Below are 72,089 nucleotides of genomic sequence, written 5' to 3' on the forward strand. Positions count from 1 at the left end.
ACAATTGATGGAACTGTATTTGTTCTTTTGAGAAATGTCTGTATAGTTAATTTGCCCATCTATTCATTGTACTTTCAGTGTTATGATTTTTAAGTTCTTTATGTATTCTGAACACTATTTCTCTGTCAGAGGAGTAGCAGGCAAAGATTTTCTCCCATTCTGCAGGTTCTGTGCTCGCTCTCCTGATTATTTCCTTTGCTATGAAGAAATGATTTAATTGGATGGCATCCCTTTTATTAATTCTTGGTTTTATTTCCTAAGCTTTGTGAATCATATTAAGGAAGTTGTTGCACATGCCTGTATGTTGGACTGTTGCCTGTGTGTTTTCCTTTAGCAACTGCAGGATTTCTGGTCTAATTCCTAGGACTTAAAGTTAACCTTTGTGTAGGATGACAGACAGATATCTAATTTCATTCTTCTACATACAGATATTAAGTTTCTCCAGCATTGTTTATTTAAAAAGCTGTCTTTTCTCCAAAGTATGCATTGGCACCTTTGTCAAGAATCAGATGACCTGTGGGTTTGTCTCTGTGTCTTCTATTCTATTCCACTGGTCTATACACTTGTTATTATACCAGTACCATAATGTTAATGTTGTGTAATTTGAAATTGGGTATTATGATGCTACCAGCACTTGCTCTTTTTACTCAGAATTCTTTCTTTTCTTTTTTTTTTTCATTTAAATTTTAGAACTGTTTTGTTTCTAGATGTGTGAAGAAGGTCATTGGAAGTCTAACAGAGATTGCATTAAATCTGAAGTACATTTTTGGTAATATAGGCATTATAATAATATTAATTCTGCCTGTTCACCAAATGAGGTCTTTCCATCTTCTAATATTTCCTCTTATTTCTCATTTCATGTCCCATCCAGCAGGACACATCAATGTGGGCAGCGAACCTAGATGGGGAGGAATGAAGGGACAAGAGACAGGAAAGGTGACAGCAAGACAGGTGTCTGATCAAGCTGCAAACTTTTATTGTTCACACAGGGGTATTTATGTGCTGGGGATGGGGAAGCTCTCTAATCAACAATTGCTGGATGTGGGTGGTAAAACTGCCAGGTGCAAGATGTCTGATGATCCTGATAACCACAGGATGTTCCAGGGAGATAGGTGGCTGCAGGATGCCTCCCAGGCAGGATGTCTCCCAGGGGGCTGTCAGGCTAATCTTTGAAGGAGAATTTCATTCTAGTCCCTGACATCTCCCCCTTTCTTATATAAAATATTTGACCATACCTTACCGGCCATGTTTTTGGGGGTGATAGAGGCTCTGTTCCTCTAGGAGGCCTTAGAATATCTTCTGATCCGAGCGAGCATCTTCACTAGGAGATTTCATGGTGGCCTTGGCATGTTTTTGGAGGATACGGCTTTGAGGGGGGAGCATGCCAACCTCCATGCACCAGAGCATGTCACTCAGAGGTCTTGGGTTTTGGGATCCGTGGATCCATCCTCCTGCAGTCCTTCCTGCACCCTCCGTCATTATGGCCTAACGTCCTCACTCCATAGGTGTGTCCTCCCCCAAGCGGAGGGGCCCATGGAGGAGTGAACCCTTATGGCAAGGGCAGAAGATGGTTGGTCAGAGCTGTTACTTATACTTTTATATAAGAAAGAGAGATCTGTGGGGATGTAAACTTAAGAAATAAGCCTGTGAGTAGGGTAGAACATCCTTTGAAATGTTGGCAGCACGGTCTTCCATCTCCATATGGATGATAGTGGACCTGTATGGGCTTAGAGGCCAAAATATTAATCTGTTCTTTAATAAATTTTACCAGCCTGTTTATAATGCAGGGTCCTATGGACACCATTAAAAGTAAACCCAACAAAGGGCCTAATAGTGGAAGAAGGTAGGGTAAAAATCCATTAAGCCCAGTCCAGAGGGGATTTTCAAATAGTTCCCTTCTTCTTTTTTCTAGATCTTCTTGAAGCTGCTTAATTTTAGTTCGTACTATGCCTGATTTATTGGCATAAAAGCAGCATCTTTCCCCTAAGGCCAAGCAAATACCTCCCTGGTTAGCTGTCAGCAAATCTAAGCCTCGTCTGTTTTGAAGGACCACTTCTGCCAGGGAGTCTATTTGGTCCTGTAAATCTTTAATGGTTCCTGATAGAGTTTGTACATCATCTATAAGTTGTTGAGATAGGTGATGGTAAGAGTGTATAGCCGTGCCTAAGCCAGCTGTACCTGTGCCCACAGCAGCTGTTATTCCAAGGCTGGCAAGGAGTGGTAAGGCCTGTATTGCCCGCCTGTGTCTTTTGACTAAGGTGTCTAGGCTAGGAATGGGTAGAGGTTCATCTCCTGGGACAATAGTTATATCAGGGAGTAATAAGGCAAGAACACAGCCACCGGTCCAATTCACTGGAACCCTGGGGAAGGCCGAGTTTCCTCCACACATAAAAACTGTGCCATTGGGGGGACAAAGAGATGGGGTGGGTGAGGAGTAATTTTATACTGTTGAGCAATTTCCAAAGGAAGTAACTCCAACATCAATATCATAGGTATTATTCTGTGCTGGGAGCCATTAGCCAAGTAGGTATGAGAATTTCCTTGCCAGCGTACCCCATGTTGCTTAGCGGAAGGACTCGTGGAAATAGGACATTTTGCAGTGACATTGCATGTAGGTGACCTTGCTCAAGGACCAGGGCGGATTAGGGTGTTCCCGGTTTAGGATAATTGGGTTTAGGGCGTTCCAGGTTTAAGATTATTCCTGCTGGGAATAGGGCGAATCCTGCTGCCTGAGTTCCCCTTCAGTTCTCACAGGATTCAGACAGTATTTTTTGGGAGACAGAAGCCCAGTGGGGGTGGATTTGGGCATTTGGCATCCCGTGCAGGGAACTTCTGAAGCTTAGAGGTAAGTGAAATTTCTCACCCTTGAGGAAGAGAGAAAGAATGGGTGAACATTTCAAAAAACAATGTGTTATTGTTTTGATTTATTTTGTTTTTATTTCAAGTTGCCTGTTCCTAGAACTTTCTCAGGCAAACTGGGGAAAATGGTTGACTCAAGGTTTGAAGTTGTTCGCCTCCGAGCAAGAGAAATTGTTAGAGGAAGGAGGCACCCCAGTGAGACCAAGAACAATTAGGGCATATGTTGATACAATAAAAAAATGTAGCCCATGGCTTTTTAAAGAAGAGTTATTAAGTATATCAATGGGACCATCATGGTATCCTGTAAAAAGATTTTTCTTCAACAAGAAAAAGATGGCTAGTTCTGTTTACTACACTTGTCTAAGATCTTGGTTTTTACAGATATCTGATTAATTTACAATGCTAAAGTGTTAAAATATCAACCACTAAATATAAAATCAAGTACTCTTACTTATTAAGTTCCATAAGGTAATGTATTTAAACATTATGTGTGTTTTCATAAATTGGTAAATGGAAAAAGGCTTAATATTGCTTTGTGTCTGTGTCTTTGCTAAAACAAGGTTACTAAGTGTTAAGATTCTATCGTGTGTAATTTATATACAAAGAGTAGAAAAATTTTCAGTTGGGTTTCAATTATAGTATTATAGTATCATAAAACACATGAAAGTCTTTCATTTTATTAAAGTGGAGTAATTTGTCTAAATCAGAAATTTTATAAGAGTTGTTTCAAAATGTGAATTTATAAAAAGGGTTAATGGTTAAAAAAGAGATAGAAAAAGATTCAAGATGTGAAAATATATTTTAATATAAAAGGTTAAAGGAAAAAGAAATGTTTCTAGATGAGATAATCTCTGTGTGGTAAAGTAAAAAGTAGTAAAATGCCATTTAAAAAGATTTTGAGGAAACTAGACTTACTTTAAATGCTTGAGAAAGGAAGAAAGAAGAAAAAGGTATTTGTACATGGCAGATTGAGACAAAGCTTCTCAATGGAGTTTAAAAAAAAAAAAGCCTTTGGTTTAAGGGCAGCCATGTAAACTAACATTAAAGCAGAATCTAAACCTCGTTTAAAAGAGTGAAGCTGTAGGTGGTGAAAAAGTACATTTAAAAATACAGTATAGATGATAATTGGAAGGCTTTAAAAGGTTAAATTGAAGGTGGTTAAAATGCCTTCATGACGGATTGCGTCATTCGAAGCCTAGTTAATCATAAAGACATTACTTAAAAAAAAATGGGAAGATAATAGGATAAAATATACTTAGATAAAGAAGATTAAAAATTTGAAGTGAAAAACTTTAAGACAGAAGAATAAAAAGTTAAAAAAAAGAAGATGTAGAAAGAAAAAATGTAGGAAGACAAGAATTTTAAACCCAAAAAATAGGAGGAAAAAAAGCAACTAAGGGTGAATGTACTAACCTTAAAGAAAAATTAGAAGATAGAAATAAGATAAAAAATGGTTGAAAATGTCAAGTAAGGTATTTCAGATAGAAAATGCAAAAAGCAAAGACAACTATTAGATACAGACATATACTTATTAAAGCAAAAAGAGGGAATTGGAAGGGGGTATATATCCCCCAAAGATAAACTTAAAATAACGCTTTTTACTCTAAACTTTTTAAATTTGGATTCATTAGGACTTAGTGCTGCAGAAAGACATATGTATCCAAAAAATGTACATAAGCCTAAAGTACTTTGGAAAGATATTCTAACAGGACAATGGAAAGGTCCTGACCCAGTGATTGTCTGGAGTCGGGGGTCTGTTTGTGTTTTTCCACAGGGAGAACAGCAGCCCATTTGGATTCCAGAGAGATTAACTAAAACAATTTCTACAGATCGAAAAGAAGATGATTTGACTCAAATCCATAACAGCTGATATCCAGAACTCCAGCTTGGCCATTCTTACATCTGTGATAGTGATTAACCAGGGTGCTTTTTTCAATATCTATTTTATTATTGCTTTTTCCCACATCATAAAGTTCTATTTTATTTTTTGAGCTCATACAAACCTAGGTTAATGTTTTTCTGATCAGTTTTATTTTTTGACTGTGGAGTTTTTAAACATTGCAATGGAGATTTCACCTAGGTAAAGCTACAAGGCCTTTACTATTTTCTTATGTGTTGTACGTTTGTGTGAACATTTGTGTTTTGTGTTGTATGTCTGTATGTGCGTATGTCCATATTTCTTATATGAGGAGCGCTAATGAAAAAATGGATCCGAATTATTATTATTTTTTTTATTCACGTGATTTAAATGGTTTAATTTAAATTAGGTAAACAGCTGTTAAGGATTGTTTTTAAAGTAGGTTAACAGATCTGTTTGTTTACTTTCACCTTTCCTTTTCATTATATTTAATAATTCTTTTCAGGATAATGTCTTTTTAGCATCATTGCCAGAATTCCTATCTTCATCCCAGTGCCGGTGAAGACAAAGATAAAACCAAACTACAGCTTCTATGATAGCTATCACAGTAAACTGTATAAACTGATGCATCAATGAATATAACTCAACAAGTAATGCTCAATCAAGGAGTCAACTTACTTTGGGAGGAAACGGATTTTGGGAGGAAATGGACATATTGATAGATTCCTCCGCTTTGAACTGCTTGCAGAACTTGCCTGGACTATATAACTATCGTTTGGTGCAGCGAATTGTGGTAATGCTGGCATATCTTTGCTGATGGTGTCACCAGTGATGCAATTTTTATTTCCTTGCCAGCGCACCTCATGTTAATTGTGGTAGTGCTGACATATCTTTGCTGATGGTGTCACCAGTGATGCAATTTTTCCCAAGGAGCCGTCAATTGGCTTGGTGTCATGGCATTTCTGTATCCTCCTCCCTTCTGCTAGTGATGGTCTAAAATTTGAGGGCCAATGGCTATATGCTGGACCGGTAGTCAGTGACGGGTATGATCCAATTGCAGTGGTATCAACCTAAGACAGGAGGCTGACGCCTAAAGGTCAGTTTTCCAATGAGGGGTAAGAACCATATGTTGAATTGGACAACCTACCAGGCACGGTCCTTAAGCCACATTGCTTGTTGTTTAATTAATCAGAAGGGGGGAGATGCTGGGAGCCATTAGCCAAGTAGGTATGACAATTTCCTTGCCAGCGTACCCCATGTTGCTTAGTGGAAGGACTCGTGGAAATAGGACATTTTGCAGTGACATTGCATGTAGGTGAACTTGCTCAAGGACCAGGGCGGATTAGGGTGTTCCCGGTTTAGGATAATCGGGTTTAGGGCGTTCCAGGTTTAAGATTATTCCTGCTGGGAATAGGGCGTATCCTGCTGCCTGAGTTCCCCTTCAGTTCTCATGGGATTCAGACAGTATTTTTTGGGAGACAGAAGCACAGTGGAGGTGGATTTGGGCAGAGAACGTGGATTTCCCCAGAACGTGATTGTAGACGGCTGGTGTGAGTTTGGGAATAAAGAGTTGCGGTTTGAATCTACAAGCTGTGTGGTGGCTCGTGATTGTGTGCCCAGCCAGACTGCGGCATTTGTGCCCAGCCAGACTGTGGCATTCTGCATCGTGCCTAAAAGACATGATGTAAAAGTGCCTATAGGCTGTACTTTAAAAGGAAATCCGGGTTGGCATGTATTGTCATTGTCTATGATAGAATTAATAGGAACTGCCATAGGCATGATTGCCCCTGTTGTCATGCAGAGCCAGCAATCACCAGCAAGGGTGGGGTTGGAATTATTAAGCAAGGGAGAGTTTGGGAGGGAACAAACCTTATTGCCCCTGGGTTTGTCCTGGGGGAGGTCGGGGCCAGGGGCTGGCCCCAAAAGGAGTTTCCCGAGAAGCAGGAAGAAATAGGCTGTCCAAGGGCATTTGTCTTAGATCTACACTCATTGGCCCAGTGACAACCTTTACCACATCTAGGGCAAAGGGTGGCTGGGGGCGGTTTAGCCCCAGTATGAGGAGACGCTATCCCTAGGCTTTGTTTGCCTGTTGGACACTCGAGTGCAAAATGGCCAGGTTGTTTACAAGTAAAGCAAGTACGTGAGCCAGGATTGCGTAAGGCCTTGGTAAAGGCGGCACCTATGGTGAGACCCATGGCATGGGCTGCACCCACCCCGGCACAGAGTCTAATAAAGTCAGAAAGTTCCCCTTTATCCTTATGTGGTTGAAGAACATCCTGACATGCCGTGTTGGCATTTTCAAAGGCAAGATGTTTTACAAAGGTGCTTTCGCTTTCGCTTGGTCCAAGCAAGCATTCCGTGGCTAGGTTAAGCCGGGCAACAAAGTCGCTATAAGGCTCTTCAGGCCCTTGTCGGATTTTTGCCAGGGAAGTGGTAGCTGAGCCCTTTTGAGGGAGGCGTCTCCAAGCATGTAAGCCAGCCATCTGAATCTGCGCCAAAAGTCCAGCAGGGAAATGCGCCTGTTTAGGGTTAGTGTCAAAAGGCGCATTGCCCACTAGCTTAACATAAGTCCAGGATTTAGAGGAGGCCTTAGTTAAATTTTTTTGAGCAGTTTCCCGACAGTGCTCTTTGAAATCTGCATTCCATAACAGGAAGTGTCCAGCACTGAGGGTAGCTTGGGCTAAAAATTTCCAATCATTAGGAGTAAGCCATTGTGCGCTGTGGCTTTCTAATAAGGCGCAGTGGGGCCATAGTGAGCACAAGCCTTTTTAAGTTTTTCAAGAAAATGCAGGCTTAATTTTTTGTAGACACTCTGGGTTCCTTCCTGCCTAGGGGTGAACTCCTCATCCTCTGAGTCCTGATCTTCCTCTTGCCATTCCCCCGCTGCTTCCTCCCCTTGATCGTTCCCCCCCCCCTTCCTCCTCTTGATCCTCCTCTTTGTCCTCAGTTTGGGCGGGCTTATCTATCTGACTGCGGGTGACTGGGAAGGCGAGAACAGGCCAATGGCACGGCTTAGCCTTTGTATTAGACTGCCTTGGGCCAGCTCGGGTTGACTCCGTGCCTAAGGCTAATGAGCGAAGCTCAGAGTCAAGGGATCTTAATTCTTTTAAAAGTTGGATCTGTTCCTGTCTATGTTGGAGAGACTCTCACAAGGGAGCCAGGTTAGGCAAGGGAAGTGGAGAAAAAATATCTGAGGGGGCAGTTGGCCCTGAAGGGTCGGAGCACAAAAGGCAGGAGGGATATAGGAGGGAGGTGGATGTGTAAGTCCTATAGGCTGTGGCAGGGTCCTGAGAGGTGGCGGGTCTCCTGAATGGTAGCAAGCTGCTTCCTTCTCCAAGGTAGCCTCCTCCCCAGGGGTCAATATATCTCCAGGATTTAAAATTGGATAAAGGCGGTTGGTAACCATTGGAGCCTTATTCATTAGGGTGGGATTTTGAGGGGGACCAGGAAGGTTCTCACAGTCCTGGGAAGACTGAAAAGGGTCTATGTCTATACTAACTGAAGGGCATGCCGAGGGGGGACGAGAGGGATGAGAGGGACGAGAGGTCTTTTGCATAGCCTCTTCCCCAATCCTGACAAGTTTCAAGGTACCATTGTCAAAGGGTGAACTTTTAAGAATTTCATTAATTAAGTTCCAGTAAGAAAAGGTGGGAACAGGCACCTTTTCTGGGCCAAAGGATTCATAATAATCTTTCAAACAGTCTCCTACTCTAAGCCATCTTTTACCATCAATGGTCCCTTCAAGGGGAAACCACGGACACAATTCTCCTATGTATGAAAAGAATAATTTTAAGTCCTTTTTCTTAACACGCACCCCCCGTGTCTTGAGGGCCTCCTTGAGGCCTGACAAAAACAAATCATGTGACGAAACTGCTTGTCCCATGGTGGGTCACTCACCGTGCGTCGTCCCCACTCTCCTCCTGGATCTGTCTCTCGGTCGTGTCTGCCGAGGGGATCGCGAGCTCTGCTTGGCCAAGTCTTCCCAGAGGAAGGCGTTCCTTCTCAGTCAAAGGCTGGAGCACACGTTGGGCGCCAAATGTCCTGACCAGCAGGACACATCAAGGAGGGCTGCAAACCTAGGTGGGGAGGAATGAAGGGACAAGAGACAGGAGGGATGACAGCAAGACAGGAGTTCTGATCAAGCTGCAAATTTTTATTGTTCACACAGGGGTATTTATATGCTGGGGATAGGGAAGCTCTCTAATCAGCAATTGCTGGATGTGGATGGTAAAACTGCCAGCTGCAAGATGTCTGATGATCTTGATAACCGCAGGGTGTTCCAGGGAGATAGGTATCTGCAGGATGTCTCCCAGGCAGGATGTCTCCCAGGGGGCTGTCAGGCTATTATTTGAAGGAGAATTTCCTTCTAGCCCCTGACACTGAGTCTTAATTCCATCCAGAGTTGATGGATGGGACACAGGGTACATCTGTTTGGGTAGTGATTACAGTTTTATTGGAGTTAAAATGGTCCAAGTTATAGAGCCTGTAGAACTGTTGCTGTCATTGTAACTGAGAGACTGACTGTGATCAATACAAGAACGCCTGCTTACAGGATGTGGAGCTGAGAACTTCAGGACCAGGCTCAGTAAATGCCTCATACTATGGATGACATAGCAAAGAGGAGACTCAGGGCTGATCCTACATCCCTTCATACAACACCAAAGTCAGGGAGGTTGGGTAATATGTCCTTCTTTTTACTCTGATTATCTAATAATGTGTTATCAACCACCAAAAGACAAATAAAGCAAAAGATAAATAACTTTGAGGGTAAAATTAAAATTCTCTGTTTCTATATTCTTTCACTGGAAACTGTAAGTCTCATTTACCAGTTTTTTTTTTTTTTCTGAAACTAATTGTAAATGCATTCTATCAAGAGAAACTGAAGTTTCTTTCCCAAATAACATTAGAAAGAACTGCTAAATGGATATGTTTGGGTTTATATGCAATTTAATGTAGTTATATGAATGGAGAAAAATAATATTTATTAGAAGGATGTAAACAGTTCATGTTTCAAACTAAGTGCCAAGAATTCTAAAAGAAAGTTTATCTTTTGGGGCTGGGGATGTGGCTCAAGCGGTAGCACGCTCGCCTGGCATGCATGCGGCCCGGGTTCGATCCTCAGCACCACATACAAAGAATGTTGTGCCCGCCGAAAACTAAAAAATAAATATTAAAAAATTCTTTAAAAAAAAAAAAAGAAAGTTTATCTTTCAAACTAAGTGTCAAAACTTCTGTAAGAATAAGCAATGTCCTATTGTTTACAACCCAATTTCTTTAGCATAAAATACTGCTTGCTAAAACCAAATTTTATTTTACAGGAAAAAATAAGGAGTCTAACAATGGGCACTAGCTTGAATTTTCCACTATTAACACACATAACAATCATTTCAGAGAATTAGATAATATTTTCATGGGAGTATTTAAGAATTTCATAATAATCTATAGGAAAGTATCATATACAGTTTTGAAATACTGGATTTACATGTACCTCTGAACATTAAGCATAAAATATGGAGCTCCTTGCAACTGCTGATACTATTCATAACCAATGAACAAGGCATTAAAAATGTGTAAACTTGTGAAGATTGTAGAAAGAAAAGAGACAAAATTGTAACAATATCGTGTTATTTTGTTTTTAATATGCTAAACAATCAACTGGAAATCAGTAAAGTGTAAAATGAATTACAACAAATATCAATTGCTATCTTATTCACTAGCAATAAATAATTCAAAAAGCAAATGACAAAAGATCATATTTAAAATTTAACATGATTCCTATAAAAGAAAGATTAAGCTAAAAACTATATGTGCAAGAGAGAAACTTTAAACTTTAAGGAAGTCATTAAAGAAGATATGGATAAATGGAAGAATATTGTTAAGTTCGGATATGAGGTGTGTCCCCAACGTTCCTTTTAATGTAGGAATATTCAGAGGTAAAACAACTGGATTGTGAGAGCTATGACCTCATCAGTCCATGCTAATTTGAATGGACTGACTGGGTGGTAGCTGTAGGCAGATGGGATGTGGCTAGAGGAGGTGGGTCACTGGGGATGTGCCCTGGAAGAGTGAAGTTGCCCTGCAGCCCCTTCCCTACATTTTTTCTCCCTGCTGCATGACCCCACCATGAGCTGAGCAGCTTCCCTTCAGTGGGCCCTTCCCCATGATGTGCCATCTCACTTTAGGCCCAGAACACTGGAGTCTGTCATCTATGGACTGAGACCTCTGAAACCAGGAGCCTCAAATATCTCTTCCTCCTCTAACTTATTTCTGAGTATTTTGGTCATGGAGAAGCAGAAGCAAACTAAAAGAGATGTTTGAATATATTTTTGAACTTGATATGGTGAATCTCACATTTTTCCAGATGCATATGTATAAAAAAAATATAAAACTTTTGAAAGAAGACTGAGAGGGAACTACTCTAGCAAATATCCAATACTGTATATTATAAAATTTAATAATTAAATAGGAGTAGTGTTATACACAGTGCTTGAGGTAAAATGTAAAAAAGAAAGAAAGGAGATGATTCATATGTGTGTGTGTATGTGTGTGTGTGTGTGTGTGTGTGTAGGAATTACACAGATCATAAATTTGACATAACACTGGAGAATAATTCATAACTTTAATTAGAATTAGGATAATTAGACAATATTTGGAAAAACAAAGGAAAAAAAGCCCTTGTGCATAATATAAAAATTAAGTATTAGATGGATATCATTATCCTAATATTTTGCTAGATTTTGGGACCCCCAAAGACCACCAGAGACCAAGATCAATGCAAGCAGCAAAGAAGTGTTTATTGCTAGCTAGCTCTGTCCTCCACACATACACACAGCAATTGGTGATGCTGAGAGGCCCAGAGCCCAGGGTTTGCAGCAGTTTTATACACTCTTTGGGGAAGGCAGGGACTTCACATACATCATAGCATCTCTTAGCAAATCATCACACACCTCAGGAAAATCATAAAACATGATTAGCACATTCATTGGCGGGAACAAATTGGGTAAGGGTGATTGGTTAGTACAAGAGGGGGATTCATTTGAACTGATTGGTTTAGAGTACTTGCTGAACTACATGGTTTCCCAACATGTTATCAACCACCATAAACTACTGGGAGGGTCAAATCTGGCATCCCAGGTATTTTCCCTGTCTCATGCTGATTTCTGGTTGCTAAGGAGTTGCTATGGGTCCTCACATAGCCAGACTGACTCGGGGACACCTGGTGCAGCAGATCTCTCCTGTTATTTGTATATAAACAACTCAGCAGGGTGGGTATGTGCCGCAGTCTGGCTGGGCACAAAATCACGAGCCACTCAAGCAGGAACAAAGTTTATTTTTTGAAACTGCCGCCAATGTCTGGTACCGCCCAGGAAGAATTTTTTTTTCCACCCACGCGGCCTCCTCTTGGACTGCAGAGAGAGCTCCTCCCCCGGAACTCCCTCCTACTGTACTTCCCCAACCAATGGGAACTCTCCAGGAGTCCCGTAGCCGGCCTAGGTGAACAGCAGGAGTCCAATATCCATATGAATGCAAATCTTAACATAATCATATCATCTCAATGGCTAGCTGGCGTCACCTTTCGACCAAAAATGCCATGCATCATATACTTGGCTCTTAGCAGGTATGTGCCTAGGAGTGCTCTGTGGGTCTTTCCAAGGACAAGGGACATGCCTCCTTCCTTGGACAGGCTTTGCTCTAAGGTAGAGGCTGGTTTTTTCACTAAGTACAGGTAAGAAGACACGAATGGTGTGAATATACTTTGCATACAACCAGAGATATGAAAAATTGTAATGTGTTAATATGAGTTGTAATGCATTCTGCTGTCATACATAATGATTAAAAATAAAAAAGTATTATACAAAATGAAAAATTACCCCAAAACATGGAAAATTAGAAAAAAAAAATTATACGAGGGCACAAATATACAAGTAGCCTAATGAAAAACGTAGGAAAATATTGACCACATTTTAATCATCTAAATATTTGGAGTCTTAATCATCTAAATATTTAGAGTCTTTATATTTTAAAGAGGAAAAGCTCTAAAATAAAAGTAAGAAGTCTCAAAGAAACATTAATGTCAATGAGCACTTTCATATGTTCAGGAATCCATGAAATAATTCAATTGAGCAAAGTAAATTAACAATAATCAACATGTGTATAAATAGACACCCCATCTCAGTAGCATCAGCATCATAAAGATTGAGGGTTTTAGCTTTTCAAAGAAATCATTCACACTAATGATTTCAAACAGAAGTATTAAAAAAGACTGTTTCATTTCAGCATGTTTTTGCAGTGAAAGTGTTTACACAGTTATTTAAAGATCCAAATTGATTTTTTCAGAAACAACATTTCTTCAAAAGCTTAAAAGTTTTAAGCAACATTTAAAACTCAACCACTTTATACAATTTCAAACTCTAAACATAATTATTTTAGATGGCTAAAACTGTCATATTTAAAAATAAATAAGAAGCAAAAACCTAACATCCCCACAGTTTTTTCCAAGTTATTGAGGGTCTGCAATGAAAGTACATGTCCTTGCAGTGTAGATGTACATCATGTAAGTCCCTACCCCTGGCTTTGTGGTACTGTCTGGAAAAGTCTCTTTCAGCCTAGAGTTCCCAATACAAGGCATTTGCAGAGACTTTTTAGATTTTTATCCTCCAACGACTAGCACTTTCTATAGAGTAGAAAAGACCTGATAAATATTTGCTGAGCAAAATTCAATCTTAACTTCTTTCTCAGAATTTATAGGCCATTTTTCTCTTTATATTTATTCCCACAAAAATGTAAATGAAATCTCACCCATAGGTTTATCTGAATGACTAAATAGTGAACAAATATATTTTATAATTCCTGTGTGATTCAGAATACTAATGAGTAAATTCTGATATTATGACTTAATATAGGTGCACTATTTCAAGTTAAGTATGTGTTTAATTTTGTATGTGTGAGTAAAGTTAATTCTTAAGGACTCTAAAGGAAGAAAAAGGTAATTTGGAAATTTGCTAGGCTGTTAGCCTGGCTTAATTAATGTTAGAGTGTCTCTGAACAAATGATTTCTAAAATACACTAGCAAACTATAAAATGAGTAAAAAATAAACAAATAAAACAGAAATGTGTTCACATTCTTCTTTAAAATTGCCAGATTTAATAAAACAATATAACTGCAAGGAAAACCATAAGGCCCAGGCAGGACTTACCAGAAACAGTTCCATATTAAAAAAAATATGGCAATATTAAAAAAAAACTATATATATAATATATATATATAGTTTTTTTTTTGGTACTGGCAATTGAACTCAGGAGTGCTCAACAACTGAGCCACATTCCCCAGCCCTATTTGGTATTTTATTTAGAGACAGGGTCTCACTGAGTTGCTTAGCACCTCCCCATTGGGGAGGCTGATTTTGAACTTGTGATCTCCTGCCTCAGCCTCCTGAGTCACTGGAATTACAGGCATACACCACCGTGCCGGCTCTAAATATTATATTATTAACTAGCACTCTAATGTAATTCTAATATCTTTATAATATTGCTAGCTATACCTAAGAGATGAGACAATAGATGAGGAAACTGAGAGCGAGGGGCAGTGCTTATATTCGTGCTTATATGCGTTATCATCTTCAATTTAGTCAACACTGAGCCAATTCAGGCTAAGGCATCATATTTAGGTTTATGTGAACAAATACTGTATGCCATGACTTTGACACTTTATGGAGCTATAAATACATAAATATATGGAGAAAGATGGGTGGGTGTATATTCTCCTATGTGCATGCTCTTCACTCATGTATATGTAAAGTTAAATGCTTTTCAGTTTGAGAATGACAGTGGAGAAGCATCAACAAGGCTTCCCAGTTATTGTTATCTGTATCAAGGATTAACATCCTCTGACTGTCTGCCCTCATCCCTCCTTCCTTCTGTGGCATGCCCCAGGTGCCTAACCCAAAGGTCAAGCAGCCGAACAGAGGACAGACTAAATTTATCTCCTACAGAAGCTCTTCTCCCCATCTGGCATCATGACAGACGATCCTTTTTAGATTTTGATGCAGAATGAGAAACTCAAATCAGGAATTCTATATATCAGAATTATAGCTACTCTCCATAAAGGGAGGCATTTACAAGAACAGAGCCAAGAAGCCAAATACCATAATGCTTCATCTTGGAGACTCTGGAAGTAGAAAGCCAACTGCCATTCTATCAGCTGTGGTCACATTCCACCCTCAGTAAAATATCTATCATCTCTAAATTGGGGATTAAACTTTAACCCAAAACACAGGGAACTGAATGATTGGCATAAACATCTAGGTCAAGGAACTCCTTAAGAAAACTGCCTCAGATATCTGATAAATACTACAAAAACTGATTTTGTACTAAAAATAATGCCAAACAAAACAAAACAAAACCAGAATACATTAACAATAACTTACAAAAATGCTTGGAATTAAACAGACATTCCTAAGTAATATAAACACACTTCATCTCATGTCTTTCTTCCTGCCCTAGTTCCCAGCTTTACTTGTTGCAGTCGTGGCCAAGTTAGGAGTAATCCCCAGTCCTTGCTGTCTCAGTGACCCTTTTATACCTGAACTGAGCAGCCTCAGCCCTTCCTGTTATCCAGAGAGATAACAGGGGGGGGTGGGGGGGTGACGAACAACTTGTGTATGTTGATACAGCAGGAGTAGGAGCCGTTTATTGTAGGACAGGAGCAGTATTTATACATTCCACACAGCTTATCTAATTAACATAAACTAGATACATCAGTCAACCAATCAGGAATCTCCACACTTAATGGCTCGCTTTTGTTACTTCTCAAACCACTCCCTCTGGCATTTTGCCAGGCACCATCCAGACTTGTTTACGAACTCCAACATTCCCCTGGCAAAATTCCAGGCATTATTTTGACTTGTTTACAGACTCCAACACCCACTAGCCCCTACTTTGCAAATGAGGCTCCCAAAGTTGACATTGTCCAGGCCCTTTGCAAACAAACCAGGCCAAAAAGGTTCAACATTTACACCAGCTGCTTTAATGAGGGCATTAATTTTATCCTCCATGACGGTCACCTGGTCATCCTGCAGGATGAGGGCAGAGTAGATCCAGGCCACCTCAGAAACAGAAGCCATGGTGCTGACGGCTGGCACTGTGCTAGTCGCCAGATGAAGTGAGGGCCTCACCCCAGTGCGACCTTTGCTTCTCGGAAGGACTGAGCACCTTGGTGGCACTTGAGGAAAGACTCTTTTTCAGTTTCCTAAGTTTTCAAAAGGGAACATTTTAATTTCATTAGAGATTTCCTACAGATTGAGTCCATACATTTTTTTGTTCTCAATAGTGTAAAATTTATAATATCCTTAATTTCACTACATATGATTAAAATAGAACCTCTAGACTCCTACCAAATCATATCTACTCATGTTTAGTACCGGTGAAGTTTTCTTTCCCACATATTTTTCCTCTGTAGTTTGTAAAATCAGTGGATTTAGAAGCAGTGGATTTAGAGGCAACAATCTACTTTGTGCAACTGGCATCCAAAATGGGAACATTAATTCTGGGACTGAGCTCTTACAGGAGCTGACACCAACTTTAGGCAGATAGTATAAGAATTGAATTGAATTCCAGAACTTTCAGTTGGTGTCCAGTGGAGAATCACTTGTAGTATGCATAAAAGAGAGAGAGAGGTGGGGGGGAAAGGAAGAAAGAAAAGAGTAAGAAAATCCACTATTATCATTTGGTTAGGAGTTGTCCTTCAAAAGCTCCTGAGCTAATGCAGGAATATTCAGAGGTGAAATGATTTAATTATTAGAGCTGTAACCTACTGTCAATTCTGCACCCGCTCTATCCCAGACAGTTGACTCCAGATTCTGGCAGCCTGAAGAAAATACAGGGGCTCATAGGGAGATCTTTATTTGATGGGTGGGTCACCTAAGCAGCATAAAGTCCTGATCAGTTTATACATGAAACTGCAATAAAGCCAGCAGGGTGCCAAGCATGATATCATTGGTTACATAAAAGTACACATGTGCTATTGTTCCTGACCTGCAGAAAATATCTCAGTCATTCCTTCCTGGACATCCGGGTGAGGGAGCCTGACCAACGCCAATTTCCTTACATTCCACCCCTTTAGTGTTCCTCACTGTACAATGTACATGACAGATGTTTTCTGTGAAGATTCTTTGGCCAGGAGGCACAGCCCTGTGCCTGTAATCCACAACAATATAAGGCACAACAGCAAATTACTAACACACAACCTATCCCCAGCAAGATAAGCAGGACTCATCTCCATGGGGCAGTCAGGGTAGGCCACCTTTCCTGTTACATTCTATTTGCCGAGTTTCAAGGGCCAAGGTTTGTGGTGCCTGGCTTACATGATGGTGCTTATCTGCTATGTAAACACAACACTTGGTGCCTCGGAGGGAACATTATTCTGGGACTTCCATATTGGGAGGCGGTCAGTATATCAAGGTCCATCCGATTTTATAATACTATCTTCCTTATTTGGTATATTTCTTCATTTAAGAGGGAAAATGATTCACAGGTGGCATTGAGGGCTTTGACCATGTGCAGTGCCAGTGTGGTCATCTCTATCTCACTGACAATGGTGGCCTCTTGTAGTGAGAACAAAGCTAAGGGGTAATACCACCATGGAGTACATTTCACATGAGTAATTTTTTTGAAAGTGTCCCCTTTGGATGGCCACTCAGATAAAATTTCGTTGGGAGGTATGGCCTTCCCCATATTCACCAGCCATTGGTAGGTCAGTATGACCACCCATGTTATCCACATACCTATAAATAACCTGTGGGGATGGGGTAGACAAGACTATCATTTTGTGGCTCTCAAACACTAGAATTATTACTTTACAGTACGCAAGACTCATGGGGTTTACTTCATAGGCTTAAGTCCTACAGCTTCAGCAGGGAGCCAACTTATGGCACCTACAATGAATAATCTATGATGGGTTGTAAGCAATTCACCTGCTATTGTACATCTCCAAAAATACAGCTTTTTATCTAGTTCCGTTGAGGGTCAACCTCATGTCACATGTTTGCGACCAAGTTCAGTTAGAGGCTGTTGCTGGATCACTTCACCATGGCAGGCTGTCAACAAAACTCAGCAGCTTTCAGTGCACACCCAACATGCTGATTGATTTGACAAGAGTGGTGTGTGTGTGTGCCCAGTTGACCAACAAAGGCAAATCCCATCCTTCCAGTAAAACACAGGTCAATTTTGAGTCTATGAAAAATTCTGTTGCAGGCAACAATGGCCAACCTGGCCACTGGACCACACGGTCAGAGGTGCTTCCATGTTTTTCTTGAACTCAATATGTATGAGCAATGAGAATCTCATAATTGGCCAGAGAGACATGATAAAAGTACCTCTAAATATAACATCACCAGAAGGAAACATGAGATATCTGACTTTGAAGCAGTGTGGGGGTGGGTTGCTCTGTTACCAGTGGAGTCACGTGCAAGTTGACTTTCAACTTTGTTCTCGAGGAGCTATCAATGTAACCCTCTGCATGTGTGATGCTATTTCTATCCAAGGCCATGTCCAGGTGGATTCCTGCTCTTTGTTTATGGATTCAGGAGCTGGCAGCAAGATGTGGCATTGCCATCCAAAGCCTGGCTTCAGTAATTCATCTGGTGACTTAATTTGCAATTGGATGGGCACAGCGGCATGGTGAGCAAGGCCTCTACTATAGGCCAGTGTGTATGGAGGGAATAACTACTAGGGGAATTCATCTCTCCTAGGTCCCCTTCCCCTCTCTCTGTGCCTCTCAGACACATTGATATGAGCAGCTTTCCTCCACTATGGTCTTCTACCATGATGTGATGCCTTACTCTGGACCCAAAGTAATGGAGTTGGTTGACCATGGACTGAACTTCTGAAATTGTGAGCTAAAATAACTTTTTCCTCCTTTAAGTTGTTCTCTTTGGCTTTTTTTTTTTTTTTTTTTTTTTGTCATAGCAAAGAAAACCTAATTCACACACCCACACACACCACACTTCTGATGTGAGTCATGATTGGTTTAAGAGAAGTAGGAAAAACACTTTGTCTTTCTTCCTACAGACCACGAGGGTATTTCCAAAAGAAATACTTTAATCAGTAGAATGAGAAAAGATCACCAAAGAGGTAGGTATCATTCCATCCTCTGAAGGCCTGAATAGAACAAAAAGGAGAGAATAGTGAATTTAGTTTTTTTTCTGGAGATGTGGCATGTTTCTTCTCCTGTCCCCAAACATCAGTCATTGTGGTTCTCAGGCCTTAGTCTCCAGTTGGGGCCCAGAGCACTGGCACCCCTGGGTTCTCTGGTCTTCAGGCTTGGATTAGAACTAGTACTTGAGGGGCTTCCAAGTTGCAGACAACAAATTATGGGGCTTCTCATACTCCATAGTTACAGCAGAAAATTCCTTATAGTGAATTCTTTCTAGGAATCCATGCACATCTTGTTGATTATGATTCTCATGAGAACCCTGACACACATACCTAATTTAAATACTGTGCTCTTCAATTAACAGGGTTTCAAATTGTCATTAGAATTTTATTCAAGTGTCTCCTCTCGGGGCTGGGATTGTGGCTCAGTGGTAGAGCGCTCCCCTAGGACAGGCAGGACCTGGGTTCGATCCTCAGCACCACATACAAATAAAGGCATTGTGTTGTGTCAAATATCTACACCTAAAAAAAATAAATAAATATTTTTTAAAAAAAGTGTCTCCTCTCCTGTTTTGGTTATGTTATTTCCAGGAAAAAAAAAAAAAAATATATATATATATATATATATATTTTTTTGTGGTGCTGGGGATTGAACCCAGGGCCTTGTGCATGCAAGGCAAGCACTCTACCAACTGAGCTATATCTCCAACCCCCTATATTTTCAATTAACTAATGTTTAGTTCTGTGTATTTATGGTGAAGTGATACCTCTTTTGGGGTTTTGGGTATATGTTCATAGTTTAGTGATCTTAACGTTTGCTCATAAACATTTCTAAGTAATTTTTTTTAGCCATCATTGTGGTTGCTTTGTCCTGAATTCCCTGCCCACATTTCATTTCCTTACCTTTTACTCTGAAAACCACTGAAATATACATCCCACCACCACCATTCAGATAAAACTTGCCCTTCTAAGATTAGTAAAGGCCTTTTGACATTTACAGCCCACGGAAACTCTTAAATCTTTAAAGAATGTCAAAGAAATCCATAAAATATCTTTTTTTTTTTTTGCACTTACATTTTTTTGCTTTTGCTTTTCTTTATTATTATTATTATTATTATTATTATTATTATTATTATTATTATTTTAGTTGTAGTTGGACACAATACCTTTATTTATTTTCTTTTTTTATGGGGTGCTGAGGATCAAACCCAGCACCTTGCACATGCTAGGCAAGAGCTATACAGCTAAGCCATAACTCCAGCCCCTGGCTTTTTCTTTTAAACCTGGTGATAATTATTTCTTTAGGTAATCACTTGACAATTCTGTAAACAAGTAGAAACTTTTAGGCCCCAAATCTATTTGTTTTGCTTGGTTTCCTTGGTTTGGATTTTGAATAAGTAATAATTGTTTGACTTTTGCAAAATGAATAAAACCGTCAAGCTCACCAGGTGGTTCCTGATGGAAACCACCATAAGTGGTTAGTGTCAGAAAGATTTAGCCCTGTGCCTCCTGCCAGGGCAGGCAGATGCAACAAAGTACCTTTGCCAACCCTGCTGACTGAAACTGACACTCACTCTCTCTTCTGCCTGAAGACAAAAATGAGAACCTCATCAGTGAGACCTGAAAGTACACAGCAAGATTCTACTTTCCTTCCACCTTAATATCACGCACCCATGAGGCTTCAGGTTGTGGAGCAGGTCTTCTTGTGAATGACCTCTTCTCCATTTTGTAACTGAGGAGGTGGGGGCAGAGTAGATTATACGCTTTGTTTAACAAGAAGGTAGAAGTGAGACTACTTCTGTGACCCAAGCAGCACTACTTGGCCACCACAGCCCCGACTCCTTTGGCCTCCTTGCAGTTTGTGATGTCATCAGTCACTTCCTCATTAAAAGTCTTTCACTGTAATTTCACAAAAACTACACTTGGGTTTTACACATCTCTCTCTGTTCTCTCTTTCAGTCTTCTTTAAGCAAAGGATAAAGAACCCAGGCTCTTTAAATATGGGTGTGTCCCAAATGATCATACTTGACCAGTCCTTATCCTGTAGCATTTTAAGATTAGATCTGTTTCCAGGGACTCTGTTTCGGAGCCAATCACTGGTTCACTTTTAAGAGGTGGGCAGGCATATCTTAACAATCTCATCAGTTGTTCCCACTTTGATGTCCCATAGAAGGGTAAACTTAATTAATGTAGCTGTACCCCCAAATCTCCTTCTTGTGCTTCTTTCTAAATGTGTGCACTATCAATGGCCCAAGACAGAAATGTCCTTTAGGCCATTCTCTTTCTTTTCCCTCCCTAGAATCTATTTAGTTACCATGCATTGCCTATTCTTTTTTTTTTTTTTCAAACCCTAGAAGACAACCCTCCTTTCTAATTTTACTAAGCATCCTGTCTATTAGCTCAGAATTGTGTTATTTTGGTCTTGAATGATATCCTAGCTGCCTGTTTTTCCAATGTTTCATTTCTCTCACCATCACTAATTTAGTCTTGCTATAACAAGAGCTTAATAGGGTCTTCCTCAATTTAAAATGATCCCATACTTTTCCTATCCTTCATGAAAAAAAAAATCCAAAGTCTTCTTCACAGTCTGTGGCCTTCACTAAGGGCTTCTTTTCAACCTCTCCAACGTTGATGACTTTGAATGATGTTAGCTGCTACAACATCTTTTTCATGGAAGTTTATGTGGTTATTGAGTGGGGGTTTCTGATGTTGGGCAGCTTCTGTCCATGTGGTACTGCAGGGTGAAGAGACCCTTCTACTTTTATCTCCATCAACCCTTAAGTTCTCATTATCTTCCACATCAAGTCAAGGAGAGTCAAACAGCATGGTAGAGGCTCACCTACTTTTTAAACACTTGGCTATAAGTAACATTTTTTTTTTCTCAGAATCCATTGGCTATAGTTCAGTCAAGTGGCCTCACCTATAGAGGCAAGGAAATGGAATTCTACTCTAGAAGCCACTTTTCAGCAATATCTATTCCAAGAGTGGGGAAACACAAAATTTGGCCAACAGTGAATTATCTGTCTCAAAGTGAGAAATCTCTGTCAATTTCACAGCTTTCTCCCTTTTTAGTCAGCTTTTAATTACTGTGACCAAAAGACTTGACAAGAAAAACTTAGAGGAGGAAAAGTTTATTTTGGCTCATGGTTTCAGAGGTTCATTCCAAAGCTCTGGGATGGAAGTAAGACAGAACATCATGGTGGAAGGGTGTGAAACATAAAATCAGCTCAACACATGGCAACCAGAAGTAGAAAGCAAGTTCTACTCACCAAGGACAAAATATAAACCCCAAAGGCAACTTCCCAGTGACCTACTTCTTCCAGCCACATCCTACCTGCCTACACTGATCCAGATCAGTAGATTACTTTGCTCATTAGGTTACAACTCTCATAATCTAATCATTCCACCTCTGAACATTTTTGCATTTTCTGACACATAAGATTTTGGGGGATACCTTAAGTTATAGCCAATTGTGTTCCCCAAAAGTTCCTGTATGTGACAATGTAAGAAAGTTTAGAGTTAAAATGATCAGGTTATGAAAGCCTTAATCTAATCAGTGCATTGATTTGCTTGAATGGATTAACTGGGTGATGACTGTAGGCAGGTAGAGTGTGGCTGGAGGAGGTAGGTCATGAGGAGCATGTCTTTGGGGTTTGTGTTTTGTCCCTGGTGAATTAAACTCTCTCTGCTTCCTGATTGTCATTTCCTGAGCTGCTTTCCTCTGCCACACCCTTCTGCCACCATGTTCTGCCTCATATCAGGCACAGAGCAATCGAGTTGGCAGTCTATGGACTGAGACCACTGAAACCCTGAGCACCAAATAAACTTTTCTTCTTCTAAGTGCTCTTGTCAGACTTTTTTGGTCATAGTTGCATAAAACTTGACTTAGACACCTTATATTTAAACCATAACACTCCCTGTTACACTGAATCCACACCTATTTGTATTTTTGAAATGCACCAGTATAACCCTTTGCATATGTAGCTGACTTCAGCTTCTAGGTGTATTCTACTCTTCTTTCAAAACATAGCTAAGCAAGCTTTAACTGCAGAAAAGTTGTCACTGTATTCTCCTTTCAAGATATATATCATCTCTATGTCTTCTATATTATTCTGTTGTGATAAATGCTTGGAAAAGCTTGATGAGATCAATTCTGTGGATTATTGCTTTAAATCTCTTTTTCTCTTTTGCACTGAGACTTGAAAAATATATGTATTTAAAATGTGACTCATCCAGAATGATTTAGAAATAAAATTTGTAATGCACAAACTTCCAGGAATATTGTTGTTAAAGTAAGAGAATTTAAGATTTTATAAATAATGGTGATTATGTTAGGCGGTAGTGAAATGCATGTCACAAGTATTCTTTAAATTATTTTAGGGTCTTCTTTAAATTACTTCCAAAGTAGACAAGAAAATAAAGGGTGGTAGTTAATTTATAGAAAATAAACAGAAGCAAAAGAGCTAATGGGAAAGTACGTCAAAAGAAAAAGATTAATGGGACTAAATCTTGACAGGGTCCACTGAGGTTGATGTGAAGTTAGGAATTATAGCTATAAGTGTCTCCATCTGTCTGGGAAGGAAGATTCCTTTAGCTGGGCAGGCGCACTAAGGAAACTTCAACCAGCTGTTGACCCCAGTGCTGGCATTAACATGGGATTGACTTGTTAGATTAGATGAAGCCCCTCTAAATAGGTGGCCACCATGACAATTCCAGAGAGGACCAATTAAGGTCAATAACTCCTCTACCTGACATGAGGGGGAGTTGGCAGAGTACAGAAGGTGGTCCCCAGTTCTCCTGGTAAACATCAAACAGTAATAAATTTGGAGACAGCTCAGTCTCTTTTGTTGTTCTCTGCTTAGAGATGGCCCATACTCTCTCTTGAGTGGTCTCTGCTTGAGCCTCACTTTGCTTTTACTTTATTTTCACCACACTTTCTCTTTACTTTCCCTTATAATAAAGTTCTTTTGCATGGTTTTAAGTGTCTGACTTTAAATTTTCTTTCATCAGAACACAAGAACTGAGGTTTGGTTTTTCAGCTCCCTGATTTCCTGTGTCAATTACACATTTGGCTATTTATAGTTTTGTTAAAGATGGGCTTTAAAAAAAAATCTTCATTGGAAATCCCTAGAAGACAGCATAAAGATTTCTTGTTAATTAATAACAAACATCCTCTTATTCTGGAAAGACACCAAATTGCACATCCATGCCTTCCTTAATTAGTAACAAACTCACTTCCTTTTTTTCTGGAAAGATACCAGACTGTTTATTCCCAGACATGGCAACCCACAAAGTTCAGATCAAAGAAATGTGAACAGAAGTGACAAGTTTCAGTTCTAGGCCTTGCTGTTAAAACTCCCATATGCAAGGCTTCTCTCCCTTCCTGTATACTCTGTCAATACCCAGAAGCACCTCAGAAGCCACACAGTGTAGATGTCCAGGCTAATGGGAATCCAAGGGAATGATGCTACAAAGCAGCATCCCTTCCGCATATGCACCACCTCCATGCAGTGGTTTTATAGTTTTACTTATTTTCTTATCCTGTTATTAAAGTGTAGAGTTGGTAAGACCCTAGCATTACTCAAATTAATAGGACTACAATGTTGATTTAAAAGGAATTTATATTGGTAATTTAATCAGAAAATTAAACTCCCTTTTCATGGCTAGTTTTTCTAAATATAAAATGTTGCTGATGCAAAGTGAAATCAGCCTTCTGGTGCTGCTTTCCATCAATCCCTGTTACATCCATTTCCCTTTGAGGCTGTGGAAGTCTTAAGAGTTACTGGTTCCAGCATTAACCTAGGTAAGAAAACAAAGATAACAGCAATCATGAGAATTTTAGAGGGGTACATTGAATATCCTCAGTGATACAACAAAAAGCCAGAATCACAAATAAGTACAACAATAGTATAAAATTAAGAAGAAATGACCTACCATGCACAAGAGAACAGCAATAAGCTACTTGTGTTGAGTGTGAAGTCAGGCAAAAAACTGTGATGAATACCCTCCGAGTTCATAACCAGGGTCCTTCCCAATCCTCCACCTCCCCAATAGACATGTCTATCATGTAACAAATCAACTGGAGTTAAGTCCAGGGTCAGGCAGTGACTCATCAGCACATCACATTCTTGGACTCTTTCCACATTTCAACTCCACCATCTTCAACCTTGCTCTCTGATGGTCTTGAGTTGGCCAGTTCATCCTTACACAGGAGAGAAGGAGAGAGGTATATAAGTGCACACACGTGTGTGTGTTTGCACACATGTGCACATAAATACTCATATACATGTAAGCAGTAAGCCCTTTCCTAAAAGCCCTCAAGAAGATGTTCCCCCGCCCAGTATGGATAATATGCTCACCAGGCCACCAACCACAGGGAAAGGAGGATGAACTCACTTGAATGGACTACCAAGCAAAATTCATCCTTTGTGTTCTGAACCTCCTTCCATATACACAGTACCTGAAAAAATGGAGTTTTTTTAGCAAGTGATTCTGAAAAGGTGTTCCAGGTAAAAAATGTCATCTCTATCATGGAAATTTGTTAGAAAAGCTCCATCCTAGAAATACTAAATTAGAAACATTGAAGGTGGGACTCTGAAAATTTAGTATTAACTGGTTTTCTAATGATTCTTACACATGCTAAAATTTGAGAATCACTTATTTACTGCATTAAAGTAGAACTTGAGTAGAGAGTAGGCAACCAATCATTTATACCATTATCTAGATATTTTCTAATTAAAGGCACCTTTCTGAACTCTAAACTTTTCTTCACAGACCATAATAAGACAAAAATGAAATGGTTAAAATAACAAAACAAAAAAGATAAAAAGAAAGAAAGAAAAAAGAAAGAAAGAAAAAGAATCCAAAAGTTGTAAAAGGCACAAGGATTCAGAAACATTCAAAGAGGAAGCAGATGTGGTAAAAAAAAAAAAATTGCAAGATACAGGAAGTATGTAAAGAGGGCGCTAGGTTAAGAAAATTCAATTTACCTCCACAGAACCCCAGTGAGACTGAGGACTTATTTGTATCAAATGAAGGAGAGCATAAAGTTGAAAATCAAAATTAAAGTATTGACTGCCTGAAGGTCTGTGCTCAGAAGCCTGTTCACTTACCCTGTTGCTACCTCCATGGAGACAAAGCAGCAGCCTAAGCAAGAGGTGGCAAGTGTCTTGGGTGTAGAAATGAACACAGAATTGTTTGGATTAAAAAATATAATATTCATCCTAGAAGAAGAGATGAAAAACTAAAAATGAGAGCTAACCAAATTTCCATATCTTCTCTAGCCTTTTTCTACAGTAGCAAAGCTAAACCTGAAGCAAAAGTTTACTGTAAACAGGGCACCTTTCTAAACAGTGTGTGTTTTAACTTCCCCAAGCATCTTTAAAACACTATCTATTACCACCCTCATTTACAGATTAAAAAACAAGAGATTGTCAGGTTACTTGCAAAGCTCACAGCGATGGTGAGTTGAGGAGACTCACCATCAAATCAGATGGAAAGTTAGATGGAAAAAAGAAAGAGGAAAATTAAATCACCCGGTCTGTGATTTAATTTTCCTCTTTCTTTTTTTCCATCTAATTTTCGCAATTTTTCTCTCCACCTCCCCCTCTTTCCTGCCACCTCTTTCAGTAAACCTTCAAATGTTTGTTAACCATGGTGAGCAAGACAATGAGGGAAAAAAATAGGAAGAGCGGAGAATAAGGTTTCATTTCTTTTCAGCTTTTAGGTTGCTGTGGAAGTCTCATTTGGAAGATATCCTGTTACTTTTGTCAATATAAATGTTGAAACAAATTCAATAAGTATTTGTTTTATGAATGCCTGTGCATGGGCTGGAAAATTAAACATTCTTTAAAAATCTGTTCCACTTGATTTCTAAACTACGTTTTAAAAAAAAAATCATTTCATGGGGTGGGGGAGGGGGCAAGACAACAAGAAACAAAAGGAACCATAGAGGAAAACAATCTCGTGCTGCGACAAATTGAAGATTTGTGTTTCTTTTCATGTTCCTCCCCCTCCCACCTCCCCACCCCCCCTTTTTTTCCTTGCTGTCTTGGTATGATTTCTCGCAGGTGGATGCTAGAAAGTGGGGCGGGGAAAACAGGACAAAAACGAAACTCCATGGAAGTAGAAGGGTGCCCATCAGGGTGGAGGAAGGGCAGAAGGGTTGGGAGGAGATCAAAGGAAGGGAAGTATTGGGGAGGGAAATTGTTAAAAAAAAAAAAATTAACTATGTACGACCGTGCCACAATCAAATCCGCAATTGTGTAAAATGAATAGGCATCAAGAAAAACTAACTCTTAAACCACAGGAATCCGAGGGATGGAGGTCAAAGCCACAGGAAAGGAAGTTTCCCCGAAGAGGCCACTCCCACCCAGTGACTTTCCAGTTCAAGGTGGTGTAGGCGCCAGTTCATCTCTGCCTTAACCCCGGGACAAGTTTTGGGGCCTCTCTTAGAGCTGGAAAGCAGCGGGGCAGCCGTTCCGCTGGCTTCAGGCAGCGGCTCCGCCTCCAGCTTGGCCGACTCCGGACCGCGCTGGGGGGACCCGGCGCATCTGCGCAGGGCAAGGGAGGAAAATTCTTGAATACGCAGGATCCAGGAAACGAAACCCAGAGCCCCTGGTGTCCGCGCCAAAGTTTCCTCGCTAGCTTTCACTCAAAGGCGTTTCCTCGCTAGCTTCAGGGGAGGTTGTGTAACACCTGTGCCATCAGCAAAAGAGTCGAGAGGAACGCAGCCTCCACCTGGCGCCCGGATTCCCAACAGCCTGAGCCACAGGTGAGAGAGGGCTTTCTCCGCCGCCTCTCCGCCGCGGGGGCGCGGGACCTGCGCACGTTTCTGGGAGCGACCTAGGTGAAGCGAGCTGCCCGTGCGGAGAGGCACAAGGGTCCTTGTGTCCTGTTTGCTCTGTGGGTAGAAGTTGGGGAGGGAATTCTGAGGGACCTGGAATGAGCTCGGGAATGGAGCAGAGATTCAGCCAGGACCCAAGCTGTGCGGGTGGTATTCTTGGCCCATCCCAGGACGTTTATAATGACAAAGGTGTGTCCTGTTGGGGGTGTGGAGGATCCCCAAGGGCTCTACTTGCAGTTAGTGGCACCACTTCACAATTCAGAGAGCAGTACTAAATCATGGCCAGAAGGTGAGCGCAGAGCTTGGGCCAACTTCGTGGGGCATTATAAGGCAGGATTAGTAAAACTGCTAGCTGCCATTGAACAGCAAACATTAATAGGATTATGGCTGCAGCTCAAACTATGTTTGGCAATCCGGAATACAAGACGAATAAGAAAGAAAGAGGGGTAGACCGGCATGGTGGGTGAGCCCTTCAGATGCCCGCTTCCATCCTGCCTCACGTCCATGGGCTCTGGGCCAGTGTCTTCACTCATGTTCCTTTAGCTGCCTCATCTCTGAAATCTCTGAAATTGTGTAACTATTACAAGAACCACCAAGTTAAGAAAGAGCATTACGTGCATTAATATAAGGTGTGAGAGTCCCACCTGGCACTGCAGAAGGTCCCCAGGCAAAGCTCGCTTCCATTATTTCAAGTATTTGGCAAAGTGCCTGCTGCTCCTTGCTGACCCCACCCCCCACCCCCGGGGGGGGGGGGGGGGGGTGTTTTATTGATGCCTTGGATTCCTGGATGTCTGGGCAGGACCACTTCCCAGTTCCAGAAACCAGAGTCACTTCTTCAAGTTTGGCAACTGGAGACATGTTAGAGAGCTGCAGCTTGGTGAGAAGTCTTAGGCACATCAGGGCTCTTTCCCCTTCCTGATCCTGCCTTACAGCAGAACTTTCTCTTAAGTAGGGCTTTGAACAATGAGCACACACGGAAATTAAAAAAAAAAAAATGAGTTTCTACATTTGGATAGAAAAGCAGCGTGTAAATAAGGTGGATGATAGACCAAGATCTGTAAAGGGGCTTAGCGCACAGGCGGAGGGACATTACAGTAGGTGAACTGCCCCTGTGCACCCTCCATCCTCACCTCTGAGGAGCTTCTCCCTTCCCTGTTCTGCCATCTCACCGACCTCTCATTCCTGGGTGCGTCAAGACACTTCTGGGAGTCTACACTTCTGAGGTGTGGTGTCCCCCTCCCCCCGCCCCCATTCAGTGTCCCTGGTATACACCCCACAAGCATAACTTCATGACCTGGATGCTTATAGACATTTTTTTAGCTTTCCTGACAATACCATCACAGCTATCATCTAAGTAAGGATTTAGATATGTCATCTACCTGTAGTAATTTAATTATCTTAATTGTTTAAATCCCCAAGTGCCTTTGTATAGTACTCAAATGCCTGGATAGAGACTTGCTTGTTCTGTATCTAAAATTAGTACTCTTGAGAATCACGTTTTCCACTTGGTGAATACTGAGATGGTAAATGTTTATGTAAGCATACAGGAGGATGTGTGTACCATGAATGTATGTGTTTCATACACACTCACACACACACTATAACACAATATTGCATAGTGCCCAATACCCCTGTTAATAAATACTAACAAATGTTTGCTTTCCAAATTTTGTTTGATAAATGCTTAGAAAATCCTTATCTGGCCTAGTAAAAAAAAAATGTACATGGCCACAAGAGCAACAAAACTTTTCTGTCTTACATATGAAAGGCATTACATTAAAGGCGGTCTCTAACAAATGTCATTGAAAGTTGGGAGCCGACTTGGAAGATGAGTTTTTGTTTATTTCACCTCTTTGGTTTATTGTTAGTTTTGTAAAACCCTGGACACTACTAAGTTTGTCTGAGTAGATGTATGATCTACATTCTTATTCAAGGTTTACAGTAAAATACTATAAGAATCTATCCCCAAATGTTTTTTTTTTAGGTTTGTATCTTTTTAAAAAAATTTTTATTTGTTTTAATTAGTTACACATGACAGTACAATGACCTTGACATATCATACATTTGAATCAGATGGGATATAATTTCTCATTTTTTCTGAGTGTACAGGTTGCAGAATCACATTGGTCATGCAGTCATGTATATACACACAGCAATAATAATGTCTATTTCATTCCACTATCCTTTCTTTCCAAAATGGTTCTAAGCACATTTGTTTTGTTTTCTTGAGCCCAAACTACAGAAGTGGATTTTACGGAAGACTTCCTGTTACAAGCTACTTTGCACTTAAAATCTGCCTCCATCCTGCATCAGACACCTATTTTGCAAGTCTATGTCCTGCTGTATCAAATTACTTCCCTTTCCCCTTTCCTCCCCCTCCACCCATTCCTGTAAATGCCCTTGTTTTGCTCTGCTTATCTATTAACATAACCACAATTAAACAGATGCAATATTTTTCTCATTAGCTGTTCATGAAACATTTTTAAATGCACACAGTTTACCCACAAACATAATGAGAAGGACGTTAAAATCACTTAATTTTTGACTATCCTCAAAAAATTTTGTCTTCTTCTCCTGGCCTACTCCAGTGACCCTCCTTTTCCTCTTCAGATCATGCATCACCATCTTGGTATTGAACTTGTTTATATTGTGTTTTTGGTTTGCAGGAGATGGAGGTGGGGGAAATTTGTGGTTAGATAATTAACAAGTAAATCCAGGTAAATAAACCAAATCTATTTTATGTACATTGTGTAGACATAGTAATTTTATGATCTTCTAAAAATACTTTTTGAAAGCAATAAAAATTTTAGGATCCTAAGTGTTCGGTCAGAGGTTGTCACTGTAGTATGAGTTATGAAGTCACAGCTGAAAATCTCCATCCTTTTTCTCCCTCTCCCTAGTGGGAGTATTTTACAATGATCAAATAGCCCAGAGCAGCAATAGGGACTTATGACATTTGACAGAACAACTTATATATATATATATTTCTGTAACATATGATGCTAAAATTACCACCAAAGTTCTCATTCAATGTAGGAAGAAGTATGCAACCATCAGATTATATTTTGGAGTTCTGTTTGTTCAGGTGTAATTATGATTCCAATCATACAATATATATTATGAGTTTATTATAGACTTTTTACTCTGGATGCATCATAAATATGATTTCCTCTTCCTGGAAAAAATATATATTTATTTATATTTATATATGATTAGCAAGAACCATTATTTAAAAGCTGTTATGTTAAATTTACTAATTCAATCAGGGCACACCTAATTATTTCCAAAATGAATGATATGTCTTGAAATAGATCCATTAAAGTTGAGAAAACGGAAAGATGCTCCTAACAGCCAATAAGAGGTCAGGAAGAGAAGGCACCCACATGGTAGATGACTATATTTATCAAGTAAATAGCACTCTATTATAATAGAAAACTACTGTTAAAATTAATTGGCACCTGAAAAGATAAAAGAACCAATTAACATTTGGATATTGCTTATGACATACCAGTTTTAATGCTTAAGATATTTTGTAATTGCTACATTTAAAACCTATAGTAAAGCCGGGCTCTGTAGCACACACCTTTTATCCCAGGGGCTCTGGATGTTGAGGCAGGAGGATTATGAGTTCAAAGCCAGCCCCAGCAATTTAGCAAGGTCCAAAGCAACTTAGAAAGTCTCTATTTCAAAATAAAATACAAAAGGGCTGGGATGTGGCTCAGTTCAGAGCCCCTGGGTTCAATTCCTGGTATGTGTGTGTATACAGTAAAATGAGGATCCAGATTTTATTCTACAGCATTTTTGCCAATAGGTACTCAATTTCACTTATATTTTAAGACTCAAAATAATGCAACCAACTAGGAGGAGAAAGAGCAAGTAGGAACAATTGAGTCCTGTTTTGTACTCTGTTTAGTTTCCCTTCCTAGGATTTCTGGATCAGGAGGGAATGATCTGTAACCCTAGGAAAATACTGTGTTTTCTCTTAGTTGGTACTCATTAGGAAGGGATCTGGAACCTTCCAGTACTACGTCCTTAAGATCCACCTGACATGATGTACAAAATTAGCTTATGAAATTTCTCATCTTTCTAGTTTACAAGTATTTGTGGCTTGCTGGACTTCCTAGCTCCAAACAACTAAGTTCTAAGAAGAAATACTTTTTAAACACAAACAAAAATATTTTCCATCTCTGATGTATAGGTTTGCAATCCAGAAGCTAAAGGATCTTTCGTTTTTTAAAATTCAGTTCACAAAATATAAAGAATAAAATTCTGCCTGTGTTTTTCCTTTTGGATGTTATTTAGGATTTGTCCAATATACTGTTTGGTGCCTTTCTGATATTGGTAGGCAAGTTGAAAAAGACTGGAAAAAAAAAAAAGGTCCCTTAAAATTACTGTTAAAGGGCTGGGGATATACCTCAGTTGGTAGAGTGCTTGCCTCACATGCATAAGGCCCTGGTTCAATCCCCAGCACCACAGAAAAAGAAAAGAAAAGAAAATTACTGTTAAAATTAATTAAAAGGCATTTAACTAAGCTTATTGAAGATTGATGTCTTAAAAGATGCAGGTGACAGATAAAAACTTTTGAGATATGTAGTTCAGCATATTAACTAAGGGATACTGCCTATTTCTGTACTAGAATTTATCAGTCATTTAATTTGTATGTATCTGTGAAGATACTTAGTCTACTTTATGCAAATAGGTATTCCTTTTAATGTATCAACACCAATATGGTGTTGACCAAATTCATCATGAGATTTTGCATATATGAATTCAGTCTCTGTTTACAGTTCTTTCTCTGATGGATCTTTCTACTCAGTACTTCTGTCCTGCAGTACTTTGATCCTATCTCAGGCTTTTCCACCTCTGTTCAGTCTCCTCCCTACCTACTGTAAATTCCAACCCCATTTTATGTGTGCTGATTACAGTGAAAACATGGGGCAAAATTCAGTTATGCAACTGTTTTATCTCCAACCCACATGCTCAGACAAGCTGCCCTTCCTCTTCCCAGGCCCACCCACTGTTGGTGGCTCTTTTGCTGACTCCTACGTCATAGACTGACTGATAACCTCCAAAGTCCTATATGTAAACCCAGCCTAGGGAGTCAGATCAAGCCCAGAAACTCCCAATGCCTGGATGAGGCTAGAGTCAGCTAATGAAGAGGACTGTCCCTTGAGTGTGACTCTGTAGTTCTAGTGGACTGTCTTTCCACCGTCATATTTGACCTATAAACTCATAGACAGTGCACTAATATCAGATCTTTTTTTTTTCCAGAACTATTTAAATCATGGAGAAACACAGTAAGTAATTCATAAGTATTTACTTTTCTTTCCTATAATGTTCAATCTATTTACTTGCTATTTGTTACAATGTTCTATTCAATTCTTGAATTAATTTAGTTTGCTTTGTGTTGTTTGTGCTCCAGAATCCAATGTCTAGTTCAGTATTTCTACTCTAAAGGTGTACACAATATTCACCACCAACAATCTTTTTTCATTAATAATAGGAAAGTCTTAGTGAGAGCAACATATTGGACTTGTTGGTAAATAGATAAGTATACTGTATTTCATCAAGAACAATTTTTCTACTCTCTGTGCATTTTATACACAGAAGATTTATTCAAGTCCTACTTATTAACATAATAAATTCACTATGTCAGGTGATGGTAATGAAAATCTCAGATACATATACTCATACATTTTTCAGAATATACACATGTGTATAGGCTTAAATAAATATCAATCTTAATGTTTTATCTACATGTTAGGAAAAATACCAGAAACCAAATCCTGTTTTTCTGAAATGATGTGTGTTCTCCCTTTTATTTTTATGGAGATAGATAAAAACATATATATCTCTCACAATAATTCAAGCCCTGATCAATGTCTTAAATAATCTTTTTTTTTTTTTTTTTGGTATCAGGATTGAACTCAGGGGCATTTGACCACAGAGCCACATCCCCAGCCTTATTTTCTATTTTATTTAGAGACAGGGTCTCACCACGTTGCTTAGCACCTCGCTTTTGCTGAAGCTGGCCTTGAACTGGTGACCATCTTGCCTCGGCCTCCTGAGCCTCTGGGATGACAGGCTCCACTGTGCCCAGCTGTGATCTTAATGACTGCTATATTGGCTTAATTTTATTTGTAAAACTTAAACTTTTATAAAGTAGGTTTATTTTGAGAAGATTACAAGTTTGAGGGCAGCCTTAGCCACTTAGCAAGACCCTGTCATCCCCCCTGTCCCTCCCAAAAAAGATTGGGGGTATAGTTCAGTGGTAAAGAACCCCTGGATTCAATCCCCAGTGCCCACCCCCCACCCCACAAAAGTAAATTTATATAGATGTAATGCTTCATATACTAGAAGCTCTGAGATACTTCAATTCAGAAAAGTTAATTTGTCCATGGTTATGCCCACCTTTTATTTTTTCAGATATATATATATATATATATATATATATATATATATATACACACACACACACACACACACGTATATACACACACACATGAGCATAAAAATAAAATATGTATATGTACATGAGTAAATATGCACATACATATATGAATACACATATGGAGACATAAAAATATAATATCTTCAAGACAATGTAATAGTTCTATGTTGCATTTTAGAAATACAGAAATAGACCTTAATTCCTATTCTCTTTGTATTCTTTTTGATCTACATGAACATCTGCCCATTCACTTATTTGTGTGTGTGTGTGTGTGTATGTGTGTGTGAATTCCTCCTGGTAATCCTGAATTAGGATCATTGCACTGGAACCCAAACCCAGAGATAATGAGCTCCAGTTTTCTGAGTCTGTCTCTTCTTGAGGATGTGTGTGTGGTACATAATTCAAACAATCATGCTTGTTAGTCTGATCCCATTGTTTTCTAACTCACATTGGAAGTGGGGCTGCAGGCAAGATCCTAAAAGCTGGAGAACTAGGGAGCTGGGCTGCTTTTCTAGCTGAGAAACAGAAGAGGATGGTTGGGATGAAATGACCTGTGCTATATCAGAGAACTGTGGTAATTTGAGACATTGTGGTGTCTGTCCAAGGAAAATCCTAATTCAAGTAGGAGATTTTTCATTGCTTGAATTTGCAGTTTTGGTGACTACATTCTGCTGAAGGTATTACCACACTGATTGAAAGGGAGGGAGGTGCAGTCTGCTTCCTGATAAGCCAGTAAAATTACAGGAGTTGAGTGGCCTTTGGAAGTTCATAATACAGACACATACAGAAAATATGAGATTCAAAGTCCAATTAATATTTCCTTCTATATCTGTGTCATGTCTTCACGATCCCAAAACAAACAATTCTGAATTTCCAGTCGGTAACCCATAAGGAAGTAGAGGTGAGAATAATATAAGTTTAGTGTCCACTAGACCATCATTTCTGTGAAGGCAGGGCCACTGCAGCCCTAAAGCCTATGGGTGACACAGGAACTACTGAGTAAATATTTATTGATGGGTTGGGTAGATAAATGAATCACTAGGGAAAAAAGAATATGAAGAACTAGGAAGTTGAACTATTCAAGCAGATAATTGGTAGATAACAGTTAAATGTTAGTATATTATAATTAAACATGGATTTTGTAGGTCAGAATGAGTTTTATTTTGGAAATTTTATATGTTTCAACCTTATCAGTGTAGTTTCACAATAAGCATGAAATAGATACTGAAGTACAAGTTTTATATTTACAATTTTTTTAAAGCTAATTGTGATATCCCCCTGGATAGCAGTGATTACAGATTCTTTAAAAATCATCCACAATCCTGTGACCATTGCCACATCCAATTAGTTTTATTTACTGCTTTCTTCATGAATTGCAGGTGGTTTTAAAACTATCTTTTTATCACAAAATCAAAAACTAGAACTGAGCATACATTAACATATTTGAAAAAAATTAGCTCTCATAACAGACACAACTTAGGGTAAATGAATTTACTTTGTTTCAATATAGCTTAAAACCACATAGTGAATATTATCTAAGGACAATGATTTTTGCTTTCTAATATATATTTTATTTAAACAAACATACATTTACCTCTGTTTGAATTGCAGACATGCCAATTGATGCTCCCCAACCAGGAACGAGTTTTGATGCTGGATATTCCCCTCCATATCCACCAACAGCATTCCAAGGTAAAATATTTGATTAAAAAAGAAAGAGTAACATTAAACTTCTGTCCCTAAGGACAGAAGAAGAGTGAGGGGGAAAGTTTCTTTATTTTAGTTGTTCTTTTTTCTCGAAATTGCACTAAAGTAATTGCTTTTTTACTGACTTCTTCCTCATCGTTACAATATAGTGTAACAACTACTTATGTAGGATTTACATTGTGTGAGGCATTATAAATAGTCTAGAGATGACTTAAAATCTATGCAAGGATTTGCATAGGTCATATGCAAATACTGTACCATTTTATATATAAAAGACTTGAGCATCTTTGGCTTTGCTATCCCAGGGGGATCCTAGGACCAATCCCCCTGGATACTGAAAGAAGGACCACTGTACTATTGATTATCCCCCTTAATGCATATGGAAAATCTGAGGCACAGACAATATTGGACAATGTCAGGTTTCAAGTTCTACATTCTGGATTAACAGTTGTGTGATGGTCCTGAACAAGCTGCTATACCTCAAAGACTCACTTTTATTATCTATAATTGGGGGTAATGTTTTCTCTAATTCAGGTTGCTTTGGAGGTTAAATGCAAATACAAAGAAAACTATGAGCACAATGCAAATAATAAATGATAAGTGTTGGTCATTTATGCATTAATATTATGTTAAATCAATTTGGATTTATATAAATGAGACAGTTATCCATATTTTAGGTAATCCTCTATGCTTAATCCTTTGATTTGAGGAATAATCAACCAGAAGATTATAATCATGTCAATAATATATGCAATTAGCTCAAACCTCCACATCTCTGTTGACTTATCTCCTGAGGACTTTGCCCTGAGGCCTGTGATCTTTAAAAACATTAATCTCTTCCCATCACAGATGTGTGTTCAGCTCTCCTTCACTGAATCCTCATTACTCTTAGGATAAGTGCCCAGAGTGGGTCATAGGAGCCTTTACCCTCTTTCACTTTGAATGCTTCTTAAAGCAGGCTCTCTGCTGGTCAGCTAGACTGGACATCTTTCAGATTTTTAAAGGCCTATGTGTGTTACTATGCAGGGACTATTTTCTGGAATGTTCTGTGCCTTTGACCTATTCAACTGCTGTGAGTCTTCTGGATCTTAGCTGAGAGGGGATCCCTCAGGGAGAATCCACCTACACTTCCATTTCCCATCTCAATAACTACCTTCTGCATATAGAGTCATAAAACCCTGGCCCCTTACTTCAAAGCATTTGTTTCCAATTCCAGCTAGAAAGTCCTACTGGTACTAGAGCACTCTAGAATAGGGTACATATAAAATTGTATCTCCCATTAGGCAAGAGGGACAAGGATTGCCTCTGTGTTTCCCATTGTGAATCCTAGGGCTCAACACTTTTGAAAAATGTTGTAAGATACAAATGACATCATGGAACTCACTTTTCTCCTCAGAATCCTCCAATGCCTGCTGATCATAGGGGGAAGAAAATAGCAGCTCCTGACCATGCCTCCCCACCTTGTCTGCAGATGAACTGTTTCCTATTGTTCTACTGAGGGCCACTGCTGTTCATCCTCTCTTAGGGCCTTCTGTTCACAAGCATGACACATTCATTCCCCAAGTCTGGGTTTATCTTTGCTTTTCCTTCCTCTTGGGTGATTTCTTACCAGATCTTAATATAAAACTTTTCCCTTGTTATCTTTAGATTCCAAAATAAATTAGATCTATCTAAAGAAGCTTCCTCTGCTGCCATCTCCCCCATATTTTCTCCATGACACCAAAAGGAAATCTTTTTGTTTTTTTATCTCCCAGAAGTTGACCCCCCAAAGAGATGGTTTCCCCATGGGTAGCTGAATCCCTCAATTCTATAACAGAGTTTGTGACAAATTTATTACCTTTGAGTATCTCTTCACTGTAGAAGGAATAGTTTATAAAATCTTAATTTAAAAACACTATTATGAGGTTCATTCGGTTGTTAGCTTCCATTTTTAAGTTGATTCAGTAATTTTATTTATTCATTTATTTTTCTGGTGTTAGAACTGAACCCAGGGCCTCGTGCCTGCTAGACAAGTGCTCTACCACTGATCTACGCCCCCAGCCCATTAGCCTTAATGTTTTGGTATGTGAATTTTGTCAGAATAAATGTCCTGTTCTGAGTATTCAATTTTATATGACTTTTAATGATAAAACATAGTGGAACATAGTCTTTAGAAAGTATATCGTAATCTTTGAAATTCCTGCTCTGTAAATAAGCTTATAAAACTTCATGGTAATCACACATTCAGAGAATATAGAGTATATGCCTACTAAATGTCTTTTTCTACTGTTTATTAACTACTCCAAAGAATTTTGCCTCTCACAATGTTTGCCTTCCTTATTTCCAGAGAGCACATTGGTTGTTATAATGTGAAATTTAAATTTCTAAACTAAATATCATAATGGGGTTTATTGATTTTTTTTTAAATGAATGGAGACTTTATTAATGAATACAGTGTGGACTAAAACTCCAAGCACACTGTTAATCCAGGTAAGTATCTGGAATGTGCTAGAAGGATGCATACCTTTACCTCTGTACCTGGATTTCTCAACAGTGGCATGGAAGTATTTTGGGCTTGGAAGTTCTTGGTTTCCAGGAGACTGTTCTGGGTACTTTAGGATATTGAGCAGCAACCCTGCCTTCTACCCACCGGTCACCAGTATCATGCTTGTGACCAAAAAAAAAAAAATCTCCAAATCTTCCCAAACATCCCTCAGGGAAAGAGAGAGAGAGAGAAAAAAAATACACTTCAGGTCTATAGTCACAGGAGCTATCCTTTGTTAGAATTCCAGAGTTGCTTTGTTCTTTAGGTGCTTTGGCGCTTGAAATGCCCAGGACTTTAGTTTAGATCTTCTGCAATGCCTTTTCTCCTGTCCTTGAAGGCCTGCCAGGATGTTTATGTCATTGGCTCTAGGTCATAGTTTATTTTCTTTCACTTTCTCAAGTGTTCAAGTTTTCACTTTTTTTTCTTTCCATCTAAGTTTTGAATGCTGAAAGCAGGGCAGCCAACTAGCTCTTATTTCAACCCACTACCTTCAAAAGAGAGTAGATCTGAAACCACAGATATTGCAATGAAAAACCTGAAAGATTAAAAGAAAAATTTAAACCTCATTGATACTAGATTTCTGAATTTAGAGGTCAGATCATAGATAGCTGGGGTAATTGTAAGTGGGTTGATGGTTCCAGTTTTCTGTGCAGATACATATTATTTCAATGACTCTTGTTTCAGGACCTCCAGGACACAGTGGCTACCCAGGAATGCAGCCTGGCTACCCAGGACCACCCCAGGGTGCCTATCTAGGTCCCCAGGCTGGCTACCCAATCCCACCACCCAACTATACAGGTGCTGGCCCAGTCGGCTTCCCTGTCCAAAACCAACCAGGTGGGCCTGTAGGGACACCATGGATGCCTGCACCGCCCCCTCCACTAGACTGCCCACCTGGATTGGAATATTTAACTCAGGTAATTTCAGATACATAAAATACTCGTGAAAGACAAACCTGTGCTTCCAACTTACATAACGAAGGTAACAAATGAATATTTCACCAAATTCGAAAATGGTAAAACATTTTCTGCTGACAGATGACTGATTCCTCTCATTGAAGTTCACTTTTTAATCAAAGCACAAAGGTCTGGGTAATTGTGTTTTTTGTGACCTTGAATTAAACCTGTGATATGAGCCAATAGCAAAATTTTTAAGCACTATTTTTTAGTATTCATCCTAAGCATAATACATGTGTTGTCTTACTCTTTATAGAGAATCTATAACATTCTATAATTAACAGCATTTTTTTCAGGAGAGGAGAGTGAGATAAGAGTCACACACATTGCCCAGGGTCAAACCCCCATGGCAGTGAGATTGGCTGTATAACCTGGACTTTGGTACTGAACACAGTGCTTTTCTTTCAACACTACATAGTTTCTTTGGATTAAAAGAAAAGAAGAACTTTAAATAAAATTTATTGCCAAGTTTTAATAAATGGCACCAAACAAAGAGTTAAAATTTTGTGTATGACTCATCTTTTTATATCCAATAAAACTACATATTTATGATGATACTTTTGTTCTTTGGAAGGCCCAGTTTTATAAATGCCACCAATAAGGAAGAGAAAAAAAAAAAGGCCAGGATTTTACTGTCCTACATGATATGAATTTCAGCAATATGAAGTTGAACATAGTTTAATGTGAGACATCAGCTGGGTGAAATAGGAACATCAAGGGCTGAGTGTTCAGTGTCTATACACTTGAGAACCAATATTCTTACCATGTCTACCCACTGCTCAGTAAGTCAGGGGTCCCTCAGACTCACACTGTAATAATTTAATTTTTTGTAATGTTTTCAAGCAGCACATACCATAGGAATTTTTTGGTCATTGTCATATTTTTTCAAAAAATTCTGAAACACATATTTTAAAAATCAGGATCTCATAAAATACATAGATGAAATTATTAGTGACTACAACTGATGATATTACACTTACAATTTTTGAAACTTGACAGATAATTTTTTAAATGATTAAAAAATTATCCATACCTCTCTTGAGCCTCTTCCTCAAAAAACTATATATTTTTGTTGTTGTTTTTAATTTCAGTGTAAGACAGTTTTATTTGGTCTAAAGTTTCCCAGATTAATGGTGAAAATTTTCAACAAATATTTCACCAATAAAAAATGTTAACTTTAGTTTTATACTAACCAGTAATGTAAACTGTTAAACATTGATAACATTAAATTTTCACAATTGTCTATGTGAATTTTCTTTTTCCTTTAACAGATAGATCAGATTCTGGTTCATCAGCAAGTTGAGCTTCTGGAAGGTGTGTATTCATTATATCCATCATATTTCTAGATTTATGCAGATAAAAGCATTATCAGTCACTGCAAAGGTAGTACTCTTAATCACGTGAAACAAACAGGTTATTTTTAAATGTCTGTTTGAAATTTTATCATAATTCATCATGTACATTATCAGCAATTCATTTGTGAAAATTAGTCCAATGGTAAATATGAGTATAGTGGGTATATATCCTTATGATATAGATATTAGATACGAATATTACAAGGAAACTATCAAAATTTACTTTTACTTCTCTCTCTTTTCAAATCACTAAAAGTTTTTTTAGCATTTTACTGGACTTTTACCACTTGAGCACTTTTCTCCCAACTTGAGATCACCTTGAGAAGGGGAAAGAGTCAATTCAGCCACCTTAATACATCTCCAAAGCAAGTGATCTCTGGATTCAGAGGCGGATGATTTTGCTACTGGATATTAAACCCAGGTGCATTTTACCTCTGAACTATATCTCCATTCTCCCTGTTACAGATTTTTTTCTTCTTTATTTTGAGACAGGGTCTCACCAAATTGCTGAGATTCTCACTAAGTTGCTGAAGCTGGTCTCAAATTTGAGATCCTCCTGCCTCAGTCTCCCAAATTGTTGAGATTACAAGTATGTGCCACCACACTCTGCAAGATGGGGATGTTTTAGAAAATTATCATTCATGCCCACGGTTTCTCTTGGGAAATCAGACGAACCCTGTGGAATGTGCATTCCGTGATCTGCGTGTTATTTCCTGGGGTGCAGGGTCACTGGGTCACTGCTGGTCTGGAGGCCTCTTCTGCAAGAGTATTGCTGCTCCAGAGTGGGCCTCCAGATGCTTCCAAAGGTCCAGGGCTTCCAGATGCAGTAATAAACTTGGGAAGTCACTAGATCCTTCAGGGAAGCTACTAGGGAATGACACTCAGGGAGATATAGGAACCATTATTCCAGATACCAGAGAATAATAGAAACTCGGCATATTTGTAGAATACATCTGTTAAACCCCATCTTTTGCAAAGTTCCTTTCCAAGGGTGAATATAAACTATGTAAGCAGGGTAATGGATTTTATGAAATTACACAATTGTCACCTATGACATTTAAGGTATTAATAATGTCAATTATTAGATGTTTGTATTATTCATCATTTTGATTAGTTTCTTTTAACATTACTCTAAAAGGGAGTTCTTTTTTTTCCTCTCTTGCACCAGGGATTGAACTCAGTGGCACTTAACCACAAAGCCACATCCTAGGCCTATTTTGTATTTTATTTAGAGATAAGATCTCACTGAGTTGCTTAGTACCTCGGTTTTGCTGAGTACCTCGGTTTTGCTGAGGCTGGCTTGGAACTTACAATCCTCCTGCCTCAGCCTCCTGAGCCACTGGGATTACAGGCATGTGCCACCATGCCAGGTCCCTAAAAGGGAGTCCTTTATTGTTTTAAATTTTGAAAATATTTTATTCTGTGGTATATGTCATTTAAGTTATAAAATCCTCATAGCCAGACACCATATATTCCATAGCATATAAACTTATCTCTTTTTAGATTTATAAGCATTTTAAATATTTGAGAATATGTTATATAGCTTCATCTTGAAGTATGATTTTTAAATTTACTAGTATTTAATTCTTCAGTTTAGGCCAGTGTCAGCACTGGCTAGTGGTTAAGCACCACTGGGTTCAATCCCCAGTCCCCCAAAAAAATTTTTTTAAAAAGGTAGTCCTTAATTTTCTCTTTCTCTCTCTTTTTTTTTTGCCCAATGTGTAAAGTCAATGATATTTTTTTCATATTATGAGTTATGTGAATAACATGATTTCTCAGTTTCTGTCAGCAAATTAGGCACTCACATTTTTCCTTAATTCAAAACTTATCAGAAAGGAAACACAAAAACATGAAATTATGTTGTTTTATTTTCATCTTTTTAAGGAAAATCATAGATTATATAAACCCATGCTATTCAACAAATAAAGAAGTTGAAGATTTCTGAGATTAAGGTATTAATGAAGCAATTAGTGAAAAATTAGTCCTCTCAAAGCCACTTTAACTTTTTTCCTCTCTAAATATTTGGCTACAGCAGATGGGCGGGACTCTGAATCCCACCAAAGACACCTGAGGAAGTTCGTGTTGATAGAACTTTTGACTGATGTCTCTCTATCCTCATGAAGTCCTTCCATGCAGACATGAGAGAGTTATTTGGGCCTCCATGTATTTCTTTTAATCACTTGTTGTTTTGTCAGTCTTCTGACATACCGTGACCCAAGAATTCTAGGGCTGTGGACAAGGGAATATTAACTACTCCTTCTCGGCTCTGTAAAAACAGAGGTTTCCAGTGTGTGGATCAATATGAGGGGGGCATTGGTGAGATGCTATATCCCTCTGTTTTCCCTCATGAAGGGTTTAGCACCCTAAAGGTGTAGAGCTCACTTTGGATGCCCATGGTCTACCTCCCCACTTGTCCAATACCCAGCTTCACCTGATGAATAACAACTGCTGAGCTAACCAAGGTGCACTGGCCCCGCGTGATGTTCTGACTCACATTCTTTTCCCACTCTGTCCTTTTGTACATGATTGCATCAAGATCACCCCTCTCATTCCTTTTGCTCAAAGTGTAAAAGCTAAGACCTAAGTATCATTTATAACACAAGATCTTAACCCAATGGATTTAATAAAGTAGTTCATAGAATACAAACACAGCAAACATCCTATAACCCCTCCATAATACTTGAGTACTGAGCCCCCCTGTGCCCACCTCCAGCACTGCACCCACCCTGAGCAGCAGAGCCTCCCATTATGACAGAACCTATGGCATTTGCTAACACCACTTGTTTCCATTACCCCATCTCTCCTAAAGATTCAGTTTTTCTTATTTAAGATACTTTCCTCCTCCTCCTTTTGCCTTGTTTTCTTTTATTGGTCTGGTTCACTGCTAAACATCTTTTCCCTCTTTCCTGAACTACCTGGGATATCTTCCCAAATTGCTCTAGCTGGATATGATAACATCTTAGGTAGAGTCCACATTCTTAACACAATGATGATTATGATTTCCTCCTTTGTGTTTTTAGTCTTAACAGGCTTTGAAACTAATAACAAGTATGAAATCAAGAACAGTCTTGGACAGAGGGTGTACTTCGCAGTGGAAGAAAATGACTGCTGTACCCGAAATTGCTTTGGACCCGCTAGACCTTTCACCTTGAAGGTTCTTGACAATTTGGGCCGAGAAGTCATAACCCTGCATAGACCACTGGCATGTAGCAGCTGCTGTTGCCCCTGCTGTCTTCAGGAGGTCTGTGTGCCATAGCCAGGGCAGTCTGTGAAGAGTTCAGCAAGCATTTTCACCCTTTCATTCAACCTGGACGTTAAGATGGTTATCACATTTTATATATTCTTTTGCTTTTGTAGATAGAAGTACAAGCTCCTCCTGGGATACCCATAGGTTACGTTATTCAGAACTGGCACCCGTGTCTGCCCAAGTTTACAATTCAAAACGAGAAGAGAGAGGATGTACTGAAAATTACCGGTCCCTGTGTTGTGTGCAGTTGTTGTTCAGATGTTGATTTTGAGGTAAGAATAGTCATAATGTTTATAAGACTTGCTTTCCTAACATAAGAAGATAATTTTATTATCATAAACACATGGAATAAGTATTGTGCTCTGATACCTCAAAAGAGAGGTAATGTGCTCACGTATCTAACTTCAGTCTGAGTGATGGTCACTACTCTAGAGGTCAGTATCGATCATGCTCAATAGGGAAAAAAAAAAGAAGCAGCAGCAGAGATGTGTAGTCAAATAAAAACAAGCAAAATGTGTAGCACTTAAACATGGTAGTTTCTGAATAGTGACACCGTGTGTTATCTGCTTTATTTATTTATTTTTTAAATATGGCATTTTTTTTTTAGAAAGAGAGAGAATTTTAATATTTATTTTTTAGTTTTTGGCGGACACAACACCTTTGTTTGTATGTGGTGCTGAGGATCGAACCCGGGCTGCACGCATGCCAGACGAGCGTGCTGCCGCTTGAGCCACATCCCCAGCCCATCTGCTTTAAACAGAATGCTAAGACTTATCATCTAGGTCTGATTGCCTGACACCCCAGAGCCCTCCTCTTCTGTGTTACAGGCCATGAATGTTCTAGGTCATGTTGACAAGGCCATGTTGACGTTTTTGAGTTCTTAGAAAGAGCCCAGTTGCATAGAGATAGTTTTAATAAAGTTGCTACCAATGATTCCTTTTTTCTAGTTTCAATTTCTGTAGTTTCAGTTTTCCACAGTGAATTGTGGCCTGACAATATTAAATTAAACTTTCCAGAAATATGCAGTTTCTAAATTTTTACTTGCGTGCCATTTGGAGTAGTGTGATGAAATCTCAAGCCACAATCCTCTGGTCCAGCTGGACATGAGACACCCTCTTCCAGGGCACTCTCACTGGATAAGAGTGCCACTAGTAACTGACCCATTAGTTGGTTACCAGGGCAGCTAGCTACTCCCACAGTTTGAGTTCACGTAACCCTTGCATAGTACACTAATTGTATGTCATGGTGCCTCCGTCACTTAGGGAACTTCATCTGGTCACACAGACATTGTCTCATCTTATGTCACTACAAGACAGATCAGAACAGGATAATAAGATATTTTGAGTGAGAAAGAGGGAAACCATATTCACATAATTTTCATTATACCATATAGCTATATTTTTCTATTTTATTATTAGTAATCATTACTAATCTCTTAACTGTGCCCAATTTACAAATGAAAGTTTATCGTAGGTATGGCATTTTATAAGAAAAAACAGTACACATAGCATGCATTACTCTCTGTGGTTTCAGGCTCTGTTGGGGGTCCTGGCATGCAAGACTCACAGATCAGGAGAGATTACTGTATAATACATACTGCCCAAATTGTGCTGCTCTGGGATCTCTGATTTATCCCTGTACAAATTAGGGCTTTGGAACTATAATATATTCAAGTATTTACTACATGGGAGAATTTCCTTACGACAGTTCTCAACTTATAATCCAATTCTTTTGGTTGCAAAATGCTTAAATATGGGGACATTTTATAATTTATCCTCGATTTCTTGTTTCTTCTAGAAAATCAGAAAGTATGATAAACTGGATCCCACCTTTCTAGCTGAATAGGGGCTACTCACAATGTCATGTGGGAAATCTGGTATTCTCCCCACATCTTCCTAAGGTTTCTCACCATCCAGCTTTATTCTATTATCTGTTTTCCTTCTCTATCCATATGGATTTCAATTCCTCTGTTAGAATCTGGTTATATGTGGTGAATCCGTTCTCTCATAGACTTCACAGTCTAACAATGCAGATGGTGAACTCTTAAGAAAATACATGTGATGTAGAAACTTTTAAAAGGAAGTTGTAAAGGAATTTGTATAGTGTGTAGTGTGTGTGTGTGTGTATAAAAACTTCATATGGTGTATGGACAGTCATCATTCTGCATGCAGGAGATGACATGTCTATCACAGAGTCAGAGAAGAAAAACGATAATTGTTCCTTAAGGAGTGATATGAACAAATTTAGTTGGCATATATTTTATTTTGGGATATAAGTGGAAACACTGGAGAATCATTTTTAAATTCTTATATTGGATGCTAAGGAATTGAGACTACATCCAGCATTCATTTTCTGGGGATTTCTTAAAGCAACCATTATTTGTAATGAATTGACTTCTCCCCTACGCATCTAGAATAATAATATCTAGGTACCATCTCTGACAGAATTGAGAAGCATTCACTTGATTCATTGTCTAGAGGGTTTATAATGTGAAGGTTGATATTTTAATATATTTTTTAGTCATCAATGGACCTTTATTGAGTTGTCAATGGACCTTTATTTTATTTATTTAGATGAGAATTTATTTATTTATGCTGAGAATCAAATCAGTGCCTCACATGCTAGGCAAGTGCTCTATCACTGAGCCACAACCTAGCCCCTTTGAGTGAAAGAGGTTATGAATAGCTTGATCTACAGCAGGAGTGAGAGTCACTTTAAAGACTGATTCCAAAGATACATTTCCCAGGTACACTGAGGGTGGCTGATTTCATGCCTTTGATGTCCATGAAGGGTGAAAGAAAATTTAGAGATGATTCTGATGTTATCATTCTGATGTCAGATGTTTGAGAAGTCTAATGAATAATGATACCATTGACCAAGTTAAAAATCATGTAGTTGGGGGTAGACTGTTGATTTGCTGGAAGCTAATCTTTTATATTTAGGTCATGTTGGATCTTGCTTATGTAGAGGAAAGAGTTGGGAGTTTTCACCATGCAGATGGTAGTTGAGTCTGAGAGACTATTATCTCAAGGATGAGTAGGAGAGCCAAGTGGACCATCTGTCCATGTAGATGAGAGTGTTACTCCTTCAAAGATTCACGGTAGGGGAAAAATATGCCCACATGAAACGCATCCCACTCCAGTCTTGTTTGTTTGAAGTCTGAATTCATAATATGGTTGTTATGAGGGTGAAATTGCTTAATAATTGTTATGTCTTCATATCAAGAATATCCCAAATGTTATATAAATTCTTCATTTGAAAATCTTATCAGCAACCATTTTTATATGTCATAATTTATTACATTTTATGCCCTTGATACATACTCAGTTACTATGTGCAATATTACAATTCAGATTTTTTATTTATATTTCATATGAGTCTAAGGTTTCCCTTTTATAATAGTATTCACCAATTATTTGTATTCAATTTATGCATTTTAAATTTTTATAATAACATAATATTAATTTTTTATTTCCAGAGGTTAAAATTTTATTATATGTTACCTAAAATTTGCTACAATTTTTTCTTGTCCTGAAAACTCTTTTTTTTTTTGGTGGTGCTGGGGATTGAACCCAAGGCCTTGTGCATGCAAGGCAAGCACTCTACCAACTGAGCTATATCCCCATCCCCCAAGTCCTGAAAACTCTTTAGCTAGAGATTATTATTCACATTTTCAATTCATGCCAAATAAAAATGGACATTTTCTACTTCTGACATAAATTCTGTTTAATTTGTAATTTTTGCTGTAGTAATCAAAAATGGTAAGTGGCAATATCTTTATCAATGTAGTGTTGAGATTTTGATGGCTGCCAAGTTATGAAGTTTCATTTTTCATTTTAAAAAATATTTCAAAATTGAAAGATAGAATAAAGTTTTCAAATGCTTAAATGGCAGTATTGCAAATAAAATACTAACAGGTATAAGCCAGGATTTGTATTGGCTTTGTTTATCATGACATTGTCTCATCTCACCTAACTACTAAAATTCAGTGGCTTAAAACCAGAAGCATTTTTTCTTATGCCTATATCTGGAGGTCAAGTGTACTTCAATGGATATAGCTAGGTTCAGATGGACAGTTCAGACTTAATTTGCAAATTGGTCTAGATTCTGTTCATATATGTGTGTTGTAGGGCTGTAACCACAGCAGCAAGTGGGATGAGGTTTTCTAATAGGTTTCCACTGCAGAGCAAGAGCCAGGTCAGACCAGGTAGCCATGTTGAAGAACACTATTCATGTCACCTGCAAACACCTTGGTCAAGCAGTCACATAGCCACCCACTCCTGCTCAGTCATGCACAGAAAGAATCCTGGGCCTACACAGGAAGTAAAATGAAATGAATATTCAAGGAACAATAATCCAGGCTATTGCAATTTCATATCAGAAGTGTACTTCAGATTTTTTAAGATGCCATCTACCACCACCCAAATGAAATGGGCCAACATTTTGTATTCTACCCAGATTTGTTTAGTAGGTCCCAGCCTGCAACAGGGGCCTCAGGGTATGTTGCTAGCACTTGTGGTACCTTGTGCACATTTGAGAAGGACTCACTTCCTCTTTGTTTAACAGAATCCTAGATGTACATGGCCAGACAAGTGTCAGTGGTGTTCAGTCCCCACCTGTCTACCTGAGTGGCATTAATCCGGGCACAGTCTGCTCAATTCTGTGATGGCCCTGGGCTTTCCTCTGATGGAGCTGCAAAAGCAGATGCTTTAGACATTACTGTTTACATCCCCCAAGTCGTGCCTTTATCCCACCCTGGGACAGCCCATAAAAAGTTACACATTGGTCAGTTCCTTCACTCAAACAGCCAGTCTTTTCTAGGCATGTCCTGTTTCTCTACTCACCATGCCTGGTAATGAGTCCTCTGTCATATTTCTTAAAGCAGAAATCTAATAAGAGGGGTTTTTTTCTTTTAAATTATCTTCCTCATGGCTTATAGAAATTTTATCACATTTTTTATACCTTTCTGCTTAAATTTTGTTTTGGATCAACTCAAATAACTTATTATAATCTGTATTAATGCAAAATAGGAATATTAGATCTTTCGCAAACTACATTTATTAATTCTTTTTCTGTGCAATAAAACTTTTTTTTTTTCACATATCCATAAATAGACACAGGAGCCTGCATGTATCTAATGAGGGCTGCACATTCATAGTTAATATGGGCAGAATTTTAATACACTACTTGTGTCATTTTATAGCTTTGCTGTAAATTTTCTAAAAATCACTAAGTCTTTATTTATTTTTTTTTCAATGCAGATTAAATCTCTTGATGAAGAATCTCTGGTTGGCAAGATTTCCAAGCACTGGACTGGGTTTTTGAGAGAGGCATTTACTGACGCTGATAATTTTGGGATTCAGTTCCCTCTAGACCTTGATGTGAAAATGAAGGCTGTGATGCTTGGAGCCTGCTTCCTCATCGTGAGTGTCTTCCTACTGATCCTGGTTACAGAGGGTCTCTCTAGTACCATTTTGAAAGGTTCAGTAAACTATGTATTCCAAAATGACCTTCTACAAAGATTCCCATTTCACCCAAGGTTCAAAATTCTATTTGAATCTGACACTTTGGATACACAGGGGACTAGTTTCTGTCTGAAGGGTCTATGCATTTTCAGAAGACAAGAGAGGACTTTTATGTATCATGCTGAGGGTCTTTGACTTGGACTTTTTTGTTTCAAAACACACAATTAGTGCTTTGGGGAAGATGTTAACGTTTAAGGGGGAGGAATCTATGTTGAACAGGGAAACTTTATCTTGACTCATTTGTAAATTAAAATTAAATCATAAGATAGGAGTATAAACAGCAACAAAAGTAAACACTACAATGTAGCTTCTGGATCCAACTACCAGTTTATCAGAAATACATGGGATAGAGCAGTGCTTCTAAACCTTTTGAAATCCAAGTACCAGGCCATACCTCAATTCAACCAAGTCAAATGTGCGGAATCAAAAATGTGTGTAGATGATTTCAAAATGACCCAAGTTAAGGATTATGGAGACAGAGGAATTATTCTTCACTTCAGCTGTACACTAGAAATACCTAAGTATCTTTCAAACTCCCCATGTTCAGATTCCTCCTAAATCTGTTTGAACTGGAATCTCTTTAATCTATTTACAGCTCTGAGATGATTACTTTGTGGCCAAAGTTTGAAACACTATATGCTTATCTTAAACATTGACCTGGGGATGAAATCTTTCAGAAAAAAGTAAGAAAATGTACAGCAAAAGGGACCCATTTCCAAGCCTGGCATGGTGGTGCACACCTATAATCCTAGCATCTTGGATGGCTGAGGCAGGAAGATTGCCAATCTCAGCAATTTATCCAGGTCCTAAGCAACTTAGCAAGACCCTGTCTCTAAATAAAATACAGAAGTGGCTGGGGATGTGGTTCGGTAGTTAAGTGCCCTTGGGTTCAACTTCTATTACCAAACAACAACAAAACAAAGGACCTCAATTCCTTTGATAAATAGGCATTGAAGTAAGTAAAAACGATAAAATAAAGCAGATGGCTTAAGAGCCACCAACCTAGTATAGTTTATAGATCATGTTTAGATATCAATCCAAACAAACCTATACAAAAAGGCATTGGTAAGACATCAGGGAAATTTGAACATTGGCTGGCTACTTAATGATAGGAAGGAATTATCAAGGTGTTTTAGATATGATGATGATAATATATAAAAACAGATTTCATATAGTTTAGAGAGGAATAATGAAGTGTTCCATCATGAAATGTTTGATATCATAAATTTGTTTTGAAATAACAGGTGTGAGGACAAAAGAATTTAGAGGACAGAGTAATAGATGGAAGTAAAATTGGTCATATTAATCATTGTTGAAGCTGGATTAGCAGTTGCTGGGGCTTTTTTTTATTATTTCTATTATTTCTAAAGTATTTACTACTTCCTATAATAAAGCTTAGGTGGAAATTGTATGTTCAATAAGTGAAAAAAAAAAAAGTTGTGTTCTTTAGTAAGTGTTCTTTCTCCCTAAAATGTACATTTAACCTTAACCTTAAGGAAACTGTTTAACCAAAGCAGAGAGTATGAAAGGTATGGTGCTCAGGGTAAGAAAGAAAGCTGAGACTGTTTAAATTGATGGGAAATGGGGCTGGAAGTGGTATGGTAGAGGATTATTAGGAAATTTCTGTGGTCTATTGCTAAAGAAACTTAAGATATAGTTAAATGAATAAGTCCTAGTGTATTACTAAGGACTAGACATAGCAATAACATGCTGCATATTTCAAGAAAGCTAGAAAAAAGGGATTTAGAATGTTTTCACCACAAAAAAAAAAATGCTCATTGTTTAAGGAAGTAGCTATGTATAACCTGACATGACCCCATGTATAGGTCTCTTGAAAAGTGGAACCCATAAATGTAGTTTTTATGTGTCCATTTAAATTTTTTTTATAAAGAACTTCTAAAGATTGAGCAATTTTTCAAAGATACAGATTGATTCATTGAAAATTATGTAATTAATGGTTGTTTTAAAATGAGGCATAATAAAATAGTTATAAATTCAACCTTTAGAAAGATAAATGCTGGTGCCCATATGGAAAAGGGATTGAAAGGAGATAAAATTGCAATATTGTAAAGCCAGTGATTTTTTTTTAATATTTATTTTTTAGTTGTAGTTGTTCACAACACCTTTATTTCATTGTTTATTTTTGTACGTGGTGCTGAGGATCGAACCCAGGGTTTCGCACGTGCGAGGCGAGCGCTCTACCTCTGAGCCACAACCCCAGCCCAAAAGCCAATGATTTGTAGGAATGGTTAATAATCACCTCTGCCAGGATAAAGGAAAAGAATAGGTACTTGAGAAATAAAATCCATAGAATTTGACTGAAGTTGAAGAAGAAAGGGTTTAGCTGGAAATCCTTGTTTCTCGGAATAAAATAAGCTGGGGGACACAGGTTTGATTAACCTGGGAAACCAACTTCCATCTGTAGTACATTCTAAGGTGGTTCTCATTATGCCCCGCAAATCTGACAGGGTGCATGTCTCTACAGAAGTTACCTTACTAGAGAAGGACTACAAAAATCTAAGGAAGACAGATTGAAAGATAAAGATTTCAAAGGGGATGACAGAAGTAGAAATTAGAGAATTAACAGATTGATTAAGTACATATAGGTATTAATAAACAAGGCTCTGGGGCTGTAGCTCAGTGGTAGAGTGCTTGCCTAGCATATATGAGGCACTGGGTTTGATCCTCAGCACCACATAAAAAATAAATGAATGAATGAATAAATAAATGAAGGTATTGTGTCTGTCTGCAACAAACAAACAAACAAACAAATAAATAAATAAATGTAGTTTGATTGCTGTGGGGATGGAAAGGTGAAAGTGGACCTTACACAGTTGCAGACTTTTCCCTGATTCACTTATGACACTTAGTTTTTCTTGTTTGACAGATGTGTTACTGTGTGTGGTCATATCTTGAGCTTGCTTATCTGAAAATTTATCTCAGCTTTTTTGCCGAAAATTCATTTCCATAATTTTTGCTCCTTTACAGGACTTCATGTTTTTTGAAAGAAATCAGGAATGAAAATGAGAAGTATGATGTACTAATGAAAGTATCCTCAGAAAATTGGGGGACTGCATATTGATTGAGGCTACTAAAAGGAAAATTCAGTGGTTTTTTTTTTTCATTATTAAAAGTGCTCACATGTGTATGAATAAAACTGTGATGCCTACAAGTTCAGTTGTATGGTTTTGCTTCTTAAAGAAATGGTTTTCTGAATCATTGGCTTACATATGTATATTTTTATATATTTTTTAATATTCACTGTGAATTTCAGAAAAAGTACATAGCATATTTTATATTTTGAAATGAAGCTTCATATTGAAAACTGCTTTGAGTTATAATCTCTCATTTGCTTTTTGTTTTGTAACAAAATTAAAGCCTTAAAGTAACTTTAATATAAAATTATAGATTATTCTATTACATTTAGTTACAATTTATTTCATAAAACACCTAATGTTATTTTGCAAATACTATCTATTCAAATTGTTTTATGTATAATTATAATGCACCAATAAATTTTTCTTTAAGTTAAAAATAAGTTTCTGCTTTCTTTGCCACTACAGTCAAATACAACTCAATATGGATATTATTTAGGAAGCATAGATGAGGATTTTGTTCTCTAGGGAATCACAGTATGTTTAAATGTTCCTGCTAACCATACTTCTGTTAAAAGAATAATTTTCACACTGACAAGACAATAAATTACCAATTTTAAATGTTTTCAATGAGAAAATTAGGACATAATTCTGTGCCAGAGAAAGATTAATTTTTTTACTCACCCACTCTAAATTTTGCTATTGGTATAATTTTAGAAGTGATTATTTATACATGAAATGTTTAGCTCCCCTGTATTCTAACAATTCCAAATCGTGGTAAGAATGAGATTAATCAGCTGTTAATTAAACAGAACAAAAACTCTTGTTCACAGGTTAATGGACTAAAACAATAGTCAATCAGATTATCTTTAAAAATAATCAAACATATGACATAGAAACTCATTGTTGTATTTTTGCGTTATGATTTTATGTTTTAAACAAAATGTGGTCCCTGGACTCAGGTGGCACTCTGAGTTCATCTAACCCAGTAGACAAGTCCCCCTCATTCCACTTCCTCTTCAAACTCTCTCTTCTCAAGAGCCAGGGCATGTGATGCCTTTTGGTAGGACCTGTACCAGGGCACAAGCTGGGCCTTCTGCCTGGCAGAAAGGCAAGGTGGGCTGCCATCTGCTGGGTGGGGAGCTTGCCTTGGGAAAGAGATGAACAGCCATGATTTGCCTCATGCACAAGACAAAGGGCTCAGGAAATGAACCCCAGGAGATCCCCTTTTGTCCTCAGCAGAGCTCCACCAGCAGCCACTGTCCTCATCCCAAGCGTGAGCTCCAGCAGTGCTCCAGCAACCCCAGTAGCTCCACTGGAAATGAGGAGGACAACAGCAGGACAGGGACAGTACAGAAGAAGCAATGTCCAGGTGAGCTCCCTAAGCCTCTGCAGCTCACCAGAGGCCAGGCTCCAGGGATGAGCTGTCACCATGACACTCACTCCAGCTTGTGCTGGGAAGGCAGCCTGCCAAGTGAAGGGGGGTGCCTGCAGAGTGGGGTCCCCGGGTTATTGGTCATGCCAGTTGAAGAAGGGAGGCATCCCAAGGCAGCAGTCAGGCGCCAAAATCAACCTAAAACGAAGCTTATAGGTCCGACATTTTGGTGTCTTATTTCTTCCCCTCTCTCTTGGGTGGGATTCTGGATCTCTGATTAAGCAGAGGAAAACTACAACTGGTCTGCAACACAGTTAATCCTTGCTTCATCTGTATAAGGAAGATTTCACAAACCCACACACCATCAGCAGACCCCATTAAGTTCATGTTCTAGGCATACGTCTTCTCATTTAATGTTCACAGAGAAAAATCATCAAACATGAAGTATTAACAATTCAGTAAAGAAAAACTAAGAATTGAAACAAATACTTTAGTTTATAATCTCAGTGAGATTTGAGGCTTGTTACAGGTTTGTTTCTACTGAGGGGTGGGAGCAGTACAGGCGAGGTGGCCCAGAGTGAGGGAAGAGTAATTATGACTGCTGTGGATGGAAACTGTGTTTTCAGTCCTGAGAAGGGAACTCTGCAGGAGGTCAGTGGTTATGGAACGATAGTGGAGCTGGAGGGAGAAGGGAAGGGCAAAGGGTGCCCCTGCCTGGGTTTAGCACCTCTGCAAGGAAAGGAAAGGCTGGAAAGGAGAAATACACCAGGGACAGGCAAGTAAATCATGCAGAAAATCGTCTGGTTTCTGGCATTCTATTAGTTAACTATTCTCTGCATCACAGGTATTAAGAATTTAACTGAGTTTGGGTAAAAATTATAAATGAAACATTGTAATTCAGGGCAAATTTAAGTACTCCTGGTGCTGCAAAGTTCCAGAGTGTATGGAACTATGCTTCTCTACATACCCTATCCAACTCCTGCCCTGTCCCTACCCACCCTGATGTGGCCTTCTGGCTTTCATAGGAGAATGTTTCTGCGCCTGACCCTCTTTCTGTGTCCTTCCGGTGTCTTCATTATCTTGATTGTCACTAGTCTAACATCAACATCCAGAGGTTGTTTATTCAGTAACCTAATTGCAGGCCCAGAAATATGACCAGTTTTCTGCAGCTGAACTATAACAGAAAATTTAAAAGAACGTGTGTGATAATGCTTAATACTTTTTAAAAACACAGGGAAGTGTTTCAAGCAAATAATAATTTTGGCTAAGTTGGATTCCTATATTGTGCTTGAATGGCATGTAAAATTCACTGTGGATTCAAAGATGAGTAATGAGTACTCAGCTCTGCAGAGAGGGGATGTCTTCCCTGAAGATGACACCCTGGGAGAGTCTCACCTCACAGAAGGGTGGAATGCCTTCTGGACAGAATGACATAGACTTTCCTTTCTCAGCCTCAAAACCTCAAACGTGACAAACCATGGAAGGTGGGGATCAAAAATCTGAATCGTGAGACAAGACTGAATAAAAATGGACTCTACGGAGCTTGAACTCAATTCTCTGGATCTGTAAGTAGGGACCCACGGGGTGGTAATCCAGAGGTAACTGGTCAGATCGCCCTGACTTGCCTCCCTCACGTGCCCAATTCATGTAAATCTTTAATCTACTTTTAATGTTATATGGTTGAAAATGTACTGTTCGTGCTCAAAGGTAGTTTAAAGTTTATCCAAGATGGAAGCTGATTAGATTTGAAAAACTCATGCTTTGAGTCTGCCTGACTACTAACGGCAGTTTGTCTTTGCCTGTGGGTTCTGGTTTTTTATCATCAACATAATGAGGTTATTCTGTCTGGCAGGGATAAGGACAAATAACGGCCCCATTTCTCTCTATGATAGAAGCTTCTCCTGAGAACAGGTTGCTAGGAAACATTTCAGCCTTAATCAAGCATTGCTCATAGAAAGCAATCATCTAGAAGAAATCCAGACCCCTTCTTACATAAGCTTTATAGACTAAGCGGGATCTTAGTCAATCAGGTACCTTATTTCTTGGTTCCTATTCCTCTAACAAAATAACTTTGACTCGGTAATTTGTAAAAACAGAAATATATTTGTTACAATTTTTGAAAGCTGAAGTCCAAGGTCAAGTCACTAACAGTCTCAGTGCCATCAGGATGGCACCTGTTGCTATGTCCTCTAAAGGTGGAATGGATGGAAGGGCAAAATGGGCCTAACTAGTTCCCTAGAATACTTGTATGAGGGCACTAATCCCATTAAGGATGGTGGAGACCTTGAAATTTACCTCCTATATCCATTGTGATGGGTTTAGGATTTCAACACAGGAATTGCTGGGCAGGGGTGCATATTCCTTTAAACATTTGCAAGGAGTCCATAGCCTCCCAAAATTCATGTCTTTCTCACATACAAAATATGTTTATTCCATGCCTATTATCCCCAGAGTCCTAAGTCATTCCAGCATCAACTTTAAAAATCTAAATGCAAACTTTAACTACATCTGAATCAGACATGGGTAAGCCTGAAGGTGTGACTCATCCTGGGACAAAATCCAGCTGAGAGATTGTAAAGTGAAATAAGTTACATGCTTCAAAAATATGATCCAGGAGCAAGCATAGGAAGACATTCCCATTCTAAAAGGGAGAGAAAATAAACTAGAGGAATAACAGCTCCCCAGTAAGTCCAAAACCCAACAAGGCAAGCTGTCAATATGGAGGCTTGAGATAAACTTCTTTGTCTTCATGTGCTGCCCTGGACACCCTGGGGCAGGGGACTGGGCCTCCAAGGCAACACTGTCCTCACAGATCTGCTGGAAGAATCCCATGCTGTAGCCAGCACAGATTTCAGTCTTTGAGCCTAGGGCTCTCACCAGTGGGAGTTCCATCATTCTGGGGTCTTTGGGGCGAAGCTTATTTCTCAGGGTTCCACTTCTCCATGGTAGTCTCAACCCTACAGCTCCACAGGGCATTGCCCGGGTGGGCGGCCTGTCCCCATGACTCCACAAGAAATTGCCTAATGGGGGCTCTCTCTGGTGGCCCTGCCCTGTTTCTGCTGTCTGCCTAGGCCCTGGGGATCTCCAAGGCATCATGTGAAATCGAAATGCAGAGAGCTAAGCTGTGTGCACCCCCATAGAGTCAGCACCACAGGAATGTAGCCAGTTATGTCTGTGCCTTGGACGCCCAAGCCACCCTTGGGCACATCTGAACACCAATGGGACAGCCAGAGGAGCATACCACAACGATTGGGAAACAGAGATTTGAGGTTGTAACAGCAGGTCCCATATTCCCATGGACACCATTCCTGAAATTGTTCTGCCCTCAAAGACCTGGCACCCTGGGCCTGCATAGAAGCAGCAACCTCCAAGACCTCTGAAATGACTTCAGGGTCCCTCTCCCATTGCCGCAGTCTGGCTGGGCACAAAATCACAAGCCACTCAAGCAGGAACAAACTTTTATTATTTTTTGAAACTGCCACCAATGTCCGCTACGCGCCCGGGAAGATTTTCGATCCACCCACGCGGCCTCCTCCCGGACCCGCAGAGAGCGCCCCTCCCCCCGGAACTCCCTCCTACTGTACTTCCCCAACCAATGGGAACTCTCCAGGAGTCCCGTAGCAGGCCTAGGTGAACAGCAGGAGTCCAATATCCATATGAATGCAAATCTTAACATAATCATATCATCTCAATGGCTAGCTGGCGTCACCTTTCGACCAAAAATGCCATGCATCATATACTTGGCTCTTAGCATCTCCCCCCTTCTGTTTAAGTAACAAGCAATCTGGCTAGGGACCATGCCTGTTAGGTTTGTCCAATTCAACATATGGTTCTTACCCGTCATCGGAAAACTGACTTTTAGGCGTCAGCCTCCTGTCTTAGGTTGATACCACTGCAATTGGATCATACCCGTCACTGACTACCGGTCCAGCATATAGCCATACTTGTGGATAGGCCTATGTACCAGTGGGGGGGTGAGGTTCTTTGCCTCACCTCTGTTGGCCCCCAAATTTGGCCTTGGTGCCGGTGGGGGGGTGAGGTTCTTTACCTCACCTCTGTTGTCCCCCAAAATTAGACCATCACTAGTAGAAGGGAGGAGGATACAGAAATGTCATGACACCAAGTCAATTAACGGCTCCTAGGAAAAATTGCATCACTGGTGACACATCAGCAAAGATACGCTAACACTACCATAATTCGCTGCATCAACAAATAGATCACAAAGCATACAAGTGATACATAGTCCAGGCAAGTTCTGTAAGCAGTTCAAAGCAGAGGAATCTATCAATATGTCCATATCCTCCCAAAATAAAGCATACAAGTGATACATAGTCCAGGCAAGTTTTGTAAGCAGTTAAAAGCAGAGGAATCTATCAATATGTCCATATCCTTCCAAAATAAATCGACTCATTGATTGAGCATTACTTGTTGAGTTATAAATCATTGATGTATCAGTTTACACGGTTTGTTGTGATAACTCTCGAAGAAGTTGTAGTTTGGTTTTATCTTTGTCTTCACCGGCACTGGGATGAAAATAGGAATTTTGACAATGATGCTAAAAAAATATGTAACATTTCAACAGGTACTAAGAAAACAATATTTAGAACAATTTACATTATCCTGAACAGAATTATTAAATATAATGAAAAGGAAAGGTGAAAGTAAACAAACAGATCTGTTAACCTTCTATTTGTTCATATATTAAAACAATTCTCAACAGCTGTTTACCCAAATTAAATTAAACTATTAAAATCACGTGAATAATAAAAAAAAATTTTGGATCCATGTGCATGAGCGCTCCTCATATGTGATATATGGACATACGCACATACAGACATACAACACAAAACAGAAGTGTGCACACGTAACATATAACACATAAGACAATAGTAAAGGCCTTGTAGCTTTACCTAGGTGAAATCTCCATTGCAATGTTCAAAAACTCCACAGTCAAAAAATAAAACTGATCAGAAAAAACATTAACCTAGGTCTGTATGAGCTCAAAAATAAAATAGAACTTTATGATGTGGGAAAAAGCAATAATAAAATAGATATTGAAAAAAGCATCCTGGTTAATCACTGTCACAGATGTAAGAATAGCCAAGCTGGAGATCTGGATATCAGCTGTTATGGATTTGAGTCGAATCATCTTCCTTTTGGTCTGTAGAAATTGTTTTAGTTAGTCTCTCTGGAATCCAAATCGGCTGCTGTTCTTCCTGTGGAAAAACACAAACAGAGCCCCGACTCCAGACTATCACTGGGTCAGGACCTTTCCATTGTCCTGTTAGAATAAATTTCCAAAGTACCTTAGGCTTATGTACATTTTTTGGATACAAATGCCTTTCCGCAGCACTAAGCCCTGATGAATCCAAATTTAAAAAGTTTAGAGTAAAAAGGGTTATTTTAAGTTTATCTTTGGGGGATATATACCCCTTTCCAATTCCCTCCTTTTGTTTTAATAAGTACATTTTAATAGTTTGATGAGCTCTTTCAACTATGCCTTGTCCTTGTGGATTGTATGGAATTCCTGTTATGTGAATAATGCCAAATGATGAGCAAAATTGTTTAAAAGAGGTGGACGCATAACCAGGACCATTATCGGTTTTTAACTGTTTTGGAATGCCCACAGTGGCAAAATTTTGTAAGCAATGAGCTATAACATCTTTAGTTTTTTCTCCAGCATGAAGGGAGCCCATCAGAAATCCGGAAGAAGTATCAACTGTAACATGTAAATATTTTAATTTTCCAAATTCTGGCAAGTGTGTGACGTCCATCTGCCAAATATGGTTAGGTATCAGTCCTCTAGGATTGACTCCAAGATTAACTTGTGGTAAAAATGTCACACAATTTTGACATTGTTTTATTATATGTCGGGCTTGTTCTTTAGTTATTTTAAAACGCTTTTGTAAAGTATTAGCATTGACATGGAACCTTTTATGAAAATTTATAGCTTCTTCTATTGTGGAGAAAATATGTATGTCATGTGTAGATTTATCTGCTAACTCATTGCCCAAACTAAGGGCTCCAGGCAATCCTGTATGTGCCCTGATATGTCCTATAAAGAATGAACCTTTTCTGTCCCAGATTAGACTTTGTATAGTGGAAAACAAAGAGAAAACAGTAGAAGAAGGGGAAATCCTACCAGCATCTTCAAGGGATACTATAGCATTAACTACATACTGACTATCAGAAAATAAATTAAATACAGAATCTTTAAACATCATAAAAGCTTGTAATACTGCATTAAGCTCTACCTTTTGAGCTGATTGTTTGGGTACTAAAAATGTAAAAGTTTGATCAGGGGTAACTACTGCTGCTGTACCATTATTTGACCCATTAGTGAATATATTTGGAGCATTCATGATAGGGTTTTTTTTTTGTCATCTTTGGAAAAACTACAGGATGTTTAGACCAAAAAGACAACAAAGGATTAGACGGTAAGTGATTATCAAGTGAAACATTAGATTTACACATGATTATTGCCCAAGTATTTAACTCATTAGCTAACTCATCAATTTGATCCATAGTATATGGAGTAATAATTTTATTGGGAGAAATCCCAAACACTCCCTTGGCTGCTTTTATTCCTTTGAGTATTAATTGTCCTACAGCCTCAGGATATCTAGTAAGAATAGTGTTAGGAGAGTAAGATAAATGTATCCACAATAACGGACCTTCTTGCCAGAATACTCCTGTAGGAATATTTTTTGTTGGCAGTACAATAAATAATAAAGGCAAACTTATATCAATTCTATCCAAATGCTTATTTTCCATATATGTTTCAATGATTTTTAATGCCTTTCTTGCTTCAGGCGTCAACATGCGGGGTGAATTTGGATCTGATAGACCTTCTAGAATATCAAATAAAGGTCCCAACTCTCCTGTTGGTATGCCTAGATAAGGCCTTATCCAATTTATGTCTCCTAATAACTTTTGAAAGTCATTAAGTGATTTGAGTTGATCTACTCGTATTTGAATTTTGGGTGGACGGACCAAGGTTGAGGATAATAAAACCCCTAAATAATTAATTGGAAGATTTAATTGTACTTTATCTATTGCTATCTCTAAATTTGTAAGTGTGGCATAACATTCTAGCAATGTGTTTTTATCTTTATGTGCCAATAACACATCATCCATATAGTGAAATATTTGTAGTTCAGGATTTTGATTTCTAAGTGGTTGGATTGCTTTGTTAACATAAATTTGACACATAGTTGGACTATTAGCCATCCCTTGAGGGAGTACTTTCCATTCATATCTCTGATCAGGACCTTCATGATTTAGTGCAGGGATAGTAAATGCAAAATGTGGACTACCCTCGGGATGAATTGGAATTGAAAAAAAAACAATCTTTAATATCTATAGCTAAAACATACCAGGTTTTTGGTAAAGCAGACAATTGGGGAATCCCTGATTGAGCAGGTCCCATAATAACCATCTCATTATTAATGGCTCTTAAATCTTGCAATAATCTCCATTTACCAGATTTCTTTTTAATGACAAAAATGGGAGTACTATGGGGAGATACGGAAGGTTGTATATGTCCCTCCGCTAATTGTTGTTTGACCAGGTCATGGGCTATTTGTATCTTTTCTTTAGTCAGGGGCCACTGAGGAACCCACACTAGTCTTTCTGATTTCCAAGTAATTTTGATTGTCTCAGTGGCCCTTTCTGAAAACCCAATCCATGTCTATTTGTTTCTTGATCTATTTGAATTGGTGCTGTCATACCTTGTTCTTGTTTTCTTAATCTTTCTTCTTTCCTAAAGCCTTGTCTAGCCCTAGTAGTGGGCGCATTAGGATTGATGTTATTTGTTAATGTCAAACCTAATTGATCTAGGACATCTCGTCCCCATAAATTTATAGGAAGATGATCCAATACATAGGGCTGTATAGTTCCTTCACATCCTTCAGGATCCTTCCAATCTAATACCATTGCACTTCTATGGGGATTGGTTGCCACTCCTAGGCCTCAAAGCGTTTGAGTGGCTTGTTGTAATGGTCAATGTTTCGGCCATTCTTGATGAGATATGATGCTAAGGTCTGCACCTGTATCAAGTAGCCCATTAAAGTCATGTCCTTGAATATTTAGTTTTAGCATGGGGCGAGAATCTAGATTTAAAGACAGCATAGCCCAATCTACACCTGTGGAGCCTAATCCCTTGGAACCTCTTTCTACAGTACGACTGGAAAATTTATCATGTAGGCTGGGTATTATTAATAACTGTGCTATTCTATCTCCTGGTGAAATTACTGATATACCTCTTGGAGAACTAGCTATAATTTTTATTTCACCCTCATAATCGGGATCAATTACCCCAGGACTTATCATAAGTCCTTTTAGTGTTGAAGAACTGCATCCCAACAATAAGCCTACTGTTCCTTGGGGAAGAGGTCCTTTTACTCCTGTGGGAATGATTTGAACTCCCATCTCTGGAGTTAGTACTGCTCTGGCAGAGGCGCAGATGTCCAACCCTGCACTCCCTCTAGTTTGTCTGATGAGGGATTTAATGGATAATGTGTCCTGGGCACTACCTTGATGGTGCTGCTGGGTTCCTCCACTGCCCCGTATATTTGTGGTTTTGGGCCCCGGAGCATTGGGCCCTCCAGTCCGTTTTTTGGCCATGGAGCCTGATGTCTTTCTCCACGATATCGTGGGTAAACACTTGGTCCTTGTCTGTTTTTTGATAACGGAATACCCTCTATGGTGGTTTGAGAACGGCATTCATTAGCCCAATGTTTCCCTCTACGACATCGTGGGCAAATACCCGGTATTCTATTCCTTTGATATCTAGCCTTGTTAAACCCTCCTCCTATGGGGCAACTCCTTTTAAAATGTCCTGTTTGATCACAATTATAGCATGTTTTTGGCCTGGCATCTAAAGCCTGTTGTACTGCTGCTAAGACTTGCCCTTGTTCATTAATGTCTCTACATAATTTAATATATGTGTTTAAATCTTCATGTTTCCATGGTCTGATGACCTCTCTGCAGCAACAATTTGCTTGGTCATAAGCCAGTTGTTTTATAAATGGCATTGCCTGTTCTGTATCTCCAAATACTCTAGAAGCTGTCTGAATAAGCCTATCTACAAATTCAGCGTAAGGTTCATTAGCTCCTTGTATTACCTTAGATAATTGTCCTTGTAAATCTCCATGCCCCTGTAAAGTTTTCCATGCCTTAATTGCATCTACAGCAATTTGTGCGTATACGCCAGGATCATATTCAATTTGTTGCCATTGACCCTCATAAGGTCCTTTTCCTAATAACATATCTAGATTTCTTTGAGGGTAACCGGCTGCTGCATTTCGCCTAGCTGTCTTCATGCAAAATTCCTCATTGGCAACCTTCCATAACAAATATTGTCCTCCATTTAGCACAGATCGACACATGTTAGCCCAATCTGCTGGCGTCATGTTGGTAATGGATTCGACCATGCTCACAGTGAAGGGTGCTTGTGGCCCGTAGGTTGTTACAGCCTCCTTTAATTGCTTCACTGTTTTGAAATCTAAAGCACGGTGAATTCGTTGCCCTCCTGCCTGCTCAAGTACAGGGCATGCTAATCTTTGGGGTCCTGCCTCAGGATTCCGTCCATCAACTATGGGAGTTGAGGGCCGCTCAGCTGTAGATGGAGCTGTTGGTTGAATTACGCCCTCTGGTGATAGAACGGGGTTAGTAGCAGCCTCCTGTTGTAATTCCCCGCCTGATGGTTGTTTTTCCTCTAAGCTTTCTTTCTTCAAATCTTCCTCTGTCTGACTAGCTTGAGAGACCTTCTCTTTCTCTTGACCTAACATGTTTTCTACCATAGTATGGACCTCTAACAATTTACTTAACAGTCTTTCGGTTTGTTTTTTACTAGTTTCTAATCTACTATAAAGGTAACGCAACCCAATAAGATAGCATAAAACAAAACCGAAACAGAATGAAACAAAAACCGAACAAAGAATAGTTGTATCAATTTTCTCTTTCTCAGGGCCGAACAACTTCAAACCTTGAGCCAACCATTTTTCCCAGTTTGCCTGAGAAAATTCTAGGGATAGGCAGCTTGAAACAAAAACAAGATAAATCAAAACGAGAACACATTGTTTTTTGAAATGGTCACCCATTTTGTTGCCTTCCCTCAGGGGTGAGCAATTTTACTCACCTCCAAGCTTCAGGCGTTCCCCGTGCGGGCCGCCAGTTGCCGCAGTCTGGCTGGGCACAAAATCACGAGCCACTCAAGCAGGAACAAACTTTTATTATTTTTTGAAACTGCCGCAATGTCCGCTACACGCCCGGGAAGATTTTCGATCCACCCACGCGGCCTCCTCCCGGACCGCAGAGAGTGCCCCTCCCCCGGAACTCCCTCCTACTGTACTTCCCCAACCAATGGGAACTCTCCAGGAGTCCCGTAGCAGGCCTAGGTGAACAGCAGGAGTCCAATATCCATATGAATGCAAATCTTAACATAATCATATCATCTCAATGGCTAGCTGGCGTCACCTTTCGACCAAAAATGCCATGCATCATATACTTGGCTCTTAGCATCCCATCATCTTGGTGAAGGACCTTGTGGCTTCCTTCCAGAGCACTGTTCTTATCAGTCTGTAGGTTGTACCTTGGTGTTCTATCCAGTTACACACATTTGCATTCTTTTAAGCTAAGAATCCTCCTAATCCTTTAAGTTCTGCCTCCCTTTTCATGATAAATTCCATCTTTATTTCTTTCTCCACACGGTTTTACTATAAGCAGTCAAGAGGAGCCATGCTGCATCCCCAGTGCCTTGCTGAGGTATTTTTTTCTACTATATATCCTAGTTCTTCAATCTTAAATTGTGCCTGCCCTAATGTAATAGGACACAAACACAATCCAACCAATTTCTTTGTCACTTTGTAACAAGGTAACCAGACAATTTTGTCTTTTGTTGTTGTTGTTGTTTTTCATTTTGAAACCATTTTCATTGCCTAATTCCTCATTTTTGTCTGAGATCTCATCAGAAACGTGTTTGCCACCTGTCTTTCCACAAAATAGTAACCACGACCACTTAAATAATCTCTTAAGAAGATCTGATCTTTGCCTATAGCCTCCTCTCCCTCTGCATCCTCAGCAGACGGCCAGCTTCTACCCATCACCGAGGACCAAAGCTCTTTCCATATTTTAAAAATATTTGTTACAGTAGCATAGCATCTAGTTCTCCATACCCATCTCTGTCTTCGTTTGACTTGTGCAGTTATAACCAAATACAACAGATCAAGTGGTTATATAAAAAGCATCCATTTGTTGCTCATAGTTACAGAGAATTATGGAATTTGAGGAAGATTGAAGACCAATATTCTGGCAGGTGCAGAGGAACAGCTTTCTGCTTCCCTGGTGGCACTGCAAAGCACACCCTCACATGGTGGAGGGTAGAAGGGCAAAAGGAAAAAACGCCAGGCCTCACATGGCAGGATCAATGGGGTCCCATCCCTAAAGGCAGGCCCTTGTGGCTTCATTACCTCCTATAGGAACCACTTCTTTAAAAAATCTCACATCATGTGTTAGATTCCAGCATACAAATCTGGTAGAATGCAGATGTTCCAACCATAGTATCTACTAAACACATTTCTGTTAAATAAAACAGCTAGAATTTTCCAGTTTTGCTATTCACCAACAGAAGAGGACTTACTTACAAAATTGTTTTATTTTGCAAACCTGTTTTGTAATTTAAGAAGAAAATAGATTCACTCAAATAATTCAGATAAATGTATTTCTGGTATTCCATTCATTAGAACCAAAGGGAAGACAAATTAAAAGATAAAATTAATTTGCTTAAAGGGGTCACAACCACCTTTAGTCATTTAATAAATATATACAAAGCTTTTATATCAGGCCACAGATTTATATATATATATATATATATATATATATATATATATATGATTACGGAATTAGAAGAAGATCAAAGTTCTGGCAGGTGTAGTTCCTGATATATATATATGGTATGTCATTTGCAATAAAAAATGAAAATTCTTTTTCCCACAAAGTGCTGAAGGCCACCATACATGCAGAAGAATGTTTTATTTTATAGTTGAAGATACTATTTACTATGGGAAGTAAGTAGTTGAAATAATAACAGTTTTATAGAATCAGGATTGTTTTTTCTTTTTTTTTAAGAGAAGTTACTTATAAACTAAGGAAGTTTGCTGTGCAAAAAGTATATGGGGAGATTGCTTCAGGCAGAGCAAAGGCCACAGGTAATCACATCAGATGTCACAAACAAGGCTGAGCCACAGTGCTGAGTTCCTGTGCACATTTGTGGTGAAGGACAGAAAATGGTGGGTCAATTAGAGGAGGGTCAGTTCACATGGCCCTGCTGACCACATGAAGAAGTCCAACAGTGAAAGGGTTTTAGAAGGGGAAGAAAATAGGACCTGCCAGATGTTTTCCATATCAGGATGGAGGCTCTGCACATTATTTGATGGTAAGGGAGCTCACCCCTTGACTCTTTTTTTTTTTAGAGAGAGAGAATTTTTTAATATTTATTTTTTTTAGTTTTCCGCGGACACAACATCTTTGTTTGTACGTGGTGCTGAGGATCGAACCCTGGCAGCACGCATGCCAGGCGAATGCGCTACCGCTTGAGCCACATCCCCAGCCCACCCCTTGACTCTTCTTTCAAAATTATATATATATATATATATATATATATATATTTTTTTTTTTAAATAAATTAAGGATAAACTTTATCACTAGCTGATGTAGAACGTGTGAGAGCTGATGTACCCTAGAAACTGGAGTCAGTAGGTAACCTCTCAATGTAGTGGTCACACATATTCAGCCTTTGGGGAGGTATTATGAGTAGGTTTTACAGAAAGAACAGTGAATGTGAACTTGGTGAGTCAGATAGCTGAAAATCAGGTAAGAGTCTATCTTGACTTCCTGTGAATGATTATTCTCTCTAAAAAAGAGAACAATCTATCCATAATCTAGAAATAATGAGCAACTTTTTTTTATAAAACACTTTTTGAAAGGAAGAAAGGAAGAATTTTTTTTTTTTTTTCAGAAGAAGCCCAGTGAAAGTTATAGAAGAAATGATGGAATTAGAACAGCACCCATAGTTAATCATCATCACAGATTTTCAGGAAGGAAACATTAATAACTGCAAAAATATATGGTTAAAAATTTGAGACTAAGAATAAGTTCACATTGCCCTATGAGATATTGATTTAGAGAGAGTAAAGTAGTAACTTTACAGTTACTGCAGGAAAAAAATTCAGCTGAGTTACCTGCCATTACATAACAGAGATCCCTTTCTCTCCAGTTTCCATAGTGTGTCCTGTCCTTCCCATTCATTTGAGCCCTCACCTGCAATGTCTTGTCAATCTCTTCACAATAATGGAGATGTTCTCTCAGATCATACCTATTTTCTTACCATGCCCCATACTTTTTTCAAGAACCACCAGAGTCCTTGACATTCTATTTTGTCAAATAGTCATCTCAGAATCAGCTTGGGCTGCTATAGTGGAATACTGGAGGCTGGCTACAACATGCTTTTTTCCACATTTGGGAGGCTGGGAAGCGCAAGACAACTATGACAGCATATTTGATTCTGTGTAAGGGCTCTCATCCTGTCTCCTACAGGACCATGTTATCACTGTGTCTTCACCCTGCAGGGAAAAAGAGCTTGGGTCTCTTATCTTCCTTCCTTTCTTTTTTTTTTGTTCTGGGGATTGAACCCAGGGGCACATGACCACTGAACCATATTCCCAGCCCTATTTTGTATTTTATTTAGAGACAGGGTCTCACTGAGTTGCTTAACACCTCACTTTTTGCAGAGGCTGTCTGATCTCACGATCCTCCTGCCTCAGCCTCCTGAGCTGCTAGGATTACAAATAGCCACTGTACCCACTTTGGGACTCTTTTCTTATGAAGGCATTCATTTCATCATAAGACCCTGTCATTATAAAGCTAACTACCCCTTTCACCCCAAAGAATTTGCTCCTAAAGCCCATCACATTGGAAGTCAGAGATTCAGCCTACAGACTTGTGGGGGGAAATAAACATTCCAGCAATGCTGAGCCCCAGTGTTCCCCATTGCTCAGCCCTTCTTGCAAGTTAGATGTACATTCCACCCCAACAACCCTCCTGCTTTCCCTCTCCCTCAAATCTTGCTAGTCTCAGTTTCTGTCAACAGATATTTTAATAATAAATCTTGTTCTTATTTTTCTTTCCTTTTTTTTTGAGATTTCTAATAAAGTTGAACATGTTTTTATTTCTTAGTTGAATGTTCATTTGTCCTTAATTAAAAATTGCCATTCTATATAAATTATTTTTCTAATGATTTGCATTTTCTTTCTGATTTGCAGAAGTTATTGGATTTTTGTTTGTTTGCTTTATTTTGTTTTTTTAGGTTACCAAAACTTTCCTTAATTATATAAATTTGCTTATATATGGCTTTTATTTTACTTCATTTGTGATGTTCTTTTGTGAAGAAACGTTAAATGATCATTATTTTCCAATTCCTTTTTTTCACAGTTTGTATTCCTTATTTCCCTGCTTTTATTTTGCAGGTTTATTTTTCTAGATAGGTCATTGGAATTTACTTTACATATAATGCAAGTAAGTGTTTAATTTTATTTATATAATAGCTAATTTCACTAATATGAATGCTCATTTTGGCTGCTGTTTGAAATTTTTCCCTGGTGTCAACTTTTCGGATTTGTGAGTCTGTGCCTATATTCCATTTCTTCCATTAGAGAGAACTCAAAACTGTTTTCCGCCGGTGGGTTCAGAGGAGAACAGACTCCAAATTCGGAGCGCCCATTTCTAGTTTTTCACAACATTTATAGGCTATCTGGTGTCATAAATTTTCTAGTCTTGTTGTGCTTGGGGTTTCAAAGCAGAAAGCTTGTTTACAGAAGCAGAGGGGAAAAACTGGCTCCTCCAACTAGGCCTACCATAAATCTCTAGCCTTAAACCAGAGCCTGCACAGAGCATTTACACTTCAAAGGAAAGTAGTTACATCCTAGGGGACCTTGTTTACAATCCAAAAGGCAGAAGTCTACGGAGCTAATCAAGTTCCCTGAATATGAGCGGATTAGAAAGGGAGGAGAATTCTCCTTTTCCCAGGCACTAAGAGTCAGGAGGGTGTTCTCTGTTGACTTTGCATCCAGGCTTGGGGTAGTTACCATTATACTCCTAAGGGCACTGCAGAGGGAGCAACCCCACATACTGCTGGCACTACAATAAGGAGACTTCTTGTGCACTGCTGTCAAGGGTATTTAGATGTAGGGCCACATGTGGAGGCTTTGGCTTACCACTGGGGGAAGTTTCAGGTGATATTTGTGCCAAAAATGAAAGGAAAGAGAACAAATAAGCTGAGCTATGCCAAGTAACTGCACCTGCATGGTCACTGAGGGAGATGTGGAAGGGCCATAGGCAGCCAGGGAAAGATGGCCAGGGAGGAGGGCAGGGGCAGGGCCAGAACAAAGGAACATGGAGCAAGCCTTCTGATAAGGTCAACTTCCTGCCTGATGAAAGTGCTCCTGAATTCGAGCAGGGAACCCAATCAGACAGACATTTCCAGAGATCCAACAGAAATACTAAACAGACATGTGGACAGAGGGGCCACCAATCAATAATAGTGAGGAGCTCATGGACAGGGCAGGAGATAAGAAAAGGAGGAAATTCCAGAGACCATAAAAAGAACAGGCCAAAACTCCCCCATCAGAGTCCCAGCTCTGAGACCCCTTCTCTCCTCTAGAGAAGTCTCTCTTTGTCTCTTTTGCAATATACCTACTTCTTGCTTGCTGTCTCTGCGTCCTGGTCTTCAATTCTTTGCTGAATGGAGACAATGAACCCAGCACACCTAGACAGTAACAGTCACAAGAGTTTCTAAGTCTCTCTGGACTCTCGTTTGTCCTACTGACCCACCAGAATCGGTGTGGCTAATAAGTCACATGGTCTTGCCTGTTCCCCTGGACTGGTGCAAGTTTATTTCCTAATGTCATGTATAAATTGACCTTCAATTGAGCAGTCATAATAGCCTTTAATTAGATTGCTGCTCAAGTCCTTCCTATTTACTAGAAGCTTGAGGTCACCGTGGATTGGGTAAGTGGAGAACAGGGAGTCTCAGTTCATGTAAATCAGGAGATCAGTATAAAAATAAACCTTGCACAAGATTTGCATCAGCCCATAAGTGACTCAAATAGAAAGAATGTACCCTAGGGACCTGGATTTTCAAGCAACTCCTGCGGACTCCTGTTTGTTTGAGGGTGCCTCATGCCAAATCACACTCTGCCTACCTGGAGGAAAGACATGAAGTTTCCAAAGAGAAGCTCCTCATGTGGGCAGAAGGAGCCAGAGCCCAGCAGAGTGATCAAGGCCAGCAGAAGGAGCCACTTTATCTGTGGCTTTGTAACAATGATCCATGTCAACTTTTGAATATAGCACTCACTGCTCTGAGGCTTATTTTTTTTTTTAAAGAGAGAGTGAGGAGAGAGAGAGAGAATTTTAATATTTTATTTCTTAATTTTCGGCAGACACAACATCTTTGTTTGTATGTGGTGCTGAGGATTGATCCCCAGGCTGCGCGCATGCCAGACTGGCGCGCTACTGCTTGAGCCACATCCCCAGCCCTGAGGCTTATTTTTTATTTTTTATTTTTTTTTATTGGTTGTTCAAAACATTACAAAGCTCTTGACATATCATATTTCATACATTAGATTCAGGAAAGGTAGCAGAATACAACAGTTACTAATATGGCATTATGTAAAAATGTGGATGTGTAACCAATGTGATTCTGCAATCTGTATTTGGGGTAAAAATGGGAGTTCATAACCCACTTGAATCTGAGGCTTATTTTTTAGAAGCACTGTTTTATTCCCTCTTTTCCCCTCTCCCCCTTCTTAACAAGATCCGGGAGACAGTGTTATCTTAATTGTCCTTGAACACACCCACCACCAAAAGGAGGTGTCTGCAGGAAGGATCAAAGAATCGAATTTCTACCAAATTAACAAGTGAATCCTAACACACCATTAGGGCACCCTGGGACCACCTGCCAGAGCACATCTGGACTGCAACTTTAAAACTTTAAAAGCCCTCTGTTTTCCCTGATGGGTGGAATCACAGCCTCCTGGACTAGAGTCCCCTCTGTTTCACCTTTGCTAGCAAAGCAATAAACTTTTTTTTTCTGTTTTCTTAAAACTGTGTCCTCATTATTAAATTGGCATGAATTGGCATTGGGGACAAAGACGGAGCTTTTCGGTAACATCTTGTTGGGCCTTAAGGGTTTTGTTCTGGGCTCACACTGCCTAGGGAACTAGATTTGCTAACTCTGCGCCTGCTCAGCTGCCCGCTGGGGCCATGCAGGTGAGGTCAATGCAGCAGAGTGCTGCGGGTATTTAAGACTTGGGGGATCAGGGGAGGTGGGGAGCCCAGAGGGCAGCTCATGCTCACTTCACTCAAATTAAAACAAGCAAATCGCAAGGCTGGCAAAATCCTCCTCTGTCCTGATTGGGTGCAAAAGTTGCCATTTCCACTTACCTACCCAAGTGTTGTCAGACCTATATACTAATGAAGTGCCTTGCCTATCTTTGGTTCATAAATACAACTTCAGTACCGTGCTTGCTTAAAATAATTTCTTAGAAGCCTCATCATCTCCTCTTGACTTAAAATGGAGATCACTGATGCATACTGAATGTGGGGCCCTCCTCTGAAATTAGGAACAACTTCTTCAAGCTAAGAAGGGAAGCTAAAGGGCTGTCCCCACCCCATGGCCTGACAGGTGCCAAGGAAGCTGAGGAGATGAGCCCAGCCTGTCCCCAGGCTATCTGAATCCACTCACATACATTGTCTGCTTTCTGTCTCAATTGGCATCTAGTCTTCTTTCAAAGCTTTGCTGGCCTTTACAGATATTTTTTTTTCTCAAAAAATTTTATTAGTTATTGATGGATCTTTATTCATTTATTTATTTATATGTGGTGCCGAACCCAGTGCTTCACACATGCTAGGCAAACGCTCTACCATTGAACCACAACTGCCACAGTCTGGCTGGGCACAAATGCCGCAGTCTGGCTGGGCACACAATCACGAGCCACCACACAGCTTGTAGATTCAAACAGCAACTCTTTATTCCCAAACTCACACCAGCCGTCTACAATCACGTTCTGGGGAAATCCACGTTCT

General features: G+C 39.2%; 1 protein-coding gene and 1 long non-coding RNA gene across 3 annotated transcripts; one reads left to right on the forward strand and one right to left on the reverse strand.

Annotated features, from left to right (window-relative positions):
* Positions 1–24,203: 24,203 nt before the first annotated feature.
* Positions 24,204–26,139, reverse strand: LOC124084538 (uncharacterized). Its single transcript, XR_006849133.2, has 4 exons — positions 25,981–26,139; positions 25,265–25,328; positions 24,803–25,070; positions 24,204–24,667 (listed from the first exon to the last, which is right to left on the reverse strand). It is a non-coding gene; the product is annotated as an uncharacterized LOC124084538 (long non-coding RNA).
* Positions 26,140–27,254: 1,115 nt separating this feature from the next.
* LOC124084537 (phospholipid scramblase 1) lies at positions 27,255–52,969 on the forward strand. 2 transcript variants are annotated; one of them, XM_046431834.2, is made up of 9 exons: positions 27,255–27,641; positions 32,985–33,010; positions 35,776–35,856; positions 39,080–39,312; positions 40,623–40,665; positions 43,727–43,947; positions 44,064–44,225; positions 49,215–49,376; positions 52,467–52,960. In XM_046431834.2, exons 2-9 carry the CDS (start codon positions 32,998–33,000, stop codon positions 52,497–52,499), a joined length of 948 nt encoding a protein of 315 aa, XP_046287790.1. In that variant the 5' UTR covers positions 27,255–27,641; positions 32,985–32,997; the 3' UTR covers positions 52,500–52,960. The 2 variants fall into 2 exon arrangements, with proteins under 2 accessions (XP_046287790.1, XP_046287791.1); XM_046431835.2 differs by lacking the exons at positions 27,255–27,641; positions 32,985–33,010; positions 39,080–39,312 and having other exon boundaries at positions 35,788–35,856; positions 52,467–52,969.
* Positions 52,970–72,089: the final 19,120 nt, after the last annotated feature.

Source organism: Marmota monax, unplaced genomic scaffold, assembly GCF_021218885.2.
Source record: "Marmota monax isolate L192 unplaced genomic scaffold, Marmota_monax_Labrador192_F-V1.1 WCK01_AAM20220418_F8-fsc00022, whole genome shotgun sequence".
NCBI lineage: Eukaryota > Metazoa > Chordata > Mammalia > Rodentia > Sciuridae > Marmota > Marmota monax.

Bases quoted from the DNA above. Each gene is read 5' to 3' on its own strand.
- LOC124084537 (XM_046431834.2), top strand. The intron at 43,948-44,063 runs GTCTGTGTGCCA...TTGCTTTTGTAG, and splicing joins GCCCCTGCTGTCTTCAGGAG to ATAGAAGTACAAGCTCCTCC. The intron at 49,377-52,466 runs GTGAGTGTCTTC...GCTCCTTTACAG, and splicing joins TTGGAGCCTGCTTCCTCATC to GACTTCATGTTTTTTGAAAG.